General features: G+C 39.4%; 1 protein-coding gene across 2 annotated transcripts; it reads left to right on the top strand.

Annotated features, from left to right (window-relative positions):
• Positions 1-16,876: 16,876 nt before the first annotated feature.
• LOC124151025 lies at positions 16,877-62,596 on the top strand. 2 transcript variants are annotated; one of them, XM_046523265.2, is made up of 47 exons: positions 16,877-17,086; positions 17,596-17,622; positions 19,820-19,972; positions 25,826-25,885; positions 26,473-26,490; positions 26,784-26,942; positions 27,540-27,569; positions 27,785-27,946; positions 28,069-28,140; positions 28,472-28,639; positions 31,448-31,462; positions 31,859-32,005; positions 32,297-32,320; positions 32,638-32,658; positions 32,962-33,120; positions 33,716-33,745; positions 33,961-34,122; positions 34,245-34,316; positions 34,747-34,767; positions 35,071-35,229; positions 35,825-35,854; positions 36,070-36,231; positions 36,354-36,425; positions 36,855-36,875; positions 37,179-37,337; positions 37,937-37,966; positions 38,182-38,343; positions 38,464-38,535; positions 38,870-39,037; positions 41,456-41,470; positions 41,829-41,975; positions 42,267-42,290; positions 42,892-42,939; positions 44,061-44,228; positions 48,218-48,232; positions 48,635-48,781; positions 49,075-49,098; positions 49,752-49,790; positions 50,114-50,281; positions 53,164-53,178; positions 55,173-55,334; positions 55,986-56,009; positions 56,997-57,050; positions 58,129-58,149; positions 59,430-59,582; positions 60,306-60,374; positions 61,035-62,596. In XM_046523265.2, exons 1-47 carry the CDS (start codon positions 17,020-17,022, stop codon positions 61,136-61,138), a joined length of 3,999 nt encoding a protein of 1,332 aa, XP_046379221.2. In that variant the 5' UTR covers positions 16,877-17,019; the 3' UTR covers positions 61,139-62,596. The 2 variants fall into 2 exon arrangements, with proteins under 2 accessions (XP_046379221.2, XP_048252315.1); XM_048396358.1 differs by lacking the exons at positions 28,069-28,140; positions 28,472-28,639; positions 31,448-31,462; ... (4 more) ...; positions 33,716-33,745; positions 33,961-34,122 and having other exon boundaries at positions 16,878-17,086.
• The last annotated feature ends 9,493 nt before the right edge of the window (positions 62,597-72,089 follow it).

The following is a 72,089-nucleotide window of genomic DNA, read 5'->3' as shown; positions in this document are numbered from 1 at the left end:
AAACACCATCATAAACCCCTCGTAATTTTTATCATGAAAGATTACAGTTAAATATTATTATGAACCTACTTAAGGCTAATTAAAACTTTACTGTTTTTTAATCATGCTTCCACAGTTCCAGGGTCTGCAACAGCTCGAATTGGCTTTAGTTGTATTATGATCTGTCATGGAAAGCTTTGTAGACTTATTTAGTCCATCTTCCCGAATTAAATGATGTTTCACCGGAATTGTGTATGACTAGACCTTCTGAAACACTGCAGTTTCTGTTCCTGTATATTGACCCAATGGAGTAGCTGTGTCAGCTCATGTATACCACATGGAGTAGCTGTGTCAGCTCCTGTATACCACATGGAGTAGCGGTGTCAGTTTCCGTATAACACATGGAATAGCTTTGTCAGCTCCTGTAATACGAGATAGAGTAGCCGTGTCAATATTTGAAGCACACAACTTAAAATATTTTTTACATGGAAAAATTGCTGAAGACTTTTTAATTTTTTCATTTGATATTTTTTGGTCAGGAGTTACTTGAGCTACTTGGGCCACACACAGATACAAGGACTTTCAGTCTTGAAAGAAGGACACTTGCCTGCCTTGGTATGTCAGCAACACTGAAACATTCCGCAGTGTTGTTGACCGTTTCAACATGAGCAATTAAAGGACCTTTGTATTATTATCCCCACAATTTCTGAAAGACACTTAATAGCCAGGCAGTACTGCCAAGCCTTATATCCTGGCCGAAAGTTTCTGATTATGCCTGTGTTGCAGAAAAATGTTCGAACAGAGCTGGCTTTCCAGGGTGTAGTCGGGATGGTCGAAGGATCGTTTATACCGATTCCTGGACCAAGTGCATTCAGGGATTCCTACATCTGTAGGAAAGGATACCCTGCCATGCATTTGCAGTGTTTGTGACAGCACATTGAAATTTATAAATGTTTATTGTGCGTATCCTGGATCTGCCCATGATGTCAGAGTGTTAAAAACAGTCCTTTGGCACACAATCTGGCTGATGATCCCCTACCAAAGGAATGTCACTTGCTTAGGGACTCGGCTTATAGTCTCTCAGCTTCACTACTTGTGGCCTTTCGGGACAATGGCCATTTGACAAATGTGGAAAAGCAGTATAACAGTGCACACAGTTCTACACGTGTTGACATTGAACGCTGTTTAGGTCTTTTGAAAAGGAAATTCCGGAAACTGAAGTTCCTAGACATGAGAAATGTAAGGGAGATTCTTGTGGTGATTGTAGCTTGATGTGCTCTTCACAACTTTATTTTAGCGAGAGAATGAAATTGAACTTGACATTGAAGAGCCTGCATCAGCTGACGACGGCAATACAGATGTGAACTGTAAAACAGGCATTGCAAAACGACAAGAAATTGCTCAACTCTTAGCCTAACGTCGTTGCTCATGTCAATCACTGGATTGTATGGTCCAGACTCAATTATTTACAGACTGCCATCATGTGGCTGAAATATTGCTGAGTGTGGCGTTAAACAACTAACAAACTTTGTTGTGGCACATTGCTCAAAATACTAATGTATGGTTAATAATCGAGTATGGACCAGACAATCCAGTGATTGATATCATGAGCATCGATCCACGCAATTGGGATCGATGACATGCTTCAACCAAGTCAGCGAGCCTGACCACCTGATCCCGTTAGTCGTCTCCTACGACAAGCATGGGTATATGAGTACTTAATCAGCTATCAAAACAACCCCATAAAATTGGGAATTGGAACTTTGTATTCTTATGTCAGGTACACGTCACTATGATAAAAGTCAAAATAAAACTTGTTGCCACGGAAACAGAAAATATTTAAAATAAACAGCACCAGCTGACAACCTGTATGTGCATTTTCAAAAAGTATCTATTAGTTTTGAAAACGTCCTAAATAGCGAAAGGCACCTCTTCAGCCCTTGGTAATACATGAACAAAGTTCGTATGAAAAGTATTTCACATCTTTCAGACCCGAGAAGATTCCGGGGTAGAATAGGTCTTCAGCAACCCATGCTTGCCGTAAAAGGTGACTGGGCTTGTCGTTAAAAGGCGACTAACGGGATCGGGTGGTCAGGCTCGCTGACTTGGTTGAAGCATATGATCGATGCTCATATCAATCACTGGATTGTCTGGTCCAGACTCGATTATTTACTATATTCATATAGCTGGAATATTGCTGAGTGCGGCGTTAAACAACAAACCAACCAACCACAACTTTCAAGTTGTGCTCCGGAAATACACCTTCCGCAACTTCCAGACTAAGTCCAAATTGTTTCCATGGATTTCGAGACCCATGAAGATTCCGGGGTAGAATAGGTCTTCAGCAACCCATGCTTGCCGTAAAAAGGTGTCTTTGCTTGTCGTAAAAGGCGACTAACGGGATTGGGTGGTCAGGCTCGCTGACTTGGTTGATGCATGTCATCAATCCCAATTGCGTGGATCGATGCTCATGATGTCAGTCACTTGATTGTCTGGTCCAGACTCGATTATTTACAGACCGCCGTCATATAGCTGGGATATTGCTGAGTGCGGCGTTAAACAACTAACAACCAACCAAAAACCACGAGCACGGGTATGGTGCTGACAAACCTGGAAACATAATCGGGGCGAACCGGGATTTGCACCCACAATCATAGGTTTCTGGCTGCCCAAGGGACGCAATTGTATATAGAAGGTTTACAAACAATGAGGCAGCTTTCACATTGGAATCTTAACACTTGAACATGCTCGGAAAGAACATGTAAACACTGAAAATTTCCTCAACCCATACGGAGCTCTCAATATTTATGCATAACTCCGCCCACTGAATCCAAAACGAGGCTGACCCGGCGCGCGATCGACCAGGAAGAGTGAGTCTAAAATGGCGCGACCTTCGAGTAACTTTCACTGTTGTGTCCCGCAATGCTCAAGCGATTCGCGCTACGAAGCAAATATCAACTTTCACGCGTTCCTCAAGGCAGAAGATCGGCGGAGGAAATGGATTATATCTTTACGAAGAGACGAGGGTCCGTTTTTCAAGGTACTTTGACAGTGACCTGCATCCCTCCTTGACCTACGATTATGTAATTCAATGCGGAAGTGTTTTCTTTTGTCCAAGTCTACAAACGTGAACGTTGTTGAACGAACTGAATACTGATAAATGATTTCATAAATAAGTAATTTATAACATGTATCCAACTATCGAACTATTCGCCAAATGTCTTGGGAACATATTAACTACCAACTTTGATGATTAATAGTTTGAGTGTAGCATTGAAATTATATCTAGTGACTAGTGCTGTGTTCATCGAAGTACATTCTTGATAATGTGGTTGACGTGCATTTATTCCATTTTCAGATATCAAAATACACTGTCGTTTGTGATAAATACTTGAGAGAGAAAAGACAAACAATCTGTAAAACACTCTTAACACCAGGTATTTCTTTTAATGTTAATCTTAATTACCATCTATAGGCTAGATCTATGTGTGTTATGGTTCCGAAGTTGTGTCTGTTTCAAACATATATAATTTAATGATTTAATCTCACTGTAATTAATGTTTTCTTTCGACATGATGCACATATGAATTTGTTTTATATGTTTGCCCTGTATAAGATTTTCTACTGATACTTTATAGGTGCCCTCTATTATCGCATGGTCCAACCCCACCCCACAGCGGAAACCACCTGTCCAAAGGTCACACCTGCAATCCAGCCAGTCCAGGAAACGTTTAGCAGAAGTCCTCACAGATGGGTAATGACAATGATTCTCTTTATAAAAAAATAAAATTGATCACTTTTTGTTGATTTATATTGATATATATAATATAATCTTCCCATGAAACTCCAAACATCTTCTAAACAGAAATATTTTTGTTCTAATTTAATGGAGAAAACAAAATACATGTCAGTCATGAGTTGTGTGTTGAAAACATAAATGATATGTATGAATAATATTACCAATCATGTTGATATTACAGGCAAAACATACCAATTGGCACAGATGAAGCAGCAGATGATGTCGACCAGGTTGATCAGCTTGATGAACTACCCAGAAAACTCAAGGAAACCGAAGAAGCACTTCGCAAGAAAGAAGAGGAATGTTGTGAACTTTAAAAAAACCATGTAGAACTTAAAGATAAGATATATCTTGAAAAGTTTGGAGTTAACCGTTTTAGCACTGATAATTCTTTGATACGATTCTACACTGGTTTCGAACATATGCTCTGTTTTGTGCATTTTTCTCTTTCATTCAGCCTAATGCCTCCAACATGCAAAGTGCATACTATGTTCCAAGTGAAATTGTATCTCTTGCTGGTATACCAAGGTCAATGCTGCTCATAGATGAGTGTTTATGTTTTTATGTAGAGAGCTGGTCTGCTTGCTGATTGGGAGGTCAGACTCGCTGACTTGGGCGATGCATGTCATCGTATCCCAATTGCATAGATCGATGCTTATGATTTCAATAACTGGATTGTCTGGTCCATACTTGATTATTTTCAGACCGCCGTCATATAGCTGGAATATTGCTGAGTGTGGGGTGCTGCGTTAAACAACAAACAAACATCATAAATGTCAGTACCCCTGTAATTATTAGACCCTTGGACCATAATTTAAGACCACAGAAGTGGAGAAAGTTTCTATACCAGTGAAACTCTGACAGATACAAAAAAGTCTACATCATTCAACTTGCAACTGTTGATGAACATGTTGAATACATGACAAGTATTTATGAAATGAATATTCCACATGAGCTATCAAGGGAAAATCAGATTGGATCATCTCTCTTGGATCCTTATTGTTTTGAATACACACACAAATTTTGTGTTTCATAGAACATATTTTCTGCAAAAAGTAAATACATAGTGTAAGCCATCCCTCTACATTTTTATGATAATACTTGGATGATAATCTGGTCATTATATTCAAATCATTGTGGTCTAATGATCATGTTGAAAAATAAATGTTATGTTGACTGACCTTATCTTGTTCTTTATGTTTCAGTTTTATGGTGATTCTAGTATTACTTTGGGAATTTGTAAAATAGCTGCAGAGGAAAGAATTTATTATTCCTTGTTAATTTTGTATAAATTAATTAAGGTAATACTAAAAAAAGAATGCATCTAAATTAGCTTGAAGTTTACACCACATTTCAGAATTAAATATTACTCTTTCCAAATGGGTTTCCTGCTGAGGCCAAACAAAAAGGTCACACCATTTTTAAACCTGAAACAGCAAGTTGCATTTGAACCTGAAAATAATGGTTTTGATTTTCCTTAAGGGACAACACACCACCCTTCCTCTGCAGGTAAGCTACATTATTTAAATTTGGAGCAACAACACTTTTGATCTCTAAGAGACCAAAAGGAGGGTCAGCACTTGGGTCGTAAACTTCCCATCAGGGGATGCGGCAAGCCAGTAGCAATGGGGATTCACTATAACACCACTTGGGTAGATATTTATTTCCTTATTCTTGAGAGTACTAAAGGCTTGGGCAGCAACAGGCTCGTAGTCAAGTCCAAATTGAAGATTAGTACCACGTCTAGGTCGGGTAGTCTTCAGGTGCTCCGCAAACGATTCTCGATCTGCAATGGTAATGTTAAAAAAAATAATTATCTCACATAGTTGATTGATTGATTGATTGTTGTTTAACGCCGCACTCAGCAATATTCCAGCTAAATGACGGCCGTCATATAGCTGGAATATTGCTGAGTGCGGCGTTAAACAACAAAACCAAACAACCAACAAATGGCTGTACATTTTTAAATAAATTGTTTTTGAAAAACAACAGTTCAAATCTAACCTACTGAAGGTCACATGGGAAGAAGATGACAAACACTTTTCCAGATGCTTTGATTTATATCCAGAAACAACAAATGATAATAAAAAGTGTAACTTCTAAAATAAACACATTCACAGAATTATTACTTCACAATAGTTTGAACACAAAATAGGTAGATGTGATGACACTTCATGTACTTCGACAAAATCGAACCTCAAGTGTTTCAACACATTTTCCTTCACTTTACAGGAATTAATACAGGAAAAATGTGAAATGGTACAAATCCATCATAAAAGTACAGGTACAAGATATATGGTCACATACAGACAAAGCGATTAGAACTGTCACAGTTGTCTTCTACTATTCTTTCCACCATAGATGATCTTGGCCATGACATATCCCACACTGAAAAAAGCCAGATTGGCTGTAAATACAATATTCATTATTTATTCTCTCAACATGGAGACTTATGTCTGTAACACTTCTAGTCGCTTTGTCTCTATGTCCAACCGTCCGCTCTCAAGATCCATTCTTTCCCTGTGCATTCGCTTGGGGTCAGACCGTAATTCTGCCAATTCTGACACTGATGATGTAGCCCTTCTTTTTCTGTTTGGAGTTGTTGGAGTCAAATTTTTGACTTCTATAGGTGTATCGGCTGTTCCACCAGATTCGCCCTTCTCTCTCACCTCTGTCTGGGCTGGTTCCTCCCTGAAGATGCTACCAGCTTCAACCAGAGGCTGAACAGTAGGATCAAACAGCATACATTTCCTCCATGATGCTGTAGTATCTACACGACTGTCTGCCCCGGCCTGTCTTCTTCTGGCGGTCCTTAATGGTCTTGTGCCTAATAGTTAACAAGCATATAGTAGACGCAGTCATCTATATCCCCCGCCCATTTTAACACGTTATGGTCCCAAACCAGGTGACTGACCCAGCATTTCGTAAAATAAAATAAAAATTGAAATTCCTAAATAGCACCAGTTCAGCATGAGTCTGATAGACATGCAAAGATTCGTAGAGAAATATTTAACGGTTTCGGCTCCGGAAACGATTTCGGGACGCACGCACACACGGAACCCATTCCTATATCCCCCGCCAACGTTGTTGGGGCGGGGAATAATAATATGTCAATAATATTTTAATCTGACTTTCATAACAGAATATATTGATGGAAACAACAGGCACAGGTGACATTTGAAAATGCTTGGATTTACTTGGTCCATATATGAACTTACTAATACAACTCCCATCGCGAGATAACATTACTTATCCTTATATTCAACAAAGAGAAAATACCTTGATCTCATGCTTCTGAACTTTTGATCACATTCTTCTCCTGTGAAGGAATGACCCTTTTCACACATTCCTTCTGCCACCCTCCGCCAAGCCTGTTTTGACGTAATGGTGCTGCTGCTGAACAGGTCGCAATGCTGCCTCCTACGCTCTACAAGCAGCAGGACTGCTTCATGTCTCCATTGAACTCCCTCTGCAACAAGATGGTATATATACATTGAGTGAAGAAATTTGACAAGTGTAAATAACAGTACATGAAATGATGAGGGATCGAGTTGGCCATTTGGGTTTAATATGAATTTCAGCAATGTTTCAGGGTTATACGGAGTATGGCAGTGTAACATTTCAGTCTAACCTCTTCAACCACAGATAAGCTACAAAGCGTCAGGGGCGGGATTTGAAAATACAAACTGAAGTAAACAGTAAACAATAACAACAATACCATGGATACGAGCTATTAATAATATAAGCAACCCATGCTTGCCGTAAGAGGTGACTATGCTTGTCGTAAAAGGCGACTAACGGGATTGGGTGGTCAGGCTCGCTGACTTAGTTGATACATGTCATCGATCCCAATTGCGTGGATCGATGCTCATGCTATCAATCACTGGTTTGTCTGGTCCAGACTCGATTATTTACAGACCGCCGTCATATAGCTGGAATATTGCTGAGTGCGGCGTTAAACAACAAACCAACCAACTTAATATGCTAAAATATGACTTATTAGATAGCAAACCTTGAGAATCTGTTGTTCCATTGGAGAATAAGGATTCTGTTAAAAAGTAAATGGTAAATACATGTAAAGAATTCTATCACTTAATGATTCATGACAGACATACTATGCCATAAATATTCAGTAAGGTATCTTTCAAACTCTTAGTCTCTCTTTGGCCTTATAGGTACATTGTCATATATCTTCTAAAGATATTTTTCTGTTTATTGTTTGTATGCTGAGTGCATTACTGCACCTGTATGACGGCGGCCAGTAAGCCAGACAATTCAATGATTGACATTATGCGCATTGATCCACGCATTTTGGATACGATGACATGCATGAACCAAGCTTGACCACCTGATCCAGTAGGTCGAGCATAGTCGATTTCACGGCAAGCATTGGTTGCTAAAGACCTATTCTAACCTGGATCTTCACAGGAGATGCCCTGTTTAGTGACATGTAAGCATATTTTTATGTTGATATTATTAGTTCTTGAATTGTGACCAATGATATTTTCCATTGCATCTAAATGTTGGTGCCACAACATAAACTTTGAGGTCGGAAAAAATGAAAAAAAACCCCACACGTTTCGTCTTGCAGGTCCAGGTCCATTTCAGTTTCCGATGCCGGTTTTCCAATGAATCTGGAAAGTGCTGAAAGGAAAGGATAACAGAGACTCGATTGCAATCAATATGTGCATTAACTCCGCTATTTAGAAATATGGTTTACTTTGTTACATAACCTAGATATTAAAGTTGGTTGGTTGGTTTATTGTTTAACGCCGCACTCAGCAATATACCAGCTATATGACTGCGGTCTGTAAATAATCGAGTCTGGACCAGACATCCAGTGATTGACATCATGAGCATCGATCCACGCAATTGAGACTGATGACATGCATCGACCAAGTCAGCGAGCCTGACCACCCGATCCCGTTAGTCGCCTTTTACGACAAGCATAGTCGCCTTTTACGGCAAAGATATTATAGTTAACGGAGGATGTCACAAGACAGGGGTTACACGATACAGTACATATCTTGATACAGAAGCAACGATATGATATGTATCTCCAAACTGCATATTCAACATTTTGGCCAGAACACCAAGTCATTTGACAGAATAGAGTTCATAGACTCGCTCAGAAAGTTAGAGGACAACTAACAAGTGACTAATAACTATCGACTTGACTGCGTCAAACTAACTATTCTGTATAAGAAAATACTAAGAAACAAACAAGTTTATGTACCGTTATATGACAGGCACCAAGGATAAACTGGTCGGTCTTGTTATCGGGCTAATTTTGTATTCGTATGACGACCAAGAAAATTATGAGGAATTAAAACAATAGTTTGTACTTGCTTATGATATTGATGCAAGATCAACATGGACAATCGTTACGGGTTGAATGTGAATCGATACCAAATTAAATGTAACGGGCATCGTATTGTGCATGGTTTACCTCTAGGTTCTATAATTGTGCTGTTATGTGATGCTGCTGCCGCTGTTGCCGTTGACGCTGTTGCTGTTGCCGAAGTATCTAAAAATAATTCCACACTTGAAATGGTTCATATGATTGTGGATATCAAAACAGGTCCATTATATTCAACATGTTTGCCCTATATTACTAACTAACTCACGGTAGGGTGGTGACAATTCTAAAACACTTATCTGTACTAATCAGGACGATCATTTTAATTTAAAAGTATTTCCATTATGAAGTGTATTTGGAAGTTTAAATTCATGTAATATATATCGTAATCATAAAATAATTATAGCTTCGATGATGGATCACTTTTAAAGGTAATAACATCAAACATACCATCGGGTAGTGTTGCTGCCAAGAGTTCCATGAAGCGGACCTTTTTCCCTGCTAGAAAGGTCTGCAGGTGCTAAATTAGCTAAAGTTTGTGAACTTTTCCGTAAGGTCCTTACTGTATGCTGCTGGACTGTAGGCATCGAATTCAGTGGCAGGACCGATGGTAACACCATGGTCCTTTGCTGGCTCCCTAAACGCACCCAGCAGGACCATGTCCGAAATGACACGGAGTGACTCTGCAGAAGCTGAAGTTATATTCCACATATCATATCAAATACAAAACAAATATGCTACTGTTAACATTGGTATATATTTTCCTATTAAATCGAGTTTGAACTTATAATATATAACATTAAGAAGTAATAATATTTCCACGTCTTGATCAACATAACCACGGCAACATATTCATCGAAATATAGTTTGCTAGATACTTTCTTAAAACTAAGGGCTTTTTGATTGTATTCACTACTTCTGCGGGTGTAAAATGGAAAAAATATTAATAATAATGCCTTTTTCATTAGGCTATATTTCACATAACAGAGAACAGGCTCTAAGGGCATACTTCCAAAGTCAGAAATTCATGAGCGTTGTAAGAGGTAAGTTTTCAATCCAGATTAAAGTCAGAAAGTGAGGGAGCCGTTACGAGGGTCAGCGAGAGAGAATTCCACAGGGATGCAGCTTATGGCCTGAAAGATTTTGAACCATGTTTCTTGGTCAATAACAGACAAGAACATCAAGGAGGAGTTTATTAGACGAACAAAGTAGTCTTGTAGGAACATATTGTGTAGTCAGTTGTTGTAGATGTGCAGAAGCAATCCAATTTACTAACTCATATAAGGGAAAGTTAGTTGTTTAACCTTACACTTTGCAATATTCAAGTTATATGACAGCAGCTGTAATTTTGAAGTCTTGATATGTGTACAAAGCAGCACATTAACAATACAACATACATACAACCACCACCAATAGAATGGGTGTATATCAAAGCCAACAACAACACATGCACAAGTCAATCTATTGAGCACAATAACACACTCTAGTGAATTACTGCTATGGGGTATAAAGATAGTAAGTACCACTGATGCCAGCCATTATAAAAAAAGGTCTTTCTTTCTGGTAACTTATCATTTTGGATCGGTAGGTAGGAAAAATGAGCAATCATTTACAAAAATATTGTCAACTTTGGTGCTTAGAGAAGTAAAATATGGGGTATTATCTGGGTTTTATAAATGCACCCACTCCCAAGAAAGCAAGCACACAGAAGCAGAGAAAGAAAAGGAAATGCTACAAGCTATTTCTACCTCATTACCATGTAAACCTGGAAACAAAAACACACACAATATAATACCGCATATGTAATATTTAAGATACACAAGAAAACAGTAGTGAGTTATATTAATGGGTATCTACGTATGGATAATGAAATTTGTAAATGAACAACACATACCGTACGACCTTCACGGAATCCTCTTAAGGGTATGCTTTAAGTGTATGCAATCACCAGAAATTAAACATACAATTTCCCAAATGATGAGAAAATTGCAATCCAACCTTTTAAAACCACAAGATGCATCAACAGGATATATATTTTCCAGTTTGGAAAATAGCGACTCTGCCACTAAGGTCTCATCATCACAACGTGAAAGATCCTTCATTTTCATCAAATGATCAAACAAAAAACATTAAAGAAAACTTCAACAATTATTTACAAATGTAACTAAATGTGTAAAAATAACATAAATAACGAAAAATAATCTTTATATGCACTTACATATTTGGTTGTTTAAAAACATGCAACATTATAAATACTTATAATAAAACAAGAATATGACAGTCGTTACAAAATAAAAATGCATGCAGTGAATAAGGATTCTTGATGTGTTTGCTTTGGACCGGAATCGAACCTGTGTCTGAAGAATAATCTTGCTGAAATCAAACGTGTACACCTGGATGGACAAACAGTGAGTAGAATTTTGTATTGTCTTCGTTTGTTATGCACAGTTCCACGATTTGCACAATGTTAGACTCCATCTTGAGTGACTAGGCAAACTACCTCCCGCGCTTGATCGCGAGTAATATCGCGAGCGCCCGCCCTCTTGAACACGCCTCTTGTCCGCCATGTTTGTTCGTCTAGTGGAGGCGGCCATTGTGCATTCATTGCCTGGGTCAGTGTAGCGCCAGCGCAGCATACCCAGGGAACCAGGCTGGCTTTTACATGGCCCTTGATATTGATGTTTTCTTCTTTACCTATGAAATGTTGAACATTATGTCATCATACCTTCTTCATCAGTGTTCGCTTTCTGGAGCAGAGGGTGATGGATCTTTTTTTTGAGTATGTCACACATGTTCTGGGCATTGGTCCCTTGTGATGAGTTTTCACCAATGTAGGTTTTTTAAGCCTGTGTTTGTTGACGTTTTGTATATCGGTAGGTTTCCGGCATCGGTTAAAATGTATTTTTCTATATTTACAGTTTCCTCAACTGCTTGACCTGCACGCCACTCACATGAAGTACCTTCATGATTCATGCGTCATCTGTGATATTTCATTCCTCAGTGAAAATGGAGTGACAGTGACACTAGCGTACACTGATTCATCTGTGATATATTTTCGTGGCAATCCACTGTGATATAGTTCATTGTGTCGTGCGATGTGCAATAACGATCTATGGTTTTAACTTTAAACCCGCTTTTGTCGGTGCCAAGCCCGGATGTGAAGTGAGGGTTGGACAATACTTCCTAAGTCTTGTTCTAAAAAGTGTATTTATGTTTCCATTATGAGATGCTGTTTCATGCATTATTTCTTTGCAAATTACTGTCTAATCCCACCTCCATGGTATCTTTGTCTTGTCCACTAGCCTCCTCCTGATGTTCGATGATTTCCTCTCCAGTTAGTTGCAGTCAGACACAATTACTATCATGACATAGCTTTAAATACACCTTTGCGAACGATTATTAACCACTCAGATGGCTCGTTCTATTTATGTAACAATGGTAGACAACATGTGTTATGCGTGTACACTGTTGCCATGACAATTTTCCCTTAATTTGTATTTGTTTTACGGTTTGATTTTCCATTTCATTTTGTAATTCGGATTTCTTCAATTATGACCAGCCACTGGGCCTCCATAGAAATTGTTTGTTTGGACTTGTGCATTCATTTCCCAGTCAACATCTCGTTTTATCGTTTAGTACTGTTTCCGGTGCAGAGTAACGTGGCGTTGCAGATGTACGACTGAGCGGTGTATGTGCATTAAACTGAACAAACAGAAGTATAACATTGTGGTTGAGCCTGATACGTGTGCAAGTAAGTTGACTGGGGTTGTATTTGTGTGCCATGTGTGGTCAAATTCTAGTTTTATTGACTAAATTGACATTTCTGTCGCAAGTGGGGGTTTGGCCACTTTCAATTGGCGCTCTGGCGCACAGTCGGAAATTAGTTATGCATGGCCTGCGCTGTAAATGTCTTCACATACGTCGGTCGGCGTATGTTATATTCGCCAATTGACGTATAATGCGTCGATGGCTTATTATACGCCGATTGGTGGTTATCCCCGACCTGGTGATTGGAGATGGAATTGGAAAGCCAAATGTTCTATTTGTTATTTATTTTCTTTCTGATCCCACTTTCTTTGTCGCAGTGACATTAAGGCAGAATCGAATGAAAATCGAGTGAAATAACAATTTCACGTTTTCAGAAAAATATAGTATTTAATCACAAAATACATGAATGAGTACTCCAAACTACAACGCAAGAATATAAATGTGAAACGCATGTATCTTATATAGTCTAGCAATGAACCTTTCGGTAGTATAAAAGTTTAATTCTTCTTTTGCAAGAATAAAATATATAAAACAAACATTCAGCATTAGCATACAATTTGACGCTCCCATCTTTTGCTCGACCTCATGGTCACATACAACGCACAACATATACACGTGTGACAGCAACAAGAAAGTAAAAAACAAGTTTTAGACGTGTTCCATGCGTCTACATAATCTCACGTTATGATCGTGAGTAACGTAACAAGCAAGTGACGTCACATCATGACGTCATGATAACCGTACATGCTTGCCAACGGCTCTTACGAGACGGAGAGTGGGTAATCCGAATTATTATTAATTATATTAGATCTTTAACGAGTAATGGCATTATGAGTAATATGTGTCAGTAACGGTCTTGTAAACGACGAGACCGGAGGTCAAAGGGTGTACACGAACTCTCATCTCGTATAATTCCGTACTCCCTGCTAGTGACACGTGTATATCAAATTGTTTGTGTGACAAATCAGGCCGCCAGTAACTCAAAATGTAAACATGGTCACCTACGACATGACAAGCAGATGCCGTCCAGCAATATTCCAGCTATATGAGAGCGGTCTGTAAATAATCCAGTCTGGACCACACAATCCAGTGATTGACATCATGATCATCGATCCACGCAATTGGGATACGATGACATGCTTCAGCCAAGTCAGCGAGCCTGATCGCTCGATCCTGCCAGTCGCCTCGTACGACAAACATGGTTTACTGAAGATCAGTTCTAACCCGGATTTTCACGGGGACTCGCCTTGAGCTGACTGGTGACAATTATGTACACTGATACTGCGCCATATGAACACATCATCCACACACTAAGAGTAATGAAAGCATTAAACGAATACCAAGCTTGTCCTTTTCAATTATCTCGCTTAGCTTCAGTTATATGCCCTTTGAAGCAATACAGATATTGTTTCCCGGGTACAGTAAACTACGGCTATAACGAACTCAAAGGGACCACTAATGTTTGTTCGTTATAACCGTAGTTCGTTATTAGCAGATATACAGCTTATATACAAGAAACGGCCGGGACTAAAAAATAAGTTCGTTATATCGGTCAGTTCGTTATAAGCGTGTTCGTTATAACCGTAGTTTACTGTATATCGTTCAAAGGGAACAGATCTCTTGATTTCACTCCTGATCAAATGTTCAGGGTGAAATAATTACGTTCTCATATACACACTATCTCTATACATATACCTTGAAGTATTAAGAAGTGCTTTAATGGACGAACACAGAAGTCAACGCATTAGCATTCAAATACAGGTACACTGTAAGCTTGACGTGAGGTTTGAAACGTTGCCAGTGCCTCTGTCCTACGATACTCCTATATATATATATTGTAGTTCCGGATCACGGGGACATATGGTGAATAGATGTTATAGTACCACGCCCGAGTCATCGAAACACAAAAGCATCAGGGCTGTTCATACCCGCTCCTGGGTCTCACGAAAAGAGACGAACAAATGAAGGCGACCCATACAGAGAGACTTCACTTTAACATGACGACAGGTGTTAGTCTGCTGGTTACTGTGAAGAAGATATTGAATGCCGTTGATTTACGAGTAAGCTTTCCGCACAATTCATACCAACTGATATTGTACTTGTGATCGTGTTTGTTTGGATAAATTAAGAAATGCCGGTCCAAATAATACCAGATAGAGCGTCTGTCGTTCACATATCGCCTGTGGCAAATCCATGATCCTGCTCTTGTTATATAAATTGCGTTGGAGTTTGGTCCAGTTCATATTAAACATGATATATACAGTATATATGAGTACTCAGTTCAAGCATCGACAGCGTCGTGATTCAGTACACTAGACTTAGCTTATGTGTGTAACTAAAATGTAAGGTACGTGTAGAACCACATTGACAGTTTAAAGATTGTCACACTAGGTTTGAGCACTCCTTTAACCGCAAATACACACGCACTTTCTCAATAAAACGGTACAGGAATGTGACAAAATAAATTTGCGAATTTATGTACAATATTCTTTCGACGAAAACCAATTGAAACCAGTCGGACAACGCTATATTTAAATGAGTGTATTCTCAACAGCAGTGAGGTGAGGTGAGGTGAAATTGGGTTTAACGTCGCGTCCAAGATTATTGCACTTATATAGCGACGTGCATGTACATGTGGCTGCTTGTATCAGTCCGGACTGTTGCCGAATTATAGTGCTAGCCCACTGAGATACCATGCCGCAGTTTAACATGAATACCCCACACAGACACAGTATACTGACTCCGAGCCGACCAGTCCTTGCTTTAACCCCTTAATGCCGAGCGCCAGACAGGGTAACAACAAGTACCATCTTTTAACGTCTTTTGGTATGACGCGGCTTTGAGATTGAACCCCGGACCTTCCACTCTCCGGGCGGACGCTCTACCACTAGACCACGGAGGCGGTGTCAACAGCAGTAATAATAGATAACAGATAGTAATCTGATGGACTGGACGATGTGACTCTTTGTCAGCATCTAGTGTAAACATTTCTTCTGGTATTGAGGTATGGAACTGCAGCTGTAAATATATACTGGCATATATTTACTAGTATATATTTATATATTAAATTAATAGAATGAGCCCAAATATATCTTTTTGTAAAAAAACATTTTGCAACAACATATTTTTTTGTGGCAGACAATTCTTATTTATTCAACAGTCTAAAGCATAATTATTTTTTTCTATAAATTTCTTGGACAAATAATATTTTTCGATAAAATGTCCACAAGGCGTTGTTACTTACCTCAAAACAAAACTGTATTTGCACTGGAATACTGTTAAAAGCGGCGATAAACCAAACTCACTCACTCACTCATATCAGAGATGTGTGAGGCGATGGCGACCTATGTGTACAGTTGCACTGAGAATCAGCTACAACATCGGGTTCTATCTGTTCCATCGCTGCCACCAGTCACAGCATCTAAAAGAGCGAGGCTTCCAACCAGACACGAAGTCAAACAGACTGACCATTAGGTGTACAAACAACGATGCCTGTTGTGAGGCCGAATACACTTCCCTCACCTAAATTATCTGGATGGTTTGTCAATTTGAGTTCAACTATCATGTAATTACAGTGAGAATGCAATTTCAATGCAAAATCTTAAATTAAGTATGTTTATATCTTCCTAGCAGTGCTCTGAGAAGCCATTCTCGTCTGGATAGTGCAAAATGTAAATATATACATGTATGTCTATTAGACATAAACAGACTTACAAACCCATGCGGTCAGTCACCTTCTACGGAAAAACGGTCAGACTGTCATAAAGCGGTGAAGGCACACGGGAGAATGTCACAGCCAGATGTATATGACGTTTATGCACCAGTCGTGTGTATAGATGGGTGACAACTTTGTGTACTGGGTTTTCATTCATCCAAACAGTCCTGGCCTCATTCTGAGAATTCTATAGGCTGTCGTGTGTTGTGTGACATATATTCGGTCTGAATAGATTGTGTCGCCTTGACATTCCAGTATGAAAGTCAGCGTTACAAGGTATACTATTTACCGTAACAAAAGCCTATTCAAAAGATCGTAAATATATGATAGAAGACAAGACGCGGATCTGGCACATCGCTCTACAGCTGAGCTGACCAGCAGTGTCTTCTCCACGTTAAGATGCCCCGGAAAGACGGATGTCTTGCCTTGATCATTTTAGTTGCTGTTCACCAAGCTTCCGGGTCGAGTAAGTAGCGTGACAAGTCTAGTACACATTATTAATAATAGTATTATGGAGTGATGTTTGTGAGATGAACTGCGCGAAGATAAAATACAGCGAGACATTTTGTTGCGACAGTCCACCGCGACGAAGGCAGCACAAAGTTTCCGAGACCTCTAGAGAATATATTAAAACATGAAACCAACTCTAGTTTAGAATGATTTGGCAAATCTAGATTGCCTCATGTCTAGATTGAAGGAAAACATTGTTCTGGGCTCTAATTGGATTTTAATTTGTTATTTTCAAGCTACATATTTTTGAATAAGATTTTATTTCTGGGACTAAAATAGGTGTTAGTATAGGCAGAATTTAGAAAGCACAGTGTTAACACGAAAATGTACAACACAAATGAATCTTCAATCTTTCAAATTCGTTGTACATTGTTTAATTACACACGCCATGAAAACAGTACAGTCTGACTATCTGTGCTTTCAATGAACATGTAACATGGACGACAGTCTAAATTGTATTTTCAGGCATTGGTGACCCAACAGCCGCGCCGAGTAAGTATTACTTCAAAACAGGAACGTTAAAATGTTGACGCCTACATAACTACAAATAAGTATTTCATGACTTTGTGATTTGGCATTTCACGTTCAGTAATCGTAATTTAGGTACAAAATATATCACCATGAGCAAACACATTCCTATTCCACGAGCTGGTACAGTAGGGATCTCGCCTTCACCTTTCCTTGTTTGTGTGTTGTTTCGCTCAGCATTATTTCAGCTATATGACGCGGTCTGCAAATAGTCAATGTGGGCTAGACAATCGTGATTGATATCATGAGCATTGATCTACGCAATTGGGATACGGTGACATACATGTACATAAATCAAGTTAGCGAGCTGATCCGTTAGTCGCCTCTTGCGATAAACAAGGGTTCCTGAAGATCCGTTCTACCTCGGATTTTCACGGGGATTCGCCTAGAGCTACTGGTGCCACTTGTGTACACTGACACTGCGGCATATGAACACATCTGTGATGTAATGAGGGATACAAGTATTTATGCTCAAATATTCTAATCTAATTATGTACCGGATGTGTCTATAGTGTGTTGTCTGTTAAAAGCAAACACAAACACCAGTCAGGTATGTCGATCTTGAAGCAAGTCGCCGTTCACGGTACGAATAAGTACCACTCCCCACTCACTGGGTGTGTTCTCTCCACGCTCACTGTCTGGCGCGGTTACACATCTACAGCGGTATTCTCCCTTTGTTAGGCACACTGTATTTGGGTTACCGGGTCTCATCAACAATACGCTTTCTTCCGTTTTCAAAAATTGTTTGAATGAAGGTAATAATAAAACACACTCAGCAAATACCCTTTATTCTGTTTCAATTATTTATTTCCATAACGTTAATATCATTGTAAGTTCACATGGATTGAATTGAGGTATTTGAAGCTGACGACGGAGTTTGGGCCATCAGCTTGAGATACGGTTTAATGTAAAGCAAACCCGTTGTATCCATCTTCCCGAGGGTTAGCTGAGTGTATAAGTCCAATTTCCACCCTTGCCGAACTAGGCTGGAAATATGGAGTTATATTTTGGCTGGACTAACGAGTCTATTCATAGTCCAATCAAAATCGCTTAGTGTCTTAGTGTCAACAGAATTTTTTCAAATCATTTCATGTTTGTAATCAAGGTGTCCACGTGATTTGATGCATTTCGCGCAGTAAGACCTGTTTTATTACAATAGTGATCAGATCGTCTTCACTTGTTTGAATCAAAAGGAAGTGATATGTGACGTGAAATCTGATTGGTCTGTAGAAGGGACATAACTCGTAATAGCCACTGATGGCGCTACGATCGAACAGAATAATTCCAGCCTAGTCTCTTGCTTCGGGAAGATGGTTGCCACAGTCTGGACAAGAAGCTGTTTCATAGTAAAAAAGGCTTCTCAACGCCATAGTTGTTTGGTATGTAGAGACACGAGCGACCCTTATTTCAACGTTATATTCACTAAACAATGCGTTTCGAGGCTACATCATGCCGAATTGAAGTGGCGAACTGAAACAGATTTGGACTTGTGATATAGATCAACAGGAGAAGCCAGATTATATGATAGACTGGGTGGACTAACAGTGAGGTTTAACGCCGCTTTGAATAGTATTTCAGTTATGTCAGAGCGTGTCAGCTTACTTTTGGAGAAAAGCCCGAAGTGATGCAGGTCTCATACGTTTAACGCATTGGTGAAACCGACCACGAGCCTATGAACATAACCGGGGCGAATCGGAATTCGAACCCATAATCATAGGTTTCTTGTTTATCCAGGGGCGGTCGGGTAGCCTAGTGGTTAAAGCGTTCGCTCGTCACGCCGAAGACCTGGCTTCGATTCCCGACATTGGAACAATGTGTAAAGCCCATTTCTGGTGACCCCCGTCGTGATATTGCTGGAATATTGCTAAAAGCGGCGTAAAACCATACTCATTCACTCACTCACTCACTTGTCTATCCAAGGGACGCAACTCTGCACAGCGAATTGTGGCAACTTAGCTGACTGAGCAATTCTCGGTAGACTAACAACAAATGATACTTGTTTATTTACAGAGATGATGAACTGTTATAACAGCTATTGGTCGAGATGTCCTGTGTAAATTACAGTTGGTTACTTCTGAACAACTAAAATATCATCATCATCATCATAGTACTCATCATCACTTCATTGACATTAAACATCTTACGACATCTTGCTCTGCAGGACCATGTACCGAGGATGAGCCGATGTCCGCTGGTTCGTGCTGGGTCATAAAGTGTGAGGGTGGTTACCTCAGTGATTTTGTCACACTCCGGGTGTCAGAGGAGTGCTGCCAACAGCCCGTCCATTCAGACCTCTGCCAAAGCGCCTACCCAGGTAAATATAAAACCTTATCGCCAGAGATACTCATTCTTCATTATCTGCCTAAGCAGATTCCGCCAGGCGTAAAAGGCTCTAGTGATGAATATATTATGAATGGATCTGTAAAAATAAGTGATGGCACCAGGTGTTCGCGGAAAGGGAAACATGGCCTGCCCTATTGGTAGCGTCTGTTACACAATCTACATAAAAAAGTAAGTGTTTGTTTGTTGCCTGAAGCCGCACAGCAGCCCTCCTGTCATACAACGGTGGCCCGTAAACAAACGAGTCTTGACCAGACAATCGAGTAAAAGTGACCAAACACCCACATGTTCTCTATCGAACGGATCCACTGGTCGAGGGATAGATAAAACCCCATTGGTCGGGTAGCCTAGTGGTTAAAGCGTTCGCTCGTCAGGCCGAAGACCCGGGTTCGATTCCCGACATGGGTACAATGTGTGAAGCCAATTTCTGGTGTCCCCCGCCGTGACATTGCTGGAATATTGCTAAAAGCGGCGTAAAACCATACTCACTCACTCACTTTTACTACTACTAATTAGCACGAGTGAAATATCAATTTTACGTGTTCAGAAAAATATAGTATTTAATCACAAAATACATGAATGAATGAGTACTCCAAACAACAACGCAAGAATAAAAATGTGAAACGCATGTATCTTATATAGTCTAGCAATGAACCTATGATGTAGTATAAATGTTTAAGTTTTCTTTTGCAACAATAAAATATATAAAACAAACTTTCAGCATTAGAGTACAATGTGACGCTCCCATCTTTTGTTCGAGCTCATGGTCACATACATTAGGGGCGGTCGGGTAGCCTAGTGGTTAAAGCGTGCGCTCGTCACGCCGAAGACCCGGGTTCGATTCCCGACATGGGTACAATGTGTGAAGCCCATTTCTGGTGTCACCCGGGGATATTGCTGGAATATGTCTAAAATCGGCGTAAAACCATACTCACTCACTACTACTACTACCACTAACTACTACTACTACTACTACTACTAGATTTTGTCATGTATTAAATGAGAATGCCCAACACATTGTCAGTGGGTGCCCAGCTTTGACACAGACACGGTATCTGAAACGACATGATGGTGTAGCTCGATCATTTTTTACCGTCTTCGCCATGCTTGTGGTTTTGACACAGCGGTCCATCCATGGTACGAATTTTGAATTTTGGTTCTAGAAAGGTTCTGGGTGGGTTTGACTAGGCAGCGCTTCCTGGGAGAAGTCCCATTCGCTGTCTGGGCTGCGTGTAGAGGGGGCAAGGGCCCTGAGCTGATGATGGGCCTAACAAGCCTCACTGTGCCAGGATCACCTAAACCCTCTTCGCTGCATTTTTTATTTTAATCTGTACAGAATAATAATAAGGCCAGAAACTAGTTATTGAGTAGTTTAATATCTGACACAGGTATATACCTCAGTGACACATTATATATACACCATCGGTTATGGCTGTTCGGCATTGCATTCTTTATTACCCTGTTCAGAAAACACACATCTTCCCGAGGCAAGAGGTGTTAACTGACTTTAAAAGTCAAGTTTCCACCCTTGCCGAACTCAGCTGGAATTCCTGGGCTCGATCGTAGCGCCACCAGTGGCTATTACCAGTTATGTCACTTCTAAGCCTCTTCTATGGACCAATCAGATTTCACCTCTCGTATCACTTGCGTTTGCTTCACACAAAATGGTGGCGCCCGGTCAGGACGATCTGATCGATAATCAAGATCTATATTGTGATAAGACGGGTTTTACATAGCGAAATGCATCAAATCACGTGAGCACCTTGATTAAAAACATGAAAAGATTTGGAAAATATCTGCTGACAACGAGTTGGCGGTGCACATGCTTTGCAAATCCTGCAATCAACCGAAATCTGCACGACAGTTTACGAACCGGATTTCGATTTCGGTGCGCGATTTTTATTGGACTATGCATAGACTCGTTAGTCCAGCCAAAATGTAACTCCATAATACCAGCCTAGTTCGGCAAGGGTGGAAACTGGACTTTTATAGTCAGTTAACTCTCTTGCCTCGGTAAGATGGAAAACACATGGCGTGACCATTTACCCTATCGTTCCGTTTTATTCTAAAGGAATCGACGTTTTCAGGTAAAGGGAAGTGTAGCAAGGCCCCCGTTGTACTTTGTAACAGTTTCAGTAGTTTTGAATCGTATCATTAACGCTTTGCTTAAGATATATTCTCATTGTTTTTAGGATGATTAGTAATACATACCCGTTTGCAATTGAGACTATTATGTTTCGTGTCATCATTCTCTCATGCTAAACTTGCACGTCCACTTCTCCTGTTCACTCTAAAAGTAACCTCTGCATGCGTGATTCACCTGTTCACGCTAATAGTAACCTCTGCATGCGTGATTCACCTGTTCACACTAAAAGTAGCCTCTGCATGCGTGATTCACCTGTTCACACTAAAAGTAGCCTCTGCATGCGTGATTCACCTGTTCACGCTAAAAGTAGCCTCTGCATGCGTGATTCACCTGTTGATGCTGAAAGTAACCTCTGCATGCGTGATTCACCTGTTCACGCTAAAAGTAGCCTCTGAATGCGTGATTCACCTGTTGATGCTGAAAGTAACCTCTGCATGCGTGATTCACCTGTTGATGCTGAAAGTAACCTCAGCATGCGTGATTCATCTGTTGATGCTGAAAGTAACCTCTGAATTCGTGATTCAGCTGTTGATGCTGAATGTAAACTCTGCATGCGTGACTCACCTGTTGATGCTGAAAGTAACCTCTGAATGTATCCTTCACCTGTCATGCTAACAGTGACCCCCCTGTATCTATACTTCACCTGTCATACTAACAGTGACCCCCCTGTATCTATACTTCACCTGTCATGTTCACAGTGACGTCATGCATCCATACTTCACCTGTCATACTAACAGTGACCACCTGTATCTATACTTCACCTGTCATACTAACAGTGACCGCCTGCATCTATACTTCACCTGTCATGCTAACAATGACCTCCTGCATCTATACTTCACCTGTCATACTAGCAGTGACCGCCTGCATCTATACTTCACCTGTCATGCTAACAGTGACCTCCTGCATCTATACTTCACATGTCATGCTAACAGTGACCTTCTGCATCTATACTTCACCTGTCATACTAACAGTGACCTTCTGCATCTATACTTCACCTGTCATACTAACAGTGACCTCCTGCATATATACTTCACCTGTCATACTAACAGTGACCGCCTGCATCTATACTTCACCTGTCATGCTAACAGTGACCTCCTGCATCTATACTTCACCTGTCATACTAGCAGTGACCGCCTGAATCTATACTTCACCTGTCATGCTAACAGTGACCGCCTGCATCTATACTTCACCTGTCATACTAACAGTGACCTCCTGCATCTATACTTCACCTGTCATACTGACAGTGACCTTCTGCATCTATACTTCACCTGTCATACTAACAGTGACCTCCTGCATCTATACTTCACCTGTCATGCTAACAGTGACCACCTGCATCTATACTTCACCTGTCATACTAACAGTGACCTTCTGCATCTATACTTAACCTGTCATACTAACAGTGACCTTCTGCATCTATACTTCACCTGTCATACTAACAGTGACCTTCTGCATCTATACTTCACCTGTAATACTAACAGTGACCTTCTGCATCTATACTTCACCTGTCATACTAACAGTGACCTTCTGCATCTATACTTCACCTGTCATACTAACAGTGACCTTCTGCATCTATACTTCACCTGTCATACTAACAGTGACCTCCTGCATCTATACTTCACCTGTCATGCTAACAGTGACCTCCTGCATCTATACTTCACTTGTCATACTAACAGTGACCGCCTGCATCTATAATTCACCTGTCATGCTAACAATGACCTCCTGCATCTATACTTCACCTGTCATACTAACAGTGACCGCCTGCATCTATACTTCACCTGTCATACTAACAGTGACCACCTGCGTCTATACTTCACCTGTCATTCTAACAGTGACCTCCTGCATCTATACTTCACCTGTCATGCTAACAATGACCACTTGCATCTATACTTCACCTGTCATGCAAACAGTGACCTCCTGCATCTATACTTCACCTGTCATGCTAACAGTGACCTCCTGCATCTATACTTCACATGTCATGCTAACAATGACAGCCTGCATCTATACTTCACCTGTCAAGCTAACAATGACCTCCTGCATCTATACTTCACCTGTCATGCTAACAATGACCTCCTGCATCTATACTTCACCTGTCATACTAACAGTGACCGCCTGCATCTATACTTCACCTGTCATACTAACAGTGACCGCCTGCATCTATACTTCACCTGTCATACTAACAGTGACCGCCTGCATCTATACTTCACCTGTCATACTAACAGTGACCTTCTGCATCTATACTTCACCTGTCATGCTAACAGTGACCTTCTGCATCTATACTTCACCTGTCATGCTAACAGTGACCTTCTGCATCTATACTTCACCTGTCATACTAACAGTGACCTTCTGCATCTATACTTCACCTGTCATACTAACAGTGACCTTCTGCATCTATACTTCACCTGTCATACTAACAGTGACCTTCTACATCTATACTTCACCTGTCATACTAACAGTGACCTTCTGCATCTATACTTCACCTGTCATACTAACAGTGACCTCCTGCATCTATACTTCACCTGTCATGCTAACAGTGACCTCCTGCATCTATACTTCACCTGTCATACTAACAATGACCGCCTGCATCTATACTTCACCTGTCATACTAACAGTGACCACCTGCGTCTATACTTCACCTGTCATACTAACAGTGACCTTCTGCATCTATACTTCACCTGTCATGCTAACAATGACCACTTGCATCTATACTTCACCTGTCATGCTAACAGTGACCTCCTGCATCTATACTTCACCTGTCATGCTAACAGTGACCTCCTGCATCTATACTTCACATGTCATGCTAACAATGACCGCCTGCATCTATACTTCACCTGTCAAGCTAACAATGACCTCCTGCATCTATACTTCACCTGTCATGCTAACAATGACCTCCTGCATCTATACTTCACCTGTCATACTAACAGTGACCGCCTGCATCTATACTTCACCTGTCATGCTAACAGTGACCTCCTGCATCTATACTTCACCTGTCATGCTAACAGTGACCTCCTGCATCTATACTTCACCTGTCATGCTAACAATGACCTCCTGCATCTATACTTCACCTGTCATACTAACAGTGACCTCCTGCATCTATACTTCACCTGTCATGCTAACAGTGACCTTCTGCATGTATACTTCACCTGTCATGCTAACAGTGACCTTCTGCATCTATACTTCACCTGTCATACTAACAGTGACCTTCTGCATCTATACTTCACCTGTCATACTAACAGTGACCTCCTGCATCTATACTTCACCTGTCATACTAACAGTGACCTTCTGCATCTATACTTCACCTGTCATACTAACAGTGACCGCCTGCATCTATACTTCACCTGTCATGCTAACAGTGACCACCTGCATCTATACTTCACCTGTCATACTAACAGTGACCTCCTGCATCTATACTTCACCTGTCATGCTAACAGTGACCTCCTGCATCTATACTTCACCTGTCATGCTAACAATGACCACTTGCATCTATCCTTCACCTGTCATGCTAACAGTGACCTCCTGCATCTATACTTCACCTGTCATGCTAACAGTGACCTTCTGCATGGAAACTTCACCTGTCATACTAACAGTGGCCACCTGCATGTATACTTCACCTGTCATGCTAACAATGACTACGTAGTTTTGTGGCAACAGTTGGTTCATACATGTAAACTTCGTGTGTTACAGTTCAGTCCACCACATGGTATCCGAGCACAATGCCGACCCCGATTTTTACCACGCTGCCACGTAAGTCGTTGTTCGTACAGATTTCCATGGTCCATGGACCCCTTGTGGAAGCAATTTCCTTTTTATACACACTGATATAAACTGAAAAGGATACTCCGGATTACTGGATAGTCTAACGAATACTATGACATAGGGATTCGGGTCGATCTGCGTACTATATAGCATCATCTTTAAAGGACAATATTAGTTCATGTGTGACCATAAAATGTTTATTCATTGGCATTTATGAGTAGTCTGTTCAACTGATACTTCATGCAATGTGTTTTATTTGTTTGTTTGTTGTTTAAAGCCGCTCGCAGCAATATTCCAGCCATACGACAGCGGGCTGTAAATAGTCGAGTCTGGACCAGACAATCCAGTGATTGATATCATGAGCATCGACCCACGCAATTGGGATACGATGACATGCATCAACCAAGTCAGCGAGCCTGACCACCCTTTTACGACAAGCATAGTCGCCTAGATCTAGTCCGACCGGATCCCAACCTATCCGACACGACCCACGATCTGCAACTCACTAAAATAACATTGGAAGTCGACTGAACATCTTACATATGTATACATGTAGACATATATCTTTATTTCAGCTACAACTACAACATGCCGTAAGTTACTGTTACTTTCTTCTAAAGATAGACGTAATGTCTAGATTTAAGCACTTGATGCAGTTGATGAAGACCTATTGTTGACAAGGAAACACCGAACCTAAATGATGATGTACTGACTCCCATAACCATATACCAACAAATAAAGCCTCAATTTTCTGCGTAAACAGGATCTACATGGTACACATATCTGCTTTGCTTGAATTCGTCGATGACTCCAGGTCAGCATATTCGTCTTCCATACAGAATATGACTTCGTAATCACATGTGGCATACTGTCTCACCTGTTTCAGCATGCCATACAATGCACCATAACCACGGTATCTGTGGTCAGTACGCCTTCTGCCTCGACTGTTTCAACAACATACAGACACTGACGGTGCGCGACGATTCCGAAACATTACTCTGTTGTACGTGGACGCGGTCGTCCCGATGTCTGCAGCTGTACCCTGGTATACAAACTAGTTTCAAACTTATCAACCTTTGTGACGAAACACTGCTGTGTGATTAGGTTCTTTGATATATTGATAAATTGCGAATGTATTCCTTCACCAGAAAACCCCGGGCATTCGGAAGGAAATGCCCCAGCTTTAATTGAATTGTAAGACCAAGATTTAACAGTTGAGTTAAATAAACTGGCCTTTTGATATGAATCTAATGTTGATTTTTGATTGGTTAACGGTCACAATTTTTTTCACATGAAACTTCCAGAACGTGTAGTAAACTGCAACCTCACACATCGTGTTTAGTTTCGTAACCCACTGTTTTCCCACTGAGCCACCAGGTCAAGTAATTAAAGGATGTTCAATCTTACATGTCATGACTTCAGTTGTGTGTCCGCTGCACGTGGTCTTTCACTCGCATGCTTTCATCAAATTCATTTTGAATTTTTACCTTAAATTGTACTATTGTACAGCTTACTCATAGTGATGTCACAAAAAAATCCTCTACCAACGTAAATAAGTCATTTTTAATTCATTCAGCTTTATTTCAAGTTATTTTATTATAAAGAGTTTAATCTTAAACGATGTTTATCGTCTTCATTTCAGAACTTTTGACCACAACACCTTCAAACACAAGTGAGTAAAAACTAAAGACACAAGGTGACAGGGTTCCTCGGACTTATCAACTGTGTTTGATGAAACATTATTTGCAATGTACATACCATCCTGTCTACCTTCAAGTTACCATGGTTACACAACAATGATTCTTTCCTCCACTCTATTACGGTTTCACTATAATGTCTTCCTTTCTCCACGTTACCAAGGTTTCACTATAATGTCTTCCTTTACAGCTGAGTGCCAGGATTCGGACACTCACATCAATTCGGACTGCTACTGGATGCGATGCCATGACGGCAAGTGGCAGAGACCGGAGCCGGCCATGACTGAGCACTGTTGCAGCACGTACAGCCCATACATGCCGGAAAGATGTGCCATTGGTATCTATGAAACAGGTAAAACTTAGTTTTAGTTATTTGCTGTGAGTGTTGTTTATTTCACATGTTTTTGTCATTTTCATTTCAGGTTCCAGTACAAAAGTTCTGTCCTTTTATTGTTTTCATATTTGTTTCTGCAGAACCAAATATGACTACGACAACGTCAACACCGTCTCCAACAACGACGACAGTGACAGAGCCAACGACAACACGTATTTATACTAAATTACATTATCAAACGTTATATAACTGCTTGTTTATAGTCTACATGACTATAAATAAATGTACAATGCGATCGATTCTGACACTTTCGCAGTTTTCACAGACCTGTTCAGAGTCTCTCTATATTGGTGCATAATCTTCCCCTCAAAATACAACATGTAGACGACGACGGCATAAGTAAATAATTTTCGCTCACTGTATTTCCTCCATGATATGCCATCAATCATTCAACTCTTTCCTTTCATGAAACAAGTAGTTAATTGGGTTCAAAGGTTTCTTATAGTCAAGGAATTATTTGTAAAACATCCTGTACTATTTCAGCAATGTGTTCTGGTAACGGGCTGCTACAACAGGGTTACAGTCATTGCTGGGATCTCTACTGTGTGAGTGGGAATTTGGCAACCCAACCATCTTTGACCCTTACATGCTGTGAAGAGTTTGTGATGCACACCTCTCCCTGGTCCCAGGATTGCTACAACACGTTTCCAGGTAGTTAAGAAATGTTGTTACCATATCTACACACTATGTTCACACTGTCACAAACCATATCCACACATTCACACAATGCCATCACAATAAAACACCATGTCCCCACAATCACACACACGATGTCCACACAATCAAACATCATGTCAACACTTACACAAACCATATCCACACGATCACATCATGTCCCCCCCCCCCCCCCACACGCACGCACGCACGCACGCACGCACCCACCCACCTACCCACATCCGCGCACACACACACACAAACACACACACACACAAACACACACACACACACACACACACACACACACACACACACACACACACACACACACACACACACACACACACACACACACACGATGTCCACACAATGAAACATCATGTCCAAACCAACACAAACCATATCCACACACTCACACACGATGTTCGCGAAAAGTTGAGCGTAGCATGCCGTTATAAACACATCCAAGGGCAAGTCAATTGTTCACCTGAAAAACCACGGGAACATGGTACAGGTCAAAGTAGGAAAATGCATCGGACATAATTCTTGTCACTGATGCGTCAAATTTGGAAATTACCACCGCATGTCTACCATAAAATCGAACATGCTCTATTGTACCTCAAAGGCTTTGAATGGCTGGAGCTGCAGGAATATTGCTGAACAGAAGGAAAAAGTTGAAGTCATCACTCTTCCTATACAGTCTTTATGTATAAACCTAATTATGAAAGAGATGAGGCGGTCTCTCTGATCTCCTTTATTTCTAGTTGTGGTGGGTAAATCAGCGGCAGGAAATTGACTATTTGATGGTTCATCGATATACCTGAATATTAAGTTAAACTTCTTGGCCAAATCACCTTGTTTTGACTTTGCCAATCCGAACAGATGAGCATTTGCCTCATTTTTGACAATTGACCCTAAGCTGTGAAGATATATATGTAACTGTATCTATAGTCATTACGTTTTGTAACAAAAGCTCCATGGATAAAGGAATGAAGTTTTCCATAAGTTTTCATGTGGGATAATAGTGTATAAAGTTGAAAAATCAAATACTTTTACAGAATTGAACATGGTTCTTATCTGAGATTGTAAAACGTCAAGAAACACATTTGAGTTTATTAGAAATCACATGGTTTTAATACCACTTGTCGCAGGTACGTTCTGTGAATATAAAGAAAGTCATTCCTAGATTGTATTAAGGATTATGGTTAACCGTCGGAATGGGGATTTGGTGGTACATTTGCTTGACCCAGCATTATATCTCATTGTGTACGGATTTTATATTGAGCTTTGGAATCCAGTACAAAAGAGGAATGTAAATGCCTACAACACAATAGCCTCACACCATCACACACTCTGCCTACAATATTTCACACTCTTCTAACACCATCACACACTCCGCCTACAAGATTTCACATATTCTCATACCATCACACACACTACCTACAACATTGCACTCTATGTTCACACCATCACACACTCTGCCTGCAAGATTTCACACTTATTCTCACAACATACCACACTATTCTCACACCATCACACACACTACCTACAATATTTCACACTATTCTCACACCATCACACACTCTGCCTACAATATTTCACACTATTTTCACACCATCACACAATCTGCCTACAGCATTTCATACTTTTCTCATACCATCACTCACACTACCTACAACATTGCACTCTATTCTCACACCATCATACACTCCGCCTATAATATTTCACACTACTCTCACACCATCACACAATCTGCCTACAACTTTTCACACTATTTTCACACCACCACACACTTTGCCTACAACATTTCACATATTCTCATACCATCACACACACTACCTACAACATTGCACTCTATGTTCACACCATCACACACTCTGCCTGCAAGATTTCACACTAATTCTCACAACATACCACACTATTCTCACACCATCACACACACTACCTACAATATTTCACACTATTCTCACTCCATCACACACTCTGCCTACAATATTTCACACTATTTTCACACCATCACACAATCTGCCTACAGCATTTCATACTATTCTCATACCATCACTCACACTACCTACAACATTGCACTCTATTCTCACACCATCATACACTCCGCCTATAATATTTCACACTACTCTCACACCATCACACAATCTGCCTACAACTTTTCACACTATTTTCACACCACCACACACTTTGCCTACAACATTTCACACTATTTTCACACCATCACACACTTTGCCTACAACATTTCACACTATTGTCACACCATCACACACTCTGCCTGCAAGATTTCACACTAATTCTCACAACATACCACACTTTTCTCACACCATCACACACACTACCTACAATATTTCACACTATTCTCACACCATCACACACTCTGCCTACAATATTTCACACCATTCTCATACCATCACACACACTACCTACAGACAGGTGTAATACTGCTGAATGCACACGCGAAATAACTTATTTACGCACGAATTGTACCCATTTGAAGGCAATTCATAACTTGTGGACATGCAAAGCAAGCCTACCCTTTTCGCGAACACCTAGTGCCATCACTGATTTTCAGGGGTCCATTCATATAATTTCTACAGCTATTTTCCCTTTACGCCAAATGGAATCTTTTTTCGCGGAAAATCTAGGCATGTTATTCTCGCATTAACAATTGATAGTTTACGCTTGTTCACAATGCTTATTTGAAAGAAGTTATGTCCACGTAGTCAAACAAGTTCTTGGTATGGCAATGAACAAATTGTAAATGTTTATAAACAAATGACCTTTCTTTCCTTTCAGAACTATACCTCCCACGTAAGTTCATGTCAACCATCGTGTATAATGTATATAAGAAATAAAGATATACTGTTAGATTGTGCACAGCCAGTAAATCGATGACGTTGCTATGTGAACATGTAATATTTTATAACACTTTATCAAAAGAATTAAAGAATATTAAATTGCTATGAATATAAAATAACACTTTTTAAGACAGCAAGACATGAAATGTAAAATTATGAGTGAATACTTGTAATGTAATTTTGGTCAAGCACTTGTGATTACGTCTGCACTAAAGTATTAAAATCTGTAAAGATATACAAAATAAAATTTTGAGTAAACCTATTTGTATTAACTCATTTGATATTTAACTTTGCTTATACATATATAGCCTATATATTTTACTGCTCAATACACATGTGTTATTATTAGGATGTACTTCTGATGAGGTGAATGGCTGTGCGTATCGCAAGTGCTCGGGCGGTCGCCTTATGGATTTGGTGTGGGCAGTTATCTCGGAATATTGTTGCCAACCCGAAAATCGCCTCGACATGGCCTACAGTGAGGGCGGATGTGATGGTATGAACCTTATTACTAAGACAATGTTGATTGTAATGACATATACAACTTGTGCCTTGACAGATACATCGCCGGTGTAAGAACAGAAGATGGGGTGTACCAAGGACCAGTCGCACTTCAGCTTTTATTGCTCACAGTAGCAGTCGAGTGATTGTTTTGTTTTAGCTGTTCACAATATACCGTTCATAATACCAAGGCAACCTTGGGAATTTAAATTATCATATTTTTGAAGACATGATTACATTTAGCGATGTCAAATATGTAAATAAAGGTTTCCCCTTCTAATTTCAGTGATGTTCCCTCCTACTACGACAGGTAAGACATTTCGTTGCCGTGGAAAATCCCTTGAAAATCAATAGCTTGTGCGCAGCGGTGCCCTTTGCCAACATCTTCTCTCCAGAAACTGTTGATGTGATCAGGTTATGTTTCTGCAATTAGTTGCATTCGATAATAGCTAATAATATTTTTGACATTCCATTTTCAATTTGGTTAAGGTTCTTTTGTCCATTAGCATATTGAATACCCTTTTCTGTGACTGTCATCGTTTAGGTTTAGTTACACCGGTTGTACGCATTGAAAGTCGATTGTACATGTTACATATGTATACATGTAGATATGTATTTTTATTTCAGTTCCAACAACCACACCATGCTGTAAGTTACTGTTAATTATTTCTTCTAAAAGTAGACGTAACCTCTCAATTTAAGCACTTGATTCAGTTGATGAAGACCTTTTGTTGATAAGGAAACGCCAAACTGAAATCCTTGTCACAAGAGATGATGTACTGACTCCGAACAAATAAACCCTCAGTTTTGACTGTTAAGATCGATGTTGTTCACATATCTGCTTTTATTGGATTCGTAGATGATACATAATCAGCATATTCGTTTTCAATATAGAACATGACTTCATAATCACATGTGACATACTGACCATGCATGTCTCGCCTGTTTCAGTATGCCACACAATGCACCATTACCACGGCATCTGTGGTCAGTACGCCCTCTGCCTCGACTGTTTCAACAACATACAGACACTGACGGTGCGCGACGATTCCGAAACATTACTCTGTTGTACGTGGACGCGGTCGTCCCGATGTCTGCAGCTGTACCCTGGTATACAAACTAGTTTCAAACTTATCAACCTTTTGTGACGAAACACTGCTGTGTGATTAGGTTCTTAGACATATTGATAAATTGCGAATGTATTCCTTCACCAGAAAAAAACCCGGGCATTCGGAAGTAAATGTCCCAGCTTTAATTGAATTGTAAGACCAAGATTTAACAGTTGAGTTATATAAACTGGCCTTTTGATATGAATCTAATGTTAATTTTTGATTGGTTAACGATCACCATTTTTTTCACATGAAACTTAACGTGTAGTAAACTGCAACCTCACAGAACGTGTTTAGTTTCGTAACCCACTGTTTTCCCACTGAGCCACCAGGGCAGGTAATTAAAGGATGTTCAATCTTACATGTCACGACTTCAGTTGTGTGTCTGCTGCACGTGGTCTTTCACTCGCACGCTTTCATCAAATTCATTTTGAATTTTTACCTTAAATTGTACTATTGTACAGCTTACTCATAGTGATGTCACAAAAAATCCTCTACCAACGTAAATAAGTCAGTTTTAATTCATTCAGCTTTATTTCAAGTTATTTTATGATAAAGAGTTTAATCTTAAACGATGTTTATCGTCTTCATTTCAGAACTTTTGACCACAACACCTTCAAACACAAGTGAGTAAAAACTAAAGACACAAAGTGACAGGGTTCCTCGGACTTATCAACTGTGTTTGATGAAACATTATTTGCAATGTACATACCATCCTGTCTACCTTCAAGTTACCATGGTTACACAACAATGATTCTTCCCTCCACTCTATTACGGTTTCACTATAATGTCTTCCTCTGTACACGTTACCAAGGTTTCACTATAATGTCTTCCTCCACAGCTGAGTGCCAGGATTCGGACACTCACATCAATTCGGACTGCTACTGGATGCGATGCAAAGATGGCAAGTGGCAGAGACCGGAACCAGCCATCACTGAGCACTGTTGCAGCACGTACAGCCCATACACGCCGGAAAACTGTGCCCTTGGTTTCTATGATACAGGTAAAACTTAGTTTTAGTTATTTGCTGTGAGTGTTGTTTTTTTCACATGTTTTTGTCATTGTCATTTCCGGTTCCAGTACAGAAGTTCTGTCCTTTTATTGTTTTCATATTTGTTTCTGCAGAACCGATTATGACTACGACAACGTCAACACCGTCGCCAACAACAACGACAGTGACAGAGCCAACGACAACTCGTATTTATACTAAATTACATTATCAAACGTTATATAACTGCTTGTTTATAGTCTACATGACTATAAATAAATGTACAATGCGATCGATTCTGACACTTCCGCAGTTTCCACAGACCTGTTCAGAGTCTCACTATATTGGTGCATAATCTTCCCCTCAAAATACAACATACAGACGACGGCGGCTTAAGTAAATAATTTTCGTTCACTGTATTTCCTCAATGATATGCCATCAACTATTCAACTGTTTCCTTTCGTGAAACAAGAAGTGAATTCTGGTAAACGCTGTTGCAAGAAGTAATCAGTTATATCATGGCTTATTCTGGGAGAAACGCCTAAAGTTACACCGGTTGTACGCATTTTACCCTTTAATAATGAAAGTCGATTGTACATGTTACATATGTATACATGTAGATATGTATTTTTATTTCAGTTCCAACAACCACACCATGCTGTAAGTTACTGTTAATTATTTCTTCTAAAAGTAGACGTAACCTCTCAATTTAAGCACTTGATTCAGTTGATGAAGACCTTTTGTTGATAAGGAAACGCCAAACTGAAATCCTTGTCACAAGAGATGATGTACTGACTCCGAACAAATAAACCCTCAGTTTTGACTGTTAAGATCGATGTTGTTCACATATCTGCTTTTATTGGATTCGTAGATGATACATAATCAGCATATTCGTTTTCAATATAGAACATGACTTCATAATCACATGTGACATACTGACCATGCATGTCTCGCCTGTTTCAGTATGCCACACAATGCACCATTACCACGGCATCTGTGGTCAGTACGCCCTCTGCCTCGACTGTTTCAACAACATACAGACACTGACGGTGCGCGACGATTCCGAAACATTACTCTGTTGTACGTGGACGCGGTCGTCCCGATGTCTGCAGCTGTACCCTGGTATACAAACTAGTTTCAAACTTATCAACCTTTTGTGACGAAACACTGCTGTGTGATTAGGTTCTTAGACATATTGATAAATTGCGAATGTATTCCTTCACCAGAAAAAAACCCGGGCATTCGGAAGTAAATGTCCCAGCTTTAATTGAATTGTAAGACCAAGATTTAACAGTTGAGTTATATAAACTGGCCTTTTGATATGAATCTAATGTTAATTTTTGATTGGTTAACGATCACCATTTTTTTCACATGAAACTTAACGTGTAGTAAACTGCAACCTCACAGAACGTGTTTAGTTTCGTAACCCACTGTTTTCCCACTGAGCCACCAGGGCAGGTAATTAAAGGATGTTCAATCTTACATGTCACGACTTCAGTTGTGTGTCTGCTGCACGTGGTCTTTCACTCGCACGCTTTCATCAAATTCATTTTGAATTTTTACCTTAAATTGTACTATTGTACAGCTTACTCATAGTGATGTCACAAAAAATCCTCTACCAACGTAAATAAGTCAGTTTTAATTCATTCAGCTTTATTTCAAGTTATTTTATGATAAAGAGTTTAATCTTAAACGATGTTTATCGTCTTCATTTCAGAACTTTTGACCACAACACCTTCAAACACAAGTGAGTAAAAACTAAAGACACAAAGTGACAGGGTTCCTCGGACTTATCAACTGTGTTTGATGAAACATTATTTGCAATGTACATACCATCCTGTCTACCTTCAAGTTACCATGGTTACACAACAATGATTCTTCCCTCCACTCTATTACGGTTTCACTATAATGTCTTCCTCTGTACACGTTACCAAGGTTTCACTATAATGTCTTCCTCCACAGCTGAGTGCCAGGATTCGGACACTCACATCAATTCGGACTGCTACTGGATGCGATGCAAAGATGGCAAGTGGCAGAGACCGGAACCAGCCATCACTGAGCACTGTTGCAGCACGTACAGCCCATACACGCCGGAAAACTGTGCCCTTGGTTTCTATGATACAGGTAAAACTTAGTTTTAGTTATTTGCTGTGAGTGTTGTTTTTTTCACATGTTTTTGTCATTGTCATTTCCGGTTCCAGTACAGAAGTTCTGTCCTTTTATTGTTTTCATATTTGTTTCTGCAGAACCGATTATGACTACGACAACGTCAACACCGTCGCCAACAACAACGACAGTGACAGAGCCAACGACAACTCGTATTTATACTAAATTACATTATCAAACGTTATATAACTGCTTGTTTATAGTCTACATGACTATAAATAAATGTACAATGCGATCGATTCTGACACTTCCGCAGTTTCCACAGACCTGTTCAGAGTCTCACTATATTGGTGCATAATCTTCCCCTCAAAATACAACATACAGACGACGGCGGCTTAAGTAAATAATTTTCGTTCACTGTATTTCCTCAATGATATGCCATCAACTATTCAACTGTTTCCTTTCGTGAAACAAGAAGTGAATTCTGGTAAACGCTGTTGCAAGAAGTAATCAGTTATATCATGGCTTATTCTGGGAGAAACGCCTAAAGTTACACCGGTTGTACGCATTTTACCCTTTAATAATGAAAGTCGATTGTACATGTTACATATGTATACACGTAGATATGTATCTTTTTTCAGTTCCAACAACCACACCATGCTGTAAGTTACTGTTAATTATTTCTTCTAAAAGTAGACGTAACCTCTCAATTTAAGCACTTGATTCAGTTGATGAAGACCTTTTGTTGATAAGGAAAAGCCAAACTGAAATCCTTGTCACAAGGGATGATGTACTGACTCCGAACAAATAAACCCTCAGTTTTGACTGTTAAGATCGATGTTGTTCACATATCTGCTTTTATTGAATTCGTAGATGATACATAATCAGCATATTCATCTTCCTTATAGAATATGACTTCATAATCATATGTGACATACTGACCATGCATGTCTCGTCTGTTTCAGTATGCCACACAATGCACCATAACCACGGCATCTGTGGTCAGTACGCCTTCTGCCTCGACTGTTTCAACAACATACAGACACTGACGGTGCGCGACGATTCCGAAACATTACTCTGTTGTACGTGGACGCGGTCGTCCCGATGTCTGCAGCTGTACCCTGGTATACAAACTAGTTTCAAACTTATCAACCTTTTATGACGAAACACTGTTGTGTGATTAGGTTCTTTGACATATTGATAAATTGCGAATGTATTCCTTCACCAGAAAACCCCGGGCATTCGGAAGTAAATGCCCCAGCTTTAATTGAATTGTAAGACCAAGATTTAACAGTTGAGTTATATAAACTGGCCTTTTGATATGAATCTAATGTTGATTTTTGATTGGTTACCGGTCACCAATTTTTTTAACATGAAACTTCCATAACGTGTAGTAAACTGCAACCTCACATATCGTGTTTAGTTTCGTAACCCACTGTTTTCCCACTGAGCCACCAGGGCAGGTAATTAAAGGATGTTCAATCTTACATGTCATGACTTCAGTTGTGTGTCCGCTGCACGTGGTCTTTCACTCGCACGCTTTCATCAAATTCATTTTGAATTTTTACCTTAAATTGTACTATTGTACAGCTTACTCATAGTGATGTCACAAAAAAATCCTCTACCAACGTAAATAAGTCATTTTTAATTCATTCAGCTTTATTTCAAGTTATTTTATTATAAAGAGTTTAATCTTAAACGATGTTTATCATCTTCATTTCAGAACTTTTGACCACAACACCTTCAAACACAAGTGAGTAAAAACTAAAGACACAATGTGACAGGGTACCTCGGACTTATCAACTGTGTTTGATGAAACATTATTTGCAATGTACATACCATCCTGTCTACCTTCAAGTTACCATGGTTACACAACAATGATTCTTTCCTCCACTCTATTACGGTTTCACTATAATGTCTTCCTCTCTCCACGTTACCAAGGTTTCACTAAAGTGTCTTCCTTTACAGCTGAGTGCCAGGATTCGGACACTCACATCAATTCGGACTGCTACTGGATGCGATGCCATGACGGCAAGTGGCAGAGACCGGAGCCGGCCATGACTGAGCACTGTTGCAGCACCTACAGCCCATACATGCCGGAAAGATGTGCCATTGGTATCTATGAAACAGGTAAAACTTAGTTTTAGTTAATTGCTGTGAGTGTTGTTTATTTCACATGTTTTTGTCATTGTCATTTCCGGTTCCAGAACAAAAGTTGTCCTTTTATTGTTTTCATATTTGTTTCTGCAGAACCGATTATGACTACGACAACATCAACACTGTCTCCAACAACGACGACAGTGACAGAGCCAACGACAACAAGTATTTATACTAAATTACATTATCAAACGTTATATAACTGCTTGTTTATAGTCTACATGACTATAAATAAATGTACAATGCGATCGATTCTGACACTTCCGCAGTTTTCACAGACCTGTTCAGAGTCTTTCTATATTGGTGCATAGTCTTCCCCTCAAAATACAACATGTAGACGACGACGACGGCCTAAGTAAATAATTTTCGCTCACTGTATTTCCTCCATGATATGCCATCAATCATTCAACTCTTTCCTTTCATGAAACAAGTAGTTAATTGGGTTCAAAGGTTTCTTATAGTCAAGGAATTATTTGTAAAACATCCTGTACTATTTCAGCAATGTGTTCTGGTAACGGGCTGCTACAACAGGGTTACAGTCATTGCTGGGATCTCTACTGTGTGAGTGGGAATTTGGCAACCCAACCATCTTTGACCCTCACATGCTGTGAAGAGTTTGTGATGCAGAACTCTCCCTGGTCCCAGGATTGCTACAACACGTTTCCAGGTAGTTATGAAATGTTGTTACCATATCTACACAGACCTCCTCCGTGGTCTTGTGGTAGAGCGTCCGCCCGGAGAGCGGAAGGTCCAGGGTTCGATCCCGGGCCGCGTCATACAAAAAGACGTTAAAAGATTGTACTTGTTGTTACCCTGTCTGGCGCTCGGCATTAAGGGGCTAAAACAAGGACTGGTCGGCTCGGAGTCAGTATACTGTGTCTGAGTGGGGTATTCATGTTAAACTGCGGCATGGTATCTCAGTGAGCTAGCACTATAAATCGGCATCAGTCCGGACTAGTACAAGCAGCCACACACACACATACACGTGCATGCACGTCGCTATATAAGTGCAATAATCTTGGACGCGACGTTAAACCCAATTTCACCTCACCTCACCATATCTACACACTATGTTCACACTGTCACAAACCATATCCACACATTCACACAATGCCATCACAATAAAACACCATGTCTCCACAATCACACACACGATGTCCACACAATCAAACATCGTGTCAACACTTACACAAACCATATCCACACGATCACATCATGTCCCCCCCACACACACGCACGCACGCACGCACGCACGCACCCACGCACCCACATACACACACTCACACGATGTCCACACAATCAAACATCATGTCCAAACCAACACAAACCATATCCACACATTCACACAATGCCATCACAATAAAACAGCATGTCTCCACAATCACACACACGATGTACACACAATCAAACATCATGTCCAAACTAACACAAACCATATCCACACACTCACACACGATGTTCGCGAAAAGGTGAGTGTAGTCTGCCTCACCGGTGGCACCCGTCATAAACACATCCAAGGGCAAGTCAATTGTTCACCTGAAAAACCACGGGAACATGGTACAAGTCAAAGTAGGAAAATGCATCGGACATAATTCTTGTCACTGATGCGTCAAATTTGGAAATTACCACCGCATGTCTACCATACAATCGAACATGCTCTATTGTACCTCAAAGGCTGTGAATGGCTTGAGCTGCAGGAATATTGCTGAACAGAAGGAAAAAGTTGAAGTCATCCCTCTTCCTATACAGTCTTTATGTATAAACCTAATTATGAAAGAGATGAGGCGGTCTCTCTGATCTCCTTTATTTCTAGTTGAGGTGGGTAAATCAGCGGCAGGAAATTGACTAGTTGATGGTTCAGTAAAGTTCAGATGGCATTTGCCTCATTTTTGACAACTGACCCGAAGCTGTGAAGATATATATGTTACTGTATCTATAGTCATTATATTTTGTAACAAAAGCTCCATGGATAAAGGAATGAAGTTTTCCATAAGTTGTCATGTGGGATAATGGTGTACAAAGTTGAAAAATCAAATACTTTTACAGAATTGAACATGGTTCTTATCTGAGATTGTAAAACGTCAAGAAACACATTTGAGTTTATTAGAAATCACATGGTTTTAATCCCACTTGTCTCAGGTACGTTCTCTGAATATAAAGAAAGTCATTCCTTGATTGTATTAAGGATTATGGTTAACCGTCAGAATGGGGATTTGGTGGTACATTTGCTTGACCCAGCATTATATCTCATTATGTACGGATTTTATATTGAGCTTTGGAATCCAGTACAAAAGAGGAATGTAAATGCCTACAACACAGAAGCCTCACACCATCACACACTCTGCCTACAATATTTCACACTCTTCTAACACCATCACACACTCCGCCTACAAGATTTCACATATTCTCATACCATCACACACACTACCTACAACATTGCACTCTATGTTCACACCATCACACACTCTGCCTGCAAGATTTCACACTAATTCTCACAACATACCACACTATTCTCACGCCATCACACACACTACCTATAATATTTCACACTATTCTCACACCATCACACACTCTGCCTACAATATTTCACACTATTTTCACACCATCACTCACTTTGCCTACAACATGACTCACTTTTTTCAAACCATCACACACTCTGCCTATAGGATTTCACACCATTCTCATAGTATCACACACACTACCTACAGACAGGTGTAATACTGCTGAAATAACGAAATAACACACGCGAAATAACTTATTTACGCACGAATTGTACCCATTTGAAGGCAATTCATAACTTGTGGACATGCAGAGCAAGCCTACCCTTTTCGCGAACACCTAGTGTCATCACTGATTTTCAGGGGTCCATTCATATAATTTCTACAGCTATTTGCCCTTTACGCCAAGTGGAATCTGTTTTGGCAGAAAATCTAGGCTGGTTATTTTCCCATTAACAATTGATAGTTTACGCTTGTTCACAATGTTTATTTGAAAGAAGTTATGTCCACATAGTCAAACAATTTCTTGGTATGACAATGAACAAAGTGTAAAAGTTTATAAACAAATGACCTTTCTTTCCTTTCAGAACTATACCATCCACGTAAGTTCATGTCAACCATCGTGTATAATGTATATAAGAAATAAAGATATACTGTCAGATTGGTGCACAGCCAGTAAATCGATGACGTTGCTATGTGTACATGTAATATTTTATAACACTTTATCAAAAGAATTAAGTTTTAGAATAATAAATAGTTATGAATATAAAATAATACTTTTTAAGACAGCAAGACATGAAACGTAAAATTATGAGTAGATACTTGTAATGTAATTCTGTAAAGATATACAAAATAAAATTTTGAGTAAACCTATTTATATTAACTCATTTGATATTTAACTTTGCTTATACATATATAGCCTATACATTTTACTGCTCAATACACATGTGTTATTATTAGGATGTACTTCTGATGAGGTGAATGGCTGTGCGTATCGCAAGTGCTCGGGCGGTCGCCTTATGGATTTGGTGTGGGCAGTTATCTCGGAATATTGTTGCCAACCCGAAAATCGCCTCGACATGGCCTACAGTGAGGGCGGATGTGATGGTATGAACCTTATTACTAAGACAATGTTGATTGTAATGACATGTAGAACTGGTGCCTTGAAAGATTCATCGCCGGTGTAAGAACAGAAGATGGGGTGTACCAAGGACCAGTCGCACTTCAGCTTTTATTGCTCATAGTAGCAGTCGAGTGATTGTTTTGTTTTAACTATTCACAATATACCGTTCATAATACCAAGGCAACCTTGGGATTTTAATTATTATTTGTTTGGAAGACATGATTACATTTAGTGATGTCAAATAAGTAAATAAAGGTTTCCTCTTCTAATTTCAGTGATGTTCCCTCCTACTACGACAGGTAAGACATTTAGTTGCCGTGAAAAGTCCCGGGAAAATCAATAGCTTGTGTTCAGTTCTGCTCTACCATCTTCCGTCGGTAGCGGTGCCCTTTGCCAACATCTATCCGGAAACCGTTGATATGATGAGGTTATGTTTCTGCAATTAGCTGCATTCCATAATAGCTAATAATATTTTTGACATTCGATTTTCAATTTGGTAAATGCTCTTTTGGTCGTAAGCATATTGAATATCCTTTTCTGTGGCTGTCATCGTTCAGGGCCAGGTTATTTGTTAAACAGACTGTTCAGATATGAAACTTGGTATTTCCAATATGTTTTCTTCACTGTGAAACAGGGATGTGTTTTATCGTGGGTTCTGAATTCATCGATCATCAGCAAACGATGTATATAGATGTTTTTGGTTTCACAGGAACATTTCCTAATTATACTCTCTGGCATATCTGGCAGCGCCACTAGACGTGCGAATTTGTATAGGTGGACTTTGACGGTACAGGACACTTTCTAACAAAAACATGCTTTTCATGAAGGTGAAAATGTTTTATCAGGTTCCAATTGATAAATTGTCTGTCTTTATATTGTTTTCATATTTTTGTCCTGTAGAACCGTCAACGACAACGACGACGACAACGGCAACATATCCAACATCAGGTATTTAAACCAAGTTACGTTATCAAATGTTATATAACTACTTATGGTCACAGTAAACATCTCTTCATAAATACATGTAGAATGTGTCATGGAATCCTAGACACGTGAAGATCCGGGATAGAATAGATCTTCAGGAACCCATGCTTGCCGTAAAAGGCGACTATGCTTGTCGTAAGAGACGACTAACGGGATCGGGTGGTCAGGTTTATGCATGTCACCGTATCTCAATTGCGTGGGTCGATGCTCATGATATAAATCACTGGATTGTCTGGTCCAGACTCGATTATTTACAGACCGCCGTCATATAGCTGAAATATTGCAGAGTGCGGCATTAAACAATAAAACAAACAAATAAACACGGAATCTTAGAAAGGACATTTTCTCATTGATGCGTATATTAATGCCACTTTTACACATTTTAGATGGAGCGACAACGCAACATATTTTGACCTTGAAATGTCACGTTGTCGCATTATCATCTTTTTGAAAAAAAACCCCTTAACATTATTCAAACCGCGACAATGCGACAAATATATAGAAAGTCTCGGTGTCGCGTATTTTCGCTGTCGGGCTTTGGTTATTCATGATATTTTCTGCTTTTGTGGAAGGGCGAAAATGTCTCATCTAGGAGTTCCATACTATTAGTTATTCTTCAACTCTGTCCTTTCGTGAAACGAGTAACGAAATTGGGTTCAACGCCGCTTCGAACAGTATTCAGTTATATCATGGCCTATTACTTGGAGAAAACCTTAAAGTGACATATAGGTCATACACATTTACTCATTTAGTGAAACCCACAAGCTCAGATAACTGCTCCTACATCAAAGAGTATATTTAGTACAATTGGAAAGCTCTCGTTAAACATCGTAATTTTTGCATTTCAATACAGGATATGGTGTGCATAACGAATACTAAAATATGTCGTAGTTTTCCATAATTGAAATCAAGAGGTTGATGAAGCCGTGTTATTGATCCCAGCAATGATGCCTCTGAACGTGCTCACATAATTCCAAGCTAGTTAACATAGCAGCACTGACATCCATATCAATATCAATAACATCAAACGTATGTTAAATGGATTTACTCTAGTCCAGGAATTATATTAAACGTTCCCATTTCAGCTATGTGTTCTGGTAACGGGTTGCTACAACAGGGTTACAGTCATTGCTGGGATCTTTACTGTGTGAGTGGGAGTTGGGCGACCCAGCCGTCTTTGACCCTCACATGCTGTGAAGAGTTTGTGATGCACACCTCTCCCTGGTCCCAGGATTGCTACAACACATTTCCAGGTAGTTATGAAATGTTGATACCATGTCTTAATAGACAATGTCCACACTATTCCCGAACAATAACACTGTCAACACAAGCACACACCATATCCAACCAATAACACCGTCCACACAGTCACACACCATATCTACACAATAACACTGTCAACACAGGCACACACCATATCCAACCAATAACACCGTCCACACAGTCACACACCATGTCTACACAATAACACCGTCCACACAGTCACATACAATATCCACACAATAACACCGTCCACACAGTCACACGCAATATCTACACAATAACACCGTCCACACAGTCACACACCATATCTACACAATAACACCGTCCACACAGTCACACACCATATCTACACAATAACACCGTCCACACAGTCACACACCATATCTACACAATAACACCGTGAACACAGTCACACACCAGGTCCACACAATAACACCGTCCACACAGTCACATACAATATCCACACAATAACACCATCCACACAGTCACACACCATGTCCACACAATAACACCGTCCACACAGTCACATACAATATCCACACAATAACACCATCCACACAGTCACGCACCATGTCCACACAATAACACCGTCCACACAGTCACATACAATATCCACACAATAACACTAGTCTCCACACAGTCACGCACCATATCTACACAATAACACCGTCCACACAGTCACACACCATATCTACACAATAACACCGTGAACACAGTCACATACAATATCTACACAATAACACCGTCCACACAGTCACACGCCATATCTACACAATAACACTGTCCACACAGTCACACACCATATCTACACAATAACACCGTCCACACAGCCACACACCATATCTACACAATAACACCGTGAACACAGTCACACACCAGGTCCACACAATAACACCGTCCTCACAGTTGCACACCATGTCTACACAATAACACCGTCAACACAGTCACACACCATATCTACACAATAACCCCATCCACACACCATATATATACAATAACACCGTCCACACAGTCACACACCATATCCACACAATAACACCGTCCACACAGTCACACACCATATCCAACCAATAACACCGTCCACACAGTCACACACCATGTCTACACAATAACACCGTCCACACAGTCACATACAATATCCACACAATAACACCGTCCACACAGTCACACGCAATATCTACACAATAACACCGTCCACACAGTCACACACCATATCTACACAATAACACCGTCCACACAGTCACACACCATATCTACACAATAACACCGTCCACACAGTCACACACCATATCTACACAATAACACCGTGAACACAGTCACACACCAGGTCCACACAATAACACCGTCCACACAGTCACATACAATATCCACACAATAACACCATCCACACAGTCACACACCATGTCCACACAATAACACCGTCCACACAGTCACATACAATATCCACACAATAACACCATCCACACAGTCACGCACCATGTCCACACAATAACACCGTCCACACAGTCACATACAATATCCACACAATAACACTAGTCTCCACACAGTCACGCACCATATCTACACAATAACACCGTCCACACAGTCACACACCATATCTACACAATAACACCGTGAACACAGTCACATACAATATCTACACAATAACACCGTCCACACAGTCACACGCCATATCTACACAATAACACTGTCCACACAGTCACACACCATATCTACACAATAACACCGTCCACACAGCCACACACCATATCTACACAATAACACCGTGAACACAGTCACACACCAGGTCCACACAATAACACCGTCCTCACAGTTGCACACCATGTCTACACAATAACACCGTCAACACAGTCACACACCATATCTACACAATAACCCCATCCACACACCATATATATACAATAACACCGTCCACACAGTCACACACCATATCCACACAATAACACCGTCCACACAGTCACACACCATGTCTACACAATAAAACCGTGAACACAGTCACACACCAGGTCCACACAATAACACCGTCCTCACAGTTACACACCATGTCTACACAATAACACCGTCCACACAGTCACACACCATATCTACACAATAAAACCGTGAACACAGTCACACACCAGGTCCACACAATAACACCGTCCTCACAGTTACACACCATGTCTACACAATAACACCGTCAACACAGTCACACACCATATCTACACAATAACCCCATCCACACAGTCACACACCATATCCACACAATAACACCGTCCACACAGTCACACACCATATCTACACAATAACACCGCCCACACAGTCACACACCATGTCCACACAATAACACCCTCCACACAGTCACACACAATACTGCAAATTGGGATTTCTACTTTTTGCCAAAATATCCTACCCCAAATTTGACATAGATGTTATCGATGAGGAAGTCCAGCATTTCGCATTTTGTATTCTCGGTAAAGTTCAGATGCCATTTGCCTCATTTTTGACAACTGACCCGAAGCTGTGAAGATATATATGTAACTGTAGCTATAGTCATTACGTTTTGTAACAGAAGCTCCATGGATCAAGGAATGAAGTTTTCCATAAGTTGTCATGTGGGATAATGGTGTACAAAGTTGAAAAAATCAAATACTTTTACAGAATTGAACATGGTTCTTTTCTGAGATTGTAAAACGTCAAGAAACACATTTGAATTTATTAGAAATGACATGGTTTTAATCCCACTTGTCGCAGGTACGTTCTGTGAATATAAAGAAAGTCATTCCTAGATTGTATTAAGGATTATGGTTAACCGTCGGAATGGGGATTTGGTGGTACATTTGCTTGACCCAGCATTATATCTCATTGTGTACGGATTTTATTTTGAGCTTTGGAATCCAGTACAAACGAGAAATGTAAATGCCTACAACACAATAGCCTCACACCATCACGCACTCTGCCTACAAAATTTCACACCCTTCTAACACCATCACACACTCTGCCAGCAACATGACACTCCGCCTACAATATTTCACACTATTCTAATACCATCACACACACTACCTACAACATGGCCCGCTAGTCTCACACCACCACAAACTCTGCCTACAATATTTCACACTATTCTCACATCATAACACACTATGCCTACAACATGACACACTATTCTCACACCATCACACGCACCGCCTACAACATTTCACTCTTTTCACACACCATCACATGCTCTGCCTACAATATTTCACACTATTCTCGCAACATCACACACTATTCTCACACCAGCACACACACTACCTGCAATATTTCACTCTATTCATACACCGTCACACACTTTGTCTACAGCATTTCATACTATTTTCACACCATCACACACACTACCTACAATATTTCATACTATTTTCACATCATCACACACTTTTACTACAGCATTTCAAACTATTTTCACAAGATCACACACTTTGCCTACAACACTTCACACTATTTTCACACCATCACACACTTTGCCTACAACATTTCACACTATTTTCACACCATAACACACTTGGTCTACAATATGACTCACTTTTTTCACACCATTACACGCTCTGCCTACACGATTTCACACCATTCTCATACAATCACACACACTACCTACAGACAGCTGTAATACTGCTGAATGCACACGTGAAATAACTTGTTTCCGCACGCATTGTACACATTTGAGGGCAATTCATAACTTGTGGACATGCAGGGCAAGCATACCCTTTTCGCGAACACCTGGTGTCATCACTGATTTTCAGTGGTCCATTCATATAATTTCTACAGCTATTTGCCCTTTACGCCAAATGGAATCTTTTTTCGCGGAAAATCTACGCTGGTTATTCTCGCATTTACAATTAATAGTTTACACTTGTTCACAATGCTTATTTGAAAGAAGTTATGTCCACATAGTCAAACAATTTCTTGGTATGACAATGAACAAAGTGTAAAAGTTTATAAACAAATGACCTTTCTTTCCTTTCAGAACTATACCATCCACGTAAGTTCATGTCAACCATCGTGTATAATGTATATAAGAAATCAAGATATACTGTCAGATTGGTGCACAGCCAGTAAATCGATGACGTTGCTATGTGTACATGTAATATTTTATAACACTTTATCAAAAGAATTAAGTTTTAGAATAATAAATTGTTATGAATATAAAATAATACTTTTTAAGACAGCAAGACATGAAATGTAAAATTAGGAGTAGATACTTGTAATGTAATTTTGGTCAAGCACTTGTGATGAAGTCTGCACTAAAGTATTAAAATCTGTAAAGATATACAAAATAAAATTTTGAGTAAACCTATTTATATTAACTCATTTGATATTTAACTTTGCTTATACATATATAGCCTATACATTTTACTGCTCAATACACATGTGTTCTTATTAGGATGTACTTCTGATGAGGTGAATGGCTGTGCGTATCGCAAGTGCTCGGGCGGTCGCCTTATGGATTTGGTGTGGGCAGTTATCTCGGAATATTGTTGCCAACCCGAAAATCGCCTCGACATGGCCTACAGTGAGGGCGGATGTGATGGTATGAACCTTATTACTAAGACAATGTTGATTGTAATGACATGTAGAACTGGTGCCTTGAAAGATACATCGCCGGTGTAAGAACAGAAGATGGGGTGTACCAAGGACCAGTCGCACTTCAGCTTTTATTGCTGACAGTAGCAGTCGAGTGATTGTTTTGTTTTAGCTATTTACAATATACCGTTCATAATACCATGGCCGGCCTGGGATTTTAATTATTATTTTTTTAAGACATGCATGATTACATTTAGTGATGTCAAATAAGTAAATCAAGGTTTCCTCATCTAATTTCAGTGATGTTCCCTCCTACTACGACAGGTAAGACATTTAGTTGCCGTGGAAATTCCCGGGGCTTGTGTTCAGTTCTGTTCCGTCGGTAGCGGTGCCCTTTGCCAACATCTTCTCTCCAGAAACCGTTGATGTGATCAGGTTGTATTTCTGCAATTAGCTGCATTCAGTAATAGCTGATAATATTTTTGACATTCCATTTTCAATTTGGTAAATGTTCTTTTGGTCGTTAGCATATTGAATACCCTTTTCTGTGGCTGTCATCGTTCAGGGACAGGTTATTGTAAAACAGAATGTTCAGATATGAAACTTGGTACTTCCAGTATGTTAAGAAAGTAATATATATATGTATTTTCCAAGGTGAGGTTTATCATTGTAAACTTCTGTTACAGCATTTGTGGGTTGAAGTGAAAGTTGTACGTATTACCGTGAAACAAGGATTAGTGTTATCATGTGTTCTCAATTCATCAGTCAACAGTAAACAGTTTTTCAGGAACATTTCCTAATTAAGCTCTCTGGCATATCTGGCAGAGCCACCAGACGTGCGAATGTGTGTAGTTAACTTCGACGTTACAGACCACTTTCTAACCAAACAAATGCTTGTCATAAAGGTGAAAATGATTTATCATGTTCCCATTGATAAACTCTGCCTTTTTTATTGCTTTCATATTTCTGTCCCGTAGAACCGTCAACGACAACGACAACGTATTCAACGACATCAGGTATTTATACCCAGTTACGTTATCAAAGGTTACACAACAACAATTGGACAAGTTCTCTTTTCACAACTTTTTCATTAGGAATATAGGATATGGTGTGCGCATAACGAATAATAAAATAATGCATCTAGTTTCCCACCATTGAAATGTCTAGGTTTATGAAGCCGGACGTTTATACTTATGACCCCAAAAATCTTGCCTCTAACCGTGCTCACACAATTCCAAGCCAGTTCTCAACATGGCCGCAATACTGATAACATGAAAATTACGTTAAATGGATTTACGCTTGTCCAGGAATTATGTTAAAAGTTGCTATACTATTTCAGCAATGTGTTCTGGTAACGGGCTGCTACAACAGGGTTACAGTCATTGCTGGGATCTCTACTGTGTGAGCGGGAGTTGGGCGACCCAGCCGTCTTTGACCTTCACATGCTGTGAAGAGTTTGTGATGGACAACTCTCCCTGGTCCCAGGATTGCTACAACACATTTCCAGGTTGGTACATTCAATGTTTGTCAGCGTCCGGCTAAGTGAGTGCTATAACCATGCTATCACCCTGCTGTTACTCTGTAATAACACTCTCATAATTAGAACCCTCACATCACCCTAATATAACCTTGCTATTACCCTGCTATAACTCTGATATTACCCTGCTATAACTCTGCTATTACCCTGCTATTACTCTGTAATAACACTCCTATAATTAGAGCCCTCACATCACCCTGCTATAACCATGCTATTACCCTGGTATAACTCTGATATTACCCTGCTATAACTCTGCTATTACCCTGCTATTACTCTGTAATAACAATCCTATAATTAGAACACTCACATCACCCTGCTATAACCATGCTATTACCCTGCTATAACTCTGCTATTATCCTGCTATTACTCTGTAATAACACTCCTATAATTAGAACCGTCACATCACCCTGCTATAACTCTGCTATTACCCTGCTATTACTCTGTAATAACACTCCTATAATTAGAACACTCACATCACCCTGCTATAACTGTGACGTACTCACTTTGATCAATCACAAATTTCAAACAGGCACTTTGTAATGGTAATATACGCCACTATTGCGTCAAACGATCATATTCAGTAAATAGTATTTGATGTTTATAGCCCCCTACAATGTTCATATAAATAAAGGGGGCAGTGGGGTAGCCTTGTGGTTAATGTGGTCGATCGACCCGGGTCCGATTCTCCACATGTTTACAATGTGAGAAGCCCATTTCTGGTGGGTTCCACTGTGATATTGATGAAATATTGCTAAAAGCGACGTAAAACAATACTCACTCACTCATTCAAAGAAGACTACCGGGCAGTTACAGATTACTCAGAGCTATAGGGTGGTATTGATATGAACCCAGAACAATATATTATTATCACTATTCGGGAACTTTATTTGTACTTCAAATGGTACAAGACATTTTCTGAATAACCTTTAACACAGCGCTGAAATTACTGACCTTTATCATGGGAGAAAGTTGATAAACCTAATTTTATGCTGAAGAAATAATCGGCCATACAGGTATCTATTAAAAGCACACTTAAATTGGAAGTAACTGTTTCTATTTGATTTGTCGAGGCGTTCTCAAATATTGATCTTCGGCCAAATTTGAATTTCACAATCCGTTATTTATTTTTTTTATTCATGTGATTTGCCAAAATTACTGCTGACGTGTTCTTAACAAAATATATCCAGTTACATTATAACACCAAATGCCATGTTGAAATGTGCCTGAAACTGTATTGATATAAAAATACATCCCACTGTGTCCAACATAATGTTTTCTACGAATCTACCAGACACTGCTGTTTCATTAAAGAATGTATACTTTCAGATAATCCCAGTAGTAGTACTAGCAAACTAACAGAATTCTTTTTAGTTTAGAGTTTGTTTCAAAACAATAGCATGTGCTGAACTGTATGAAATAAATCTATCACATGTATTAGTCTAAAGAGGAAGGTTATCAAAGCGGTTTCATGCAGAGGTTCGATACAGGTGCTAGAAAATTCATACATCAAGTGAACCCAGTACAGGTACTGGCGCCGGTACTGAAATGTCGCACTGAAAGACAATACTAGAGCTGGTCAAAAAGTTCAAAGCCTAACAAACAAACCAACAATCTTGAAAGTGTTTTTAATTCTATTTTTTAACATAATCTCCCTGCATTTCAATACACTTCTCATATCGATAGAGAAGCTTTTCAATTGCAGTCAGGTTGAAGTTTTCGGAAGCCACCGAAAAACCGATTCACTGCAGCTTTGAGGTCATTGTTGTCGTCATAGGGTGTTCTTTCAGTTTAGGAAACAGGTGGAAATAACTTTTTGCCAGATCTGGTGAGTATGGAGGGTGAGGAAGCGCTTCGAACCCACATTATAACACAGCAGCCTTTGCAAGTCGGGAGGTGTGAGAAGAGGCATTGTTATTATAAATTGATTGGTAGAACTCCAGCAGGCAGCATTCCTCGCCGTTTTTCTTTGATAGAATCTCTCGGGCGATGAAGCAAATGAGCATAGTAGGCACCGGTAATCGTCTTTTGACTTGCTAAGTAATCAACAAAGATCACACCCTTTGCATCCAAGAATATAGTGGCTTTCAACTTTCTCCACTGATCTTGAAGACTTGAATTTCTTTGGTGTCGGAGAAGTGGAATATTGCCATTCCACAGATTGACGTTTTGACTCGGGATCCTAGTGGTAGACCCATGTTTGGTCACCCGTTGCTAATCTCTTTTTGAACTTGAGGAAATCCTCAATTAGCTCTACATTTTCTCCTTGGCACCCAACGAGAAGATATCCTATTCATCTGTAAATGTTCATGAATAGCAGTTTCAATGGACCAATGGGTCAGACCTGTGTCTTCCTCAAGTTCAGCGTCTATCTGACAGTATAAGTCTTTCTATCTCTTTGATGGAATCTTTATTGATGGAAGTTGAGGGACGCCCAGACCGAGGGTCATCATCAAGGCTTGTTCTCCCAGCCGTAAACATAGCTGCCCAACGTTTAACAGTGGAATAGCTAGGGCACATATCCCCATACACTTGTGACATGCGGTCATGAATTTGTTTGGGAGTACTTTTCTCAAGACTTGATGACTGGTCGGTTCTCGTTCCTTTCCATTTCTGTGTCCATTTGGACCCCTATCACGTTGTCACTTATATACAGACGGCCTCAACAGACCAAATACACTTGCAATGAGCTACTCACACAATGTACTACACTGACTAGTTCAATTTGTTATGAACCATAGTTGAAAGTTAGTCAAGCTAAGAACCTTTTGACCAGCCCTTGTAAGTGTATTCTGCCTGAATGCAATTTAATTGTTCGAGACATTTTGTGAACTCATCATAACATTATTTTTCAGAGTTACACTTTCCACGTAAGTTTAATTTCGTTGATTCATGTAGTCACCTCTACTCTGACTTTTACTCTCCATGGAATCTGTTTCGGCAGATAATTGAGACTCATTATATTCTTGCGTTAGCATTCTCTATTCACATTTGTAGGGTTCAGGGTTACGTGCTCTCTCACTCAGAAACTCAGGAAAGACAAGTGTTCCGCTACATATTGGTTGGTTAGCGTTCCCTATTCACATTTGTAGGGTTCAGGGTTACGTGCTCACTCACTCAGAAACTCAGGAAAGACAAGTATTCCGCTACATATTGGTTGGTAAGCGTTCCATATTCACATTTGTAGGGTTCAGGGTAACGTGCTCTCTCACTCAGATACTCAGGAAAGACAAGTGTTCCGCTACATATTGGTTGGTTAGCGTTCTCTATTCACATTTGTAGGGTTCAGGGTTACGTGCACAATGTGCCTCAGCCGACACTCAAGGAAACATATGTATTCCGCTACGTTTTGGTTAATTTGTTGCACTGACATAGTTCATTCTTTTGAATGTTATAGATGTTCATAGATTTAATTGAAATATGATACAATGTCGAAATATTATATCATCGTCAATACTTTACTGGTGGGTATTCACTACGCCCATGGACGATGATGTGAAAGTGAAAACTACAGTGTTAAATTGGGGCCTTCTATTTTTCTGTTTCATTCTTTTAACAGTAACCATATATGTTAGATTTGTTGGATATCAAATTATTGTTCATTTAAAAGAAAAGATATATTTTACCAAAGTTCATAGCGTTGGGTTACGCACTTTGGTCACGTTCCAAACCAAAAAAATGAAACGCTATGATTCTCATATGGGAGTTAAATTGTCTGAGCGCTAAGACAGCTTTGAGGGACGACCCGTCTTTCTGTGTCCTAAAACTACAGTATGTGCGTTGAATAGAACACACCTGCCTTTCAGAAACCACTCGTCCTGCTTATTGCATTTAATTCATTCAGTTCCATTCATGGATGTCAACAGATGGTAGCTACGCAAAGCCACACGGAGATATACACCAGTGATGTGTTATTAAAGGCCCAAGCGCTTCCCAGTATGATAGAACCTGCACTCACACCCCAGGGATTCCATATATTAGCGTCTTATGCTTTCATTCACCGTCTTTGTCAGTGTTTCTCAACAGTCATGCCCTTTGCGGGAAATGACGTAGATCAAATATGACACTTGTAGGTATTAGCAAGTCAACAGGCCAGGGTTACCACAGTAGCCTCGATGTGTGTCAATGTATGTCGTCGTACATTGGCGTTCTTCGTACCGCCAGAATCGTGACTTTTATAACAATGATGTATTTGAATCGTGGTCACGTTTCGCTTCAATGTAATATCCTCTTATTCACAAGGACTCAGCATTCTGATATTAATAAAGCTGAATTTAAATCATATGCAATTAACCTATTTCAGTTGGTGAATGAAAAGTGTTTATTACTTATTAATATTAGGACAGCGACACTGGTGTTAGCCGATTCCGATATAAAGGTGTATGGTATCACCCGTTAGTCCAAATGGGGCACTTCGTGATTCTTTAGTTGTAATGATTTTGCTGGCGTTTGAATTCTATTCATATGCTCGTACAGTTAGAACGATTGTACTACAATTTCATACATAGTAAATTATTAAATATATTATTTTTGCATACTAGCACTATATTTTATTCTACCTGAACGTTTCGTGACTATTTGTATTTGAATATATACTTCAAAATAATTTATCACTGTCATATCAATATGACATGATATAATATGTATTATTCCTCTCTATGTAGTTTTTGTTCTTGGTATTGTGGTAATAGCTATTGATATCTTATTCTTCAAAATAAAACAAAACGCTATTCACCATAAATGTCAGCAGTAAACTGCCCAAAACCTATTGGCGAGATCAGTTCTTGTAATCACATTCATAAAACCTACATGTACATCAGGAACAGTACTGTGGTTTTAATATTTTCCATCTTGTTGACAACAGCCTGTACAACTGATGAAATCGGAGATTCCTGTACATACCGGAAATGTGTTGGAGGACGACTAATGAGTCTCTTTTATCCCGTGATTTCTGAGTATTGTTGCCGACCCGAGAACATCGCATACCAAGGCTTCACGAACGGTTACAGTGATACAACTTGTGAAGGTAATTCTTTGTCGAAACAAATGAGCCCTCGCGTAGATTGGGAACGACCATTTGACCCAAAGTATATTTTTTTGAAAAGTGGAAGAAGAAATGTTTGCTTGACATGCCAGATGACCTAAGGAAAATGTTTTTTTGAAAATTGGTCTGCTCCTTTCATAGAAGAAAATTGCGTGTTTGGAAGCAATGACTGAGTTAATAGCCTGTCTCATCCAAAATGAATGGTTTTTGATATAATCATTTGAAGTCGCCATTATGTTATTTTTCTTATTCTCCCGCGAAGATGGAAGTCGCCTTCAGCCACCAACGCTTGTCAGAATAGTGACTATGCTTGTCGTAAGAGGCGACTAACGGGATCGGAAGGTCAGGCTCGCTGACTTGGTTGATGCATGTCATCCGTATCCCAATTGCGTGGATCGATGCTCATGGTGTTATGTGAATCAGTGGATTGTCTGGTCCAGACTCGATTATTCACAGACCACTGTCATTTTACTTAGTCCGGCGTTAAAGGACAACACACATGTTCGTTTTAATTAAATTGTTTAAATTATTTAATCTTAGGCAACATTTGATGTTTAGTTTATTTTTTATCACCTACGCAATGACATTTATTGTTATGGGAAGATTTACAAAAGTGTTTTCTTCTCATTTTAGAGATGTTCCCTTCGACTACCACAGGTGAGACCTTTTCCTCTATATCGGGTCCCGCATAGGTACAATATATAAAAAACAATGTGGTAAAAACATAGTCACTCACTCACTCACTCAAGGTGTAGAACTATCTTGATAAGGATTCCAACATGGGGATAAAGTATAAAGTCCATTTGCCTCGCTTTGATATTGCTGGAATATTGATACAAGCGGCTTAAAACCATAGTCACTCAATCACTCGAGGGGTAGACCAATCTCCGTAAGGGCCTCTACAAGGATACTGAAAGTGAAGCCAATTTACTGGTGATCCTACCGGGAAAATAGTTGCAATTTTGGTTAACGGGTGTAAAACTCTACCCACTCACTCACTCTACGTAAATGAAGGTCACTCAATACTTTAATTTCACAGGAACCAATCCGTGTAAGGTACTTTCACTTTACGACCATGAGGATGACCTTGACCAATCCAATGAATTATTAGTGTGTAAAAAAGATTGTCTCTCTGCTCTACAGAAGAAGTACTTGATAAGATATCTCTCAGCTGTTTAGAAGCGGTGGGGTAGCCTAGTGGTTAAAGCGTCCGATAGTCCCGCCGAAGGCCCGGATTCATTCCCTAAATGGGTGCGATGTGTGAAGCCAATTTCCGCCGTGATATTGCTGGAATATTGCTAAAAGCGGAGTAAAACCATACTCACTGACTGATATGTTTAAGCCCCCTATGGGCTGGAGGTGGTTGTCAAGTTGTAGCAAAGCAAACGGAGCCATATCAAGCGGAGAACTCACTTGATTCTTTTCTCTCAAAATTTCTATTGCTTTGAGTATTTCCGCGACACGTCAAGAATGCATTAAACATTACCGCTGAATGATTGTACATTTAGTAGGCAAAACTAGAATAGAAACGCCAGTTTCCATATGTGAAATTGATTTTATGACACATTCCACAAACACGTGTGCATTTGTGGCTTAATAATTCAATACTATTCCTTACATTACTGGTTGTTCCTCATGTTACAGTTGTGTACACGACGGCAGTTACACCATCCCCAACTCCAGCAGATTTCACGAGAGGTACGACTTCGCCAACTGTTTTCATCGTGATATTTTTACTGATGTTTCAGCAAGTACTAACGTTGATACTATGTGATAAAGCAAAACCGTGAGATTTTCTCAATTAAACAGTTTAAGCATAGTCAAAAGATGAACTTGGTGTCACGGTCCGATAAATATGATAAATATGCAAAAGGGGTCCCCCGTGAAGATCCGGGGTAGAATATGTCTTCAGCAACCCAAGCTAGTGGTAAAGAGGCAACTATGCTTATCGTAAGAGGCGACTAACAGGATTGGGTGGTCAGGCTCGCTGAATTGGTTGATGCATGTCGGCGTATCCCAATTGCTCAGATCGATGCTCATGATGTCAATCACTGGAGTATTTGGTCAAGACTCGATTATTCACTGATCGCCGTCATTTAGCTGGAACATTACTGATCGAGGTGTTAAACAACAAACAAACAAAAAAGCAAAAGGGGTCACCTTGCAGGAACTACTTTTAAGCTCCACACGTCGATGTCTGTTTGATCAATAAACTCTTGTCTGACGTTCCCAATAAGTTTTGATAGGGGTTCCCCAATGTGTGGACGTTTCTATAGATAAGTATGACTGTGCATAATTTGGCACAGTATGATAAATGACACTATATACGCACGAACACTGTAGGGTCGGTCGGGTAGCCTAGTGGTTAAAGCGTTCGCTCGTCACGCCTAAGACCCGGGTTCGATTCCCGACATGGGTACAATGTGTGAAGCCCATTTCTGGTGTCCCCCGCCGTGATATTGCTGGAATATTACTAAAAGCGGCGTAAAACAATACTCACTCACTCACTGGAACACTGTATTTATGAGCGGATTGTAAAGCTGCTTCACTGAGTGAAAGAACGCCTCAGTATCATTCGGTGTTTTTTAATATAAAAAGAGAAAGATAAAGATAAAGAGAATATCGACCTCATTTCTTTCCATGTAGTATGTATCATATATTAGGAATAAGAGAATATATATTCCAAACATTATGATATCTACTGCCGGTAACTTTGTTTACCTATATTGTTAAATTATCTGTCATCTCAATTACTTAGACAAATTTCCTGTTTCAGATCCTTCTTCGGGACAGATGTGTAAGCATATTCTGCTGTAATCATAACGCCCTCGTTCTTGCTGAATCTCTTACACGACTGGAAATAGCAACATCTACCATTATTATTCTTTTCACTTTACTGTATTGAAATAGATTTAATATACGATAAACATAAATGTCAGTTACATTCCTGTACCGTCAAGTGAAGAATGTTATTACTTGTGTTGGGTACAGTTACAGTGTTATACCGTCAAGTGAAGAATGTTATAACTGGTGTTGGGTACAGTAACATTGCTATACCGTCAAGTGAAGAATGTTATTATTGGTGTTGGGTACAGTTACATTGCTATACCGTCAAGTGAAGAATGTTATTACTTGTGTTGGGTACAGTCACAGTGTTATACCGTCAAGTGAAGAATGTTATTACTGGTGTTGGGTACAGTTACATTGCTATACCGTGAAGTGAAGAATGTTATTACTGGTGTTGAGTACAGTTACAGTGCTATGCCGTGAAGTGAAGAATGTTATTACTAGTGTTGAGTACAGTTACAGTGCTATACTGTCAAGTGAAGAATGTTATTACTGGTGTTGAGTACAGTTACAGTGCTATACCGTCAAGTGAAGAATGTTATTACTGGTGTTGAGTACAGTTACAGTTCTATACCGTCAAGTGAAGAATGTTATTACTGGTGTTGAGTACAGTAACAGTTCTATACCGTCAAGTGAAGAATGTTATTACTGGTGTTGGGTACAGTTACAGTGCTATACCGTCAAGTGAAGAATGTTATTACTGGTGTTGAGTACAGTTACAGTGCTATACCGTCAAGTGAAGAATGTTATTACTGGTGTTGAGTACAGTTACAGTTCTATACCGTCAAGTGAAGAATGTTATTACTGGTGTTGAGTACAGTAACAGTTCTATACCCTCAAGTGAAGAATGTTATTACTGGTGTTGGGTACAGTTACAGTGCTATACCGTCAAGTGAAGAATGTTATTACTGGTGTTGGGTACACTTACTCTGTTATACCGTCAAGCGAAGAATGTTATTAGTAGGGTTTTTTTCACCCCAGCCGGGGACGGTTGTTGTGACGGCGCCACCTGGGGTCATCATTTATTGATGCTGTTTCCTAAATTTTAACTTTAGATCTAGAAAATCACGTACAAGGATTTTTTTGCAGGTATTTCCTAGGATAGTGGAAATGTTTCTTTTCCCGCTTTTATAAACATGCACTGTGTGTCTATATGAGTTACTCTTATCAATGCTTCAATTTATAGAACCATTGATTCTTAAATATACGTACCGTTTATGATTAATTCAGATCCCTGCACAGAAAACGAGATTCAGGCAGGTGGCTGTTATGAAAAAATGTGTGTGAACCGCTACCTGAGTGATGTGCTCGTCCCCATCTACACCATGGACTGCTGCAGCAACGTGCTCAACAGCCATGACGAATGTTACGTCAGCTTCCCAGGTACAGTAGTTGTGGTGGTCAGATAGTGGACGTCATGATTACACACCGTCACAGTGATCAACAAGCATCACTCCACTGTCACAGTGATTCACAAAGCACATCATCGCAAAGGGCGAAGGAGGATAAGGTCCCTGGGATATTCATTATTTAAGAAAGAAAACGTTAACAAATCATCAGTTGTCAAATGTAGTCATATTGATCAGAAATTGACTTTATTTTATTTCAACACTTGAATGTTTGGGTCTTTCTTTCTTTAATTTATCCATACGCATGTATTTCATCGTGTCACAACTTCTATGATTTTTAAAGTGGATGAAAAAAGTAATGCTAGTCCGACACGTCCGATATTTTTCATTCCAACATTTTGCTTTAACGTTTCCAGTTGTCCAAAAAGAACCCATGTTCTACCGCGTTCGTTGTAGATATCACGTTACATTACAGGGGAACAAAAGGTTCTGAAGTAAATGGACTTGTACACGCCGCTTTTAGCACTATTCCAGCAATATCAGGGCGAGGCATTTCAAAAATGGGGCTCACCCATTTCACCCATTTGTGAAATCAAAACGGGGTCTTGGTCGTGACGATCGAAGGCTTAAACCACCAGGCTACCCCACTGCCCCTAAAAGAAACTAAGATCCACTTTGAGACATTCGAATAAAGCATTCGTATGATATCCTTGAGTCGAAACTTTAGAAACTATTTGGTTCCTCGTTTGGTTTCTAGGACTGTACACTTCTACCTCAACAACGGCGGCGACGACAACTGCGAACGTGGATGTTTCTGATGCAAATGGTGAGATACCGAAACCCTCGGTGCTTAGGTTATTGCTAATATATATTACTCTGTGCACAAAGAATAAAAGAAGTTGCTATGCATAAAAAGTGTCATGTATTCATGTTCTTGAAATTGTCGCTTCAAATTCAATTTCAGGTAGAAATTGCATTAACATACCTAATGGAAACAGTGTTTCATGTTTTCGTTCGAGTGCTCACCTGTTATTATCCCCGCCCCAACGAAGTCGGCGGGGGATACTAAAATGGGTTCCGTCCGTGCGTTCGTCTGTGCGTTCTTCCCGAAATCGATTCCTGAGCATAACTCATATTTTCTCTACGAAACTTTGCATGCCTATCAGACTCTTGCTGAACTGGTGCCTTTTGATATTTAGCACTTTTAGAAATTTTATTGTTTATGTTTCCATGACAACACGTTGGATTTAAGTTTTAATATAGAGTGTGTTCAAATAAACTGTTAAATGTTTCCTTGCCAAACATTGCATGTCTATATACATGTATAAAGCACATACTGAACTGGTGCCATTTGATATTAAGAAGTTTTAGAACTGTTATTTTAGAATTTCCATTGCAGTTATTTTGACATTGGCTTAGAGAAATGTTGGGTCAGTTACCTGGTTTCGTCGACTATACGCTTGTTTTGTGTTTTGCATTTAACCAGCCCTCACGGGTGATCTGCAACTAGACGACAATGGAACAGCATCCCCAGCCTGTCATCATGTCCTGATGATGGCTGTTCTCCTGCTCTACAGGCTCCTGGCTTAAAGTGGACACACAGCAGCACCACCGCCTATCTCCTTGTCGTATAGATCACCATTATTCTGTTGCCACCAGACCCCAAGCTTAAAGTGGACACACAGCAGCATCACCGCCTATCTCCTTGTCGTATAGATCACCATTATTCTGTTGCCACCAGACCTCAAGCTTAAAGGGGACACACAGCAGCACCACCGTCTATCTCCTTGTCGTATAGATCACCATTATTCTGTTGCCACCAGACCTCAAGCTTAAAGGGGATACACAGCAGCACCACCGCCTATCTCCTTGTCGTATAGATCACCATTATTCTGTTGCCACCAGACCCCAAGCTTAAAGGGGACACACTCCTGGCACGGGGAGTGACAAGAGTGAGTGAGAGTGAGTTGATGTCACACAGCGACTATCAGAACAGTGTACCCTCACTGTCCTATGAATCGCAACCCTGTTGTTACACACTACTGGATACATTTTTTTCACCTTTCATGATTTAACATTTGCTCCCTGTCCGAATACCTTACTACCTTATGATCAATCTTGATTTCTTGTCACATAAAACACGAAAATACTGCTTAGTGTGGGAATTTTAAGTTTCTCAGTTGATCATTCTGTATGATGACTCATTGCAGCGGCAAAGTAGCATCACATTTTGACATACCCCTGGTTATAATAATACGTAATTACATTTATATGTTGCAAGTTTGAAATGATCCATCGAAGAGTAAATGTGCGTGCAGATATATTTTTGTAGGAGAAAGGAGAAAGAATTAGGTTCTGGTCAAGAATCCCGTGTCAGAAGTGAACTTGATAATTATTAGTTTGAGGCATTTTTTAAAACTTTTGCGATCGATGTTGTTCTCATTTTCTTGATCCCCGGTGTCTCCTCCATATCTCCTTATCACTAAGATACACATATGATTAAGTAAGCGTTAATCAAAAATCTACCACAACCCGGCATCACCAATGTTTTACACTCTTTTCTGAGAGGCCGTGTGCCGTCTAAAGAGGAGTTCAATTTCACTCATCGCATTAGCTGTAGGCGTTATTCTAAACCTTTGCTGGTCTTGATGGATCGGGTGGTCAGGCTCGGTGACTTAGTTGATGTCGTGTCATGGTACCCCGACGGCGTGGATCATTGTTCACAGATTTGCTGATCCAGACACGATTATCTACAGGCCGCCTTCATATAGCTGGAATATTGCGGCATTAAACATACGCACGCACGCACGCACGCACGCACGCACGCTGCAACAGGCCAAAGAGGAGACACTTGCTGGTCACCGCACTCACTGTTCCTCTGGCCCTGCAGTTTCAAAGGTGGTGGGTTGTGTTATATTTTGTTGCTTTACGCAGCTTTAGTTGAGTCAACTGTTCTTTCTGTGCAATATGTTCTTGTCAGTGATCTCTGACAAAACATATAAGCACCGAAACATGATCTGTCTCCATGTGTAAAATGAATAAAAAGGATTTTTTTCGTATTGTGTTGATATGTTTTCGCGAAATTACCGGCAATGGGAAGAATTACTTATAGCGTCGCATCGGAAATATATCTGCGTCATAGAGCGAAGAGACACTTGTCAGAAAATATTAAATATGCATGTAAACTAAGCAGCCATGATGCAAATAGTTCAACAAATTGGCAATATGATATCTTCCTCATCGCTATCTAGATTAATCATGACCTAAACTATCAACTCAATCACTCAGTGGCAGCAAATGCCTGGTTCGCCTGAGACAGGTCCCACACAATATCATATCGAAGAAAGAATGAAAGTCACTCACTCAGAAGTGATTTTACACGTGCATGTCATGTTGGTGTGTTTCGGCGTGGTTGTCTTTTTGCGCTATTTCATCTTTTCGCCACATTTCTGCCGTACCTCATTCTTTCCACACAAATCAATTCCAACCCATGCTGAAATGACCAATTCAGTTTTGGCATTAATTGTGTATGGATGTCGGCAACACTCTGTCAGATATTTACGATTTTACTACTTTTGCGTTTCTTTGAGTATATATATACATTTTGTATATATTTGTTAAATTAGGTTGCTACTTTGTACGTTATCTCCATTCTTTCTTCGGCAAGAGTAAAACGTGATACTTTTGTCGTCCGTGTAGTCATTTTATGGAATAAATCCTATAATAAGCTGCAGTTATTGCCAAGCCCAACAAAGTTTATACACAGAGGGAGAGAAATTATACGAGCGTATCACATGTGTGGCAATCGGAAACCAGATCATATTCCATTTACATTTTGGGTTTTCTGTTGTTTTTATCCAGGACGGTTTTCATATATAAGCACTAAGTCTAACTAGTTTGCTTAAGAATAAATGTTTTCCTTCTGTTTTCCGAACCGTTCCCTGATTCAGAGGGAATGAGTGAGTTTAACGCTTTGAACAGTACTTCACTGACATCACCACGTGTCAATTTAATTTGTGAGGAAAGCCCTAAGTGATGCGGGTCTCAGAAATGAAACCAACGATCACAGGTAATATGCAGACCTAGAAGCAGAACCGCGGCGAACTAGAATTCGAACCCACGATCATATTTCGCTGGCGTGGTCAAGGGACGCAACTCTGCACAGCGAGTAACTCTTGCAAGGAATATTATAGGTATTTAGTGCAGGTGATATATCACGTTATTTACTTGTAAATCCTGCAGGTGATATAACACACGATGAGTACCTCTTGGAGTGGATATAATACGTTATTAACAAGTACCTCATGCAGGGGATGTAATACGTTATTAACAAGTACCTCATGCAGGGGATGTAATACGTTATTAACAAGTAACTCATGCAGGGGATGTAACACGTTATTAACAAGTAACTCATGCAGGGGATGTAACACGTTATTTACAAGTAACTCATGCAGGGGATGTAACACGTTATTTACAAGTACCTCTTCCAGGGGATGTAACACGTTATTAACAAGTACCTCTTCCAGGAGATGTAACACGTTATTTACAAGTAACTCATGCAGGGGATGCAACTCGCTATTTGCAAGTAACTCATGCAGGGGGTGCAACACGTTATTTACAAGAAACTCTTGGAGTGGATGCAACACGTTATTTATAAGTACCTCTTCCAGGAGATGTAACACGTTATTTACAAGTATCTCATGCAGGGAATGTAACACGTTATTTACAATTCTACTATGACGTTGACGAATGTTTGATTCTGATTGGTTAAAAAAAGGTTTTCTGTTTGCTACGGAAACCCCTTTCACATATATTAAGCCTTTTCACAAAAAAACGTGCGCATGAATACATAGAAAGCCTACATATCGATTCATAAAAAAATGCTGCTAACTCCTGAGAGTTACTCTAAAAGTTCTCCTAAGAGTCAACGAACTCTTAACGTATAGGAAAACTCTTAGAGCAACTACTATCTCGTAACTAGGGAATATCCAAGTTATTTTTAGTAACGGAAGTGTAACTATTGTCTTAAATCCGGACGATCTGGGTATTTCCCGGTGACACTGAATTGTCAATTGTCAACAGTGATTTTTTCCAATGTTAAATAAATATATGTTTATTTTTTATGATTCAGTTTACTTGTTGTATCGGCATTTCATTAATTTTAATAAAATTTAATAAAATACTATTTGGCACTTTGCCAGAAGAAGCGTTCGTAAAATCTCACAGCAGACGAACAAAAGGTAAAATGGGCCGAAAAACCGAATTGGTCAAAAGAAGAATGTCTTTTGCTAGTGCAACTAATAGAAGCCAACAAGGCTACAATTAAGGGGAAATTTGGGCCCAACCTTTCTTCTGATGATAAGAAGAAATGTTGGGATGATATAACCAACCAAATTAATAGTGCACATCCCAGCAGATCTTTGGATAACCAAAGAACCAAAGATGACATTATGAAGAAGTGGTGGCTTCTCCAGTCTAACAGTAGAGAGGAGATAGCCACCAAGAGAAAACAGCTCACTGGTACAGGTAAAAATAATTCATTTTAATAGTAAAAATGTAATTGCAATAATAAATGAATAATACAGTCAAGTCTCGTTTATCCGACACTCGTTCATCCGACAATCGGCTTTATCCGACACAAATGATGGGAACCGATTAATCAGTGCTGTTTAGACCCGTTAATCCGACAGTTTCGCACTCCGGCTCCGAAACACACATAATTTGCAACGATTTGCTGAAATCACTCATTAATCAGTCTCGTTAATCCGACACGGTGATCAGCGTACTCCATGTTCATCTGCCCGCAAGTACATAGCCCCGTGTTTTGATGCGAGACGAGTCTGCGAGTAGCTGCATATTTAAACGGCTGCAGAGATAAACTTTGTGTTTTGTGATAAACTTTAGAGGTTGCATGATTAGAAAACATATTCCGCGAACAATGTAACACAACAATAGGAATATTTCCTTTTTTATTACAACATGTTTGAATCGTTATCTATCGTGTAGTTGTCCAATTTTAGATCACGAACGTTGATAATACCTAATTTCGTTTATCCGACATACTCGTTAATCCGACATAATCATATGCAACCAACAATGTCGGATTAACTGGACTTTTGACTGTATAAGGCTACAGCAATTTAATTCCTTTGATTACAGAATCCCCTATCACTTTCTGAGTTTCATTTGTCTTTTGGAAAAAATGTATGAATTGTTCACTAAAAGTTAAAATTTTGCTTTGAATTTCTATTAAGTAAAAGATGTTGGCATAAAATGAAAAATGGATCTGAATCTATGTATTTATACTCTCCAATCAAAATCAAAATTGTTTTCTTTTTTTCTCCTACTGCCTTTAAGGTTTTGGATGAAAATAACCCATAATCCAAGTACATAAATTGATGATCATGCCAAAGGAAAAATTATTTACAATTTATTTTGTTTTCATTTATTTCATATATATAATGTGAAAATGACATTCCTATTTGAATCCAGAATAATATAAACATGCTGCATAAATACTACATCCCAGTGGATGAAGAATAACTTTAGCATATATATATCATGATATAAAATTTAAAACAGTATCAAATTTGAATAACTTGGGTATATTGATGACTCTAACAACAGATATAGATTTACACACTGTACATATACAAAATCAATAGAGGAAATAGGATACAAAGTTCAATTGATGAGATATGAAAGAATGACAAAATTCATGTAATTATTTACAGGTGATGGTCCAGCTGGACCTGAATTGTCGAAAGTTGCCGAGGTTGTTCAAAACATCCTGGGACGTGATAACACTACCATAAGTGGATTGGATGACTTTGATTCATTCCCTGATCATGCCAGTACAACAAGGTACCCTACGTAAAAAAATATGTACTATACTGCTATTCACAATTCACAATTAAAAATGTGTTCAATATATTTGGTCAATATAAGAACTGTCATTGAACTATCATTGTTATGACCAGCAATCTCAAATTAATGAATGTACTTAGTTAAAATAAACAAAAAGTGTCAACGGTTTTACAGACAATATAATCTATTCACACAAAAGGATTCCCCACTTTAAATGATACATCAACACAAACTATCATTTTTGTTTCAGTGCTCCGGAGTCTGGGTCCTCATACCAGAACCCCATCAACGTCACACCCCCGGCCATCACCAGCGCGAGCAAAAACCAGCAGCTGTGTGCTGGATATGACTACATTCCTCTGGAATTTCACACACCTGTTCAGGTGCTCAGCCCTTCAGAAGTCTCACTAAGGGAAAAGAGAGAAAGATTAGAAATCGAAGTGCTTGAACTCCAGAAGGAGTATTACAGTCTCAAAATAAAGAAATTAAAAAGCAAATAACTGATATTGTATTTTACACAAGGTTTTAGGTCAAAGCATGGTTCTTTGATATTTTTTTATAGTTAATTTATTGATTTTTTAAGGTTGCAATATTGATATTTCATAACCCATTGAAATAAGTCACAGTTGGTACCGGATTAATATTAATGATTGATGTAACTACAATTTGGCTGAGATTGTTCTATCTACGTGTGTGTCTACAAAAAGTGTATATAGTATATATATGAATATTAGTAAAATCATGCTCCTTTTTCACTGCTTTTTGTTACTGAATTCAATGTTTTCTAAATTAATTAACTGAAATGTATTTTCTGACTAAATTATTTGTAAAAGGAACTGGAGAAAGACATTGTATATTCTATTTATTATAACCAAAAACATGTGTGATTGTAACTTAATTAAAATCTTTATCAACTTGCCTTTGTGTTGGTTCATCTTTTCTTCATCCCGTTAATGGTACAAGTAGCTCACCATATCAATGTTGTTTCCATCTGAAGTAAATCAAATGGTCTAAATATCTAAACAAGGTGTATTTACTTGAAAATAGTCTTGTCTCTGTTTTTATTAAAACTTGAAAATTGAATTTAATTCAACAAATTTACATGTTTTCAACTTACATTTCTCTTTTCTAAAATTTGTCATTAATATTTGAAAATATTTTAGTATTACATCCATAATCACATTTAATAAAAGGTTTTAATTTTTTAAAATAACTTACATTTCTGTCCCATAATACACAGAGATAGTCATCAATGATCAGGCTTTCTGAAATTTGAAAGCAAATATAACGTTATTTAAATTATCAATATTATTTGAAATGTTGATATGAATTAATTGTTACTTCATGTCTTTATATGAATATCAAGATAATATATTTTAAAACCTTCAAATCAAAATTTTATTATGATCATGGATACTTTACACTAACCTAAAAGTACTGTTGGGTGATTTGTTGGCGGTATCTAATTCCATCAGCTGCGACTGGACCATGGTGAATATTGCCACCATTGCCACCATTGTTATTACCTCCTCAATCACCAGCATTCATTGGGGCATTCAAATTCTTGCAAATATTGTGAGAAAATGTAAGAAAATGTTACATTGAATAACATTTCATATACTAATGTCAAAATCATGAACAAACAATGAATGACCTTAAAGTTTTATCTATCAGTACAAGTACATGACTACATCAATAATTAAAAGAACAGAAAATGAAAAATGATATTAAAATGGGGAAATAATAATTTCTCACCACAATAACTTTGCAGACTTTTATCGGTTCCAAGCGGACCTCACTGTGCAGTACATGAAACCGTCTCTTCATTTGTCCTATTCCACGCTCCACTAAACTTCTTGTGATCTTGTGTGATCTTGTGTGATCTTGAACATGATGTAAATGGTAGGAATTCTTATGAAGTAACTGCTTTAAAACAATTAATTAATTCATAGGCATGATAGCAGATTTAGAAAATAATTGGATGTAAAGAAACCCTCAATATGCCTATTAATTACTGAATATGTTCTGTGTATAAGTAACCTAGTGATAAACAGCACAAGTTGTTGCTGTTCACTTCTTCATGCTCAAATTAATGACAGGTGCATTAACTTCCTTGGTTAAATACATATTTATATATAAATTAGATGTCTCAATAAGAAAAGATGGAATATTGATAATTACTCCAATCTCCTTATGTAATATTTAAATGTTAAGCACATACTTTCCGTATCATTAGTCAGCTTAATTAATCCCAAAATGATTTGAAAACTAGGGCCTAGATACTTTATTACATTGCTATCAAGTCCACCAAAGATGTGAAGCGTCTGTAAAATAATTAAAGTGGTAAGGGGACACAACTCTCATTTGTGTTCCCGGCATTCCTTCGGTGACGATATCCTTTTGTTTTGAGTTTTTTACCTGTTGTAATTTGTTTGTTGTCCGGGTTGAGGCCGCAGGTAGGGCGTTAATAGATGTGGCCGGCAGGGATAACCGCTGTCCCCGAGCAGGTGACAACCGTGCGTGATTATTCAGAAACGCATGTCTCAAATTGGAATTATTCCAAATCCTGGAATCATGTACTGACCCGGGCCACTTTGCCACGATGTTTAGTATTTTGTAATTCGCGTCCATGACGACTTGAACGTTAATGCTATGAAATCCCTTGCGACAAACAAATTCTGGCTCATTTTCATGTGGAGCTATAATCCGAACGTGTGTCCCATCAATTACTCCGATCACACCCGGAAATCCACCAATTGCTTGAAATTGCACCTGCGTTCGATTGAGGTCGGCCGCATTGGAGGGCATAGAAATGAAGCGATGTAAGATGGCCGGAGTCACGAGTGCATTTAAGGTCTGATTTATGACACGATTGTCAGTTGGTTGACTTATTCCCAGATCGTCGCCATTGCAAAGCTGCATCTTACCTGTTGCCAAGTATCGCAAAGTAATGAATCAGATTACTTTCAGTTCAGCGTCTAGCGACATATTTCGTTTCGTAGGGCTTTGCAACTGATTCCTTACAAGATTTGTCACAAAATTTATGCCGGCACGATTGAGTCTGTATCTTTCAATAAGTTCATAATCAGTAAGGTCATTTAACACATCTTTTCGAGCTCGAAATATACGGTTTCTACGATGTCGCAACTGCACGGCGGCGGCCATATTGGAACTCTAAGAGTTTACCTGAGTAGATAAGAGTGCCAATAACCACTCCTAAAGATAGGTGTAACTTTTTGGAGTTAGGAGTAACTCTTAGGAGTTAGGAGTAACTATTAGGAGTTAGGAGTGAACTCTTAGGAGTTTTGGCAGTTAGGAGTGGCAATCTCAGATAATCTACAGGTTAATGTTGAACCACATCATAGATCGGGGTTGCCATCTTGCTTCATTCTATACCTTGTTACGGAGAATGTAAACACACGATTGTCAGCCATTGACAGCTGCGAGGTGTGGGTAACCGTGATGTAGGTCAAGTTCTGCCACTTACAAGTTCGGAGTGGAGAGGCATTTATTTTGACTTTATTATTGTTTACTGGGGGTAATTGCTAACTAACTAATAATACTTACTCATGTTAAATGTATTATAGAATGTTAATTCATAAAGTTTTTTATAGAAATATATTCGTTTAGCATTTTAAAACCTTTTTCTATAACCTGTCACCCCTACAATGGAAATCATGGCATCTTCGAGTTCCAAGAAATGACCTCTCTCGCAAAATTCCGAGAAATGAGTCAGTCCACAGTGTACAACAGTGTACAACAGTTTGGTAGAAAGTTGGTTAAAATTAAAACATCTGTTTTTGGACAAAGTTTGGAGTGTTATTTGTCAACTTATTTTGAAAACCTATGTGTTTTGAAAACACTTATTATGAACTACTCACGACTATGGTGTTTTTGATATTGAACTTTATTAATAATTGTTAAATATATAACTACCTGTGACCACTTTTCGGAATGTTCTAAGATTGCGGACCTGTGTACCTGTGTACCTGCGTTGCTAGAGAGCACCGTTTTCAAAGGGTTGTTGCCGGTAGAATGGAGATAAACCTACTGTGTTTTGAAATTTGATGTAGTCCAACTGGAGAGTAGATACCTCTTTATTTTAATTTAGAACCGAGCGTTCACCATACACACGGGGTAATAGTAAGTAGCTCAGATCAGTGTAGCCCTTGAACATGCTTGACTAAATGGCGTGTAGGATGGGGTTCCGTTTTAAACAAATGATGCTTCAAGTTAATTTTCCATGTTGAAATCATGAAGAAAACATCAAAGATCTCGCGTCAGAAATTTTGTTAGTCATGATAACAAGCCACATCACTATCGAGTCGATAGCTTAAATATCATCACTTTTGGCTTGACTTTAAAACCCGAAGACATGTCCGTTCCTCATTTGTACTGCATTCCAAAGCTCAATAACAATCCGAACAAAGAGAGACATATTGCTCCAGCAAATGTACCAGTAAATGTACCACCAAATCCCTGTCTCAAAGACTAACCACAATCCTTAAAACATTCAAAGAAGGACGTTCTTTATATTCACAAAAGTATTGGAGACAAGTGTAATTAATACAATGTGGATTCTCAAAAACTCAAAGGATTTGCTTGACTTTTTGCAATATCAGAAAAGAACCATGTTCAATTCTGTCAAAACATTAGATAGTTCAACTTTGAACACCACTATCCCACATGAAAAACTGAAGGGAAAAGTTCATTCCTTGATCCATGGGGCTTTTTTGACAAAACATGGCGAACACAAATACAGTTACGCATCTATCTGCAGGGGTTCAGGACAATTTGTCCAATATGAAAGCAAATGCCATTTGTTGTTTACTGAGCAAAGTCAAAACAAGGTAATTTGGTCATGAACTTTATCTTAAGCTTCAGGTATATGGATTATCTGATATCAATCAATAACCATCATATAGCCCATTCCCTTCCACTGATTTACCCACCTGAACTAGGATTAAAGGAGACCATGGCCAGTGAGACTGCCTCATAATATTCTTATAACTATTCGTAATATGTTTGTATTCTTTGTATGCACTGCATCTTTCATATTCGAACTACCTCTAAACAGCGACCACCCGAGCGATATTTACAGGGTTTTGTAGGTGGTCGTTACTAACATGTCATTAACCTGAATTATTTTAATCTTGGTACATTGGTGTGATCTTAATGAAACTAGGTTTGGATGATCAGGACATGATACAGTTAAATAATCTCATTCAGAAATACAACTCTTGCAGGGTATGTAACACGTTATTTACTCGTAACTCTTGCAGGGTATGTAACACGTTATTTACTCGTAACTCTTGCAGGGTATGTAAAACGTTATTTACTTGTAAGTCTTGCAGTGAATGTAACAAGTTATTTACTCGTAACTCTTGCAGTGAATGTAACACGTTATTTACTCGTAACTCTTGCAGTGGATGTAAAACGTTATTTACTTGTAAGTCTTGCAGTGGATGTAACACGTTATTTACTCGTAACTCTTGCAGTGAATGTAACACGTTATTTACTCGTAACTCTTGCAGTGGATGTAAAACGTTATTTACTTGTAAGTCTTGCAGTGGATGTAAAACGTTATTTACTTGTAAGTCTTGCAGTGAATGTAACACGTTATTTACTCGTAACTCTTGCAGTGGATGTAAAACGTTATTTACTTGTAAGTCTT

Source organism: Haliotis rufescens, unplaced genomic scaffold (assembly GCF_023055435.1).
Source record: "Haliotis rufescens isolate VD_foot unplaced genomic scaffold, xgHalRufe1.0.p SCAF_15, whole genome shotgun sequence".
NCBI classification, from domain to species: domain Eukaryota; kingdom Metazoa; phylum Mollusca; class Gastropoda; order Lepetellida; family Haliotidae; genus Haliotis; species Haliotis rufescens.
This window is presented reverse-complemented; position numbering and strand designations above follow the sequence as displayed.

Coding starts and splice junctions, on each gene's coding strand:
- LOC124151025 (XM_046523265.2), top strand. CDS start 17,020: ATGCCCCGGAAAGACGGATGTCTTGCCTTGATCATTTTAGTTGCTGTT. Junction 32,321..32,637: donor GTTCCCTCCTACTACGACAG/GTAAGACATTTC, acceptor TTTTTATTTCAG/TTCCAACAACCACACCATGC. Junction 42,940..44,060: donor GGCAACATATCCAACATCAG/GTATTTAAACCA, acceptor TTCCCATTTCAG/CTATGTGTTCTGGTAACGGG.